This window comes from Henckelia pumila, chromosome 4 (assembly GCF_033568475.1).
Source record: "Henckelia pumila isolate YLH828 chromosome 4, ASM3356847v2, whole genome shotgun sequence".
NCBI lineage: Eukaryota > Viridiplantae > Streptophyta > Magnoliopsida > Lamiales > Gesneriaceae > Henckelia > Henckelia pumila.
Genome location: NC_133123.1, coordinates 149,577,145 through 149,649,233, shown reverse-complemented (window position 1 = coordinate 149,649,233; position 72,089 = coordinate 149,577,145). Strand labels below are relative to the sequence as shown.

Sequence of the window (72,089 nt, the reverse complement as noted above, 5' to 3'; positions counted from 1 at the left end):
TGATACTCGACGACGAGATCTTGAATTTGTTGTTGGTGATCATGTGTTTCTGAAGATATCACCTATGAAAGGGGTGATGAGATTTGGTCGAAGAGGTAAGCTGAATCCAAGGAATATTGGGCCTTTTGAGATCTTGGAGAGAGTTGGCACATTGGCCTACTGTTTGTCTTTGCCACCGGGGCTTGCGGCAGTGCACAACGTCTTTCATGTATCCATGCTATGGAGATACGTCTCAAATCCGGCGCATGTACTGGATTACGAGCCTTTGCGGTTAGCACCGGATCTAGTATTTGAGGAGAGGCCTGTTCGGATCTTAGCCAGAGAGGAGCGGAGATTGAGGATGCGGGTCATACCGATGGTCAAAGTCCAGTGGCTGAATCATTTTGAGGAGGAAGCCACTTGGGAGACCGAGGCAGACATGAGGACTCGTTACCCAGAGCTATTCGGGTAAGTACTTTAATTTCGAGGACGAAATTCAGTTTAAGGGGGGGAGAATTTTAACACCCAGAAAATTTTAAAACGTAAATCCACATGCATAATTAGGAGAAATTAATTTTAAAATAAGGGTTAAATGTATTTATGTGTTATTATGTGATGTATATGCATGATTTAATTTATTTTATTTAACCCGCAATTTTAGAATTTTAGATATTTGAGAATTTTATTGATTTGATCGCGTAGACGGGACCGTGGACGGATGAGATACCAATCTTCTTAGCCAAAAATATTTTATGAGTTTTATGAGCCTTAAAATAATATTTTAAGGTATTTTGTCAAGAAAATTTTAGTGTTTAATTATATATTTATTTAAGGATTGATTTTTAGCCAAACTTAGTCCATGTATTGACTTTTATTGAATCTTAAAAATAGCCTATTTAATTATTTCGGGATTTATACTTTTATATCAGATTAGTATGTATTTCAAGAGTTTAAAATTTTAAATTTTATGATTATATTATCTACCTAATTATTTTATATTAGTTATTATCCTAAATCTACCCAAAATTAAACCCCAAAATCACTCCCTACCCTACGGCTAATATGTTCAGCCGCCTCCAACCCCTTTCTTCAACCTTTCTCACACCTCTTTTCCAGAAACACAGCCTCCATAGCCAATCAAGCAACTTCCTTTGGAGATTTTGGTCCGTTCGTCGTTCCGGAGACCCGTAAACGCATCAATCTTCGTTCAAAGATTAAAAGGCATGTCTAAAACTTTTATTTGGCCACCATATAAGCTATTACTCATGCATGATGTGTTTTATTTCATATTTTCATGGAAATTTTGAGTTTATGCATGTATGCCTTGTATTGATGCATGTTCTTGCTTGATTGGTCATGACTCACGTTTTTGCCAAGCATGGTATGGTCCAGAGGCTGGGGCTCGGTCAAGGGGTGTCCTAGGGTGCCTTAGGGTCGAGTGGTTTGAGCCAATGTTGGTCTGAACCGAAACAATATCTTCTGGTTGCATAGAAGGTCGCAGTTTGAGCGATTTTGGGAGAATGGTTCGTGTGCATTGTATAGGATGGGTTTGAGGGTGATTCCAATTGGGTTAGAACCACAAGACATAGAGGAAGTTATCTCAGGTAGTTCTCTAGCCAGTGATAGTCGGAGTTGGGCGGCCCAACGGCCGGAAGTCCGGCGTCGCGCGCAGCGCACGAACAGAAATTAGGCAGATTTTGTTTTGGTTCGTTCTCCTTCGTTAGGACTCCGTTTGGGCTGGTTTTTAGCTTTCTGGAAACGTCTTGAAGTCTTATAGGTGTAGGTGGTTCTCCGGTTATTTGGTGGCCGGAGTAGGGTGGCCGATGCCTCTGAACAGAAGCTGGTCGCAGCCGAGAGTAAGGAACAAGAGGGAAATGGGTTTAGGGTTTTGGGCAAGTCCGGGTCGGATCTTGGGGCCTGGATCGGGTCTGGTAATTTGTGGGTTGGTTTAGGTCGGTCCGGGTCCGGTTTAGGTGGGCCGGGCTCGAGTAATTTTAATTTTTAATTGTTTAAGGTTTTAATTGGTTTTTTGGCCAATTAATTAGAAATAAAATTATTTGGGCTTCCAAATAATTTTATTTTGGGCTTTAAATAATTTATTTAAGTTAGCCCAATGATTTTTATGGGCTTGGAAGCCCATGAGAATTTTTGGGCCAGTCAGTGGATTTTTGGGCCAGTCTAGAGTTTTATTGGGCTTAATTAAGTTAATGGGTTTAAATATTTTTATTTAGGCCCAGTTAAGTTTAATCAAGTTATTTGGGCTAAAATATGATTATTGGATTTTATTTAAGTTTAATGGGGTTAAAGTGAGTGATCAGCAGTATGGACCAACCCATGAAAAATAACTAAGTCCGGAATATATATTTAATTACTTTATGCATGAAGTTTATATTTTAAGTATAAGTATATTTATTATGAAAATAAATTAAATATATATTACGGACATATTTTCAGTGCATGCATTCATGAAAATTTACATGTTATGATTATGATCAAGTGTTGAGCAAAAATATTTTTATGATGGGAATTGAAGTAGTGTGACAGCACAGAGGTGGTTATCCACTATTTATGTTAAGAGGTAGTTTACTACCAGCACAAAGGTGATTTATCACCGCCACGTACGTTGGTTCAGGAGACTGATCAGTCGGCACAGATTTAGTCACACTTACTGATACGACCATATTATGTTTCAAAATGTCGTGCTCAACTATATTATGTATGCTTATGATGTCAAGTTATGTTTATGTTCAAGAATAAGATCAGTGATGTTTATGGCAAGATGATGAAATATTTTATGCATGCATGCATGTACACATATATGTATTAGTATGATTATGTGATGTATTATTTTTAACCTTGTTATAAAGGATTAGACATGTTGAGCCCCTAGGCTCACTACGCTTATATGGTGCAGGTGAGTCAGATGATTATTGATGATACTTTTGTAGCTCCTACCGGTGGTGAGGATGTATGAGCTCACTGAACAATGGCCCCGTGACCATTGCAATTTTAGATGATGTTTTCAGATACTTTTATTTTATGATGTTGAGTTTTTAAACAAGTTGCATATTTCTATTTTATTATTTCCGCATATGAGAGTTTCAAACATGTACTACTTACTATTTTGTTTCATGCATGAAACCCTTTTAATTATTTATTTGTTTATGATTATTTAAGTTACTACTAAGAAGTAGTATTTCATTTTAAATGTGATACATATATGTATGGGCATATATGTATTGTTTTTATAATAAAAAAAAATCCGCATTTAAGTTTAAAGAGTCTTAGATGTTTCAGAAGGGTTTGGAATTCATGGGAATCAAGTTGGAGAGCATGAGAGCCAAGTTCGAATTCATGGAGCTCGAGTTGGAGGACTGAAATTATATGGAAACTTTAGTGTCATCCAAATACAATCTAAACCTTCCAAAATGTATTTCAGGATGTCATGAAGCTACGTTTAAAATTTTGGCTCGATCCGACGGCTAGATTTTGAGATATGAATTTTTGAATAATAATGCACAATTCGGACAGCTTCAGAGCCTAGGCTCCAGTTTAAATCGCCTAGGCGCCAGTACGGGATTTACACACTGTACGGCGTGTACTGTGTGTTTTCGGGTTTTTGATTATTTTTTTATATTTTGTGCTATTTTTGAGTATTCTATGCTTACTAGGAAACTTTTAGATGATATCTTTTGATATCTTTAGTTTTATTTTGTTTTATATTTTATTATTTTGTAGTTGTATTATAAATACAACATATACAATCATTATTGAATACAACAACAATGAAGATTATTGAATATTGATTTTATCAATTATAATTCTTTCTAGAATTATTACAAAGCTTTGCTTTGTGTATCCAAAAATCAAACTTATCAAAGTTTCATAAACTTTGTGGCGTTTGTCAATTGATTATATTCGTGGATTGTCAGAAACATGTTCCTCTGAAGGTTCCGTTGAGATCGATTGTTTATCTCGTGATTATCTGTTTGTGGTTTCATTGTAAATTAGAGGTGGATATCCAAAAACTGTGATTATCTGTTGCTAATTTCATTGTAAATTAGAGGTGGATTTTCCAAACTTACTTGTTTCAAAAGATCGGGACAACATTATTGAGTCTTTTTGTTATTTAACTGAGGGTGCGATTTTAATATAGTCGTGTTTGCTTTTCATGATATCCAAGATTCTTATCATTTGGTATCAAAGCTTAAGGTTCCATTGATTCAAGTAAGTCGTATCTTTCTATTTGTTCTTCTTATCTGTTCTTCGTTCTTCTTATCTGTTCTTCGTTCTTCTTATCCGTTCTTCATCGTTCGTTGGAATCTTTCCTTCGTCGAATTTCTGTGTCGTTTCTTTCAAACTTGTTATCCAAGTCTCGTGTCTTGTGTTACAAGTTATAAATTAAAAAAAACAAAAAAAATTCGAAAATTCAAAAAAAAAAAAGAAAAAGAGGATTTCGAAATTGGTGAGGAAAAAAGGGGTGGAAAAAAAAAGAGGAGAGAAGAAACGAGAAAACTTGTGGCTAAATTTTTGCAGATAAAGGAAAGATTTGAGGACAAATCTTTTTGAAGAAGAGGAGTCTGATATGAATCTAAAAAGCTATCGAAGATTCATATTGTTCCAAGAGTTCTCTCATAATTTGTCATCAAGAATTGAAGGGTTTGGAATTCATGGGAATCAAGTTGGAGAGAATGAGAGCCAAGTTGGAATTCATGGAGCTCGAGTTGGAGGACTGAAATTATCTGGAAACTTTAGTGTCATCCAAATACAATCTACACCTTCCAAAATTTATTTCAGGATGTCATGAAGCAACGTTTAAAATTTTGGATCGATCCGACGGCTAGATTTTGAGATATGAATTTTTGAATAATAATGCACAATTCGGACAGCTTCAGAGCCTAGGCTCCAGTTTAAAGCGCCTAGGCGCCAGTACGGGATTTACACACAGTACATGCGTGTTTTCGGGTTTTTGATTATTTTTTTATATTTTGTGCTATTTTTGAGTATTCTAAGATTACTAGGAAACTTTTAGATGATATCTTTTGATATCTTTAGTTTTATTTTGTTTTATATTTTATTATTTTGTAGTTGTATTATATATACAACATATACAATCATTATTGAATACAACAACAATGAAGATTATTGAATATTGATTTTATCAATTATAATTCTTTCTAGAATTATGACAAAGCTTTGCTTTGTGTATCCAAAAATCAAACTTATCAAAGTTTCATAAACTTTGTGGCGTTTGTCAATTGATTATATTCGTGGATTGTCAGAGACATGTTCCTCTGAAGGTTCCGTTGAGATCGATTGTTTATCTCGTGATTATCTTTTGCTAGTTTCATTGTAAATTAGAGGTGGATATCCAAAAACTGTGATTATCTATTGCTAATTTCATTGTAAATTAAAGGTGGATTTTCCAAACTTACTTGTTTCAAAAGATCGGGACAACATTATTGAGTCTTTTTGTTATTGAACTGAGGGTGCGATTTTAATATAGTCGTGTTTGCTTTTCATGACATCCAAGATTCTTATCATAAACTGTATCTGTCGGTCATAGAGACGTCACCATTTCCTGAATATCAGTTTAGTCCTTTTTTGTGGTTTCTCAAGTAGTTTGGCTTTCTTTTGTAAATATCAAAACTAAATTTCCCAAAAATTTCCCCTCTTTTGGTGTTTATCAAAACATTGCAATTTATTATATGATAAACTGATATATATTGTCATCATGATAAACTGATATTCATTGTTATGCAAATTCTGTTTCAATCACGAACTTTTCCCCCTTTTTGATAAACTAAACAACATAGATCAGGAAGGAGAGATACAATAGTAGATAATATAATAATCTTGTTGTGACAACAGATAAACTATCTTTGATCAGAAGAGGATCTGTGAAATGACGAACTACGAGTTTGTTGATGAGTTGCTGAGGTACTGCGCTGTAGAGCTTGAGCTTCATATTGATTTCGCAAAATATTCTGAGTTAAACTTGTCAGAGTTTTGATTTGCCGAGAAATTCCTTGAAAATTGGATTGAACTGAATTGTGAAAGGTCTGAACAAATCCATTCAAGCTGTCATCTTTTGTCTCCAAAGACTGATGAGAGTTTTGCAGTTGAGATAGGGAGCTAGTCAGTTGATTTGAATCCACGAGGATTTTATCCAGTAGTGCAAAATTTTCTTGAAGTTTACTGAGCTCAGCATTCATCGATTGTCTCAGAAAAGAGATGTTGTTGTTTGTTGTTTGTTGATTTTATTTGAGACTAGTGACAGTATTGGACATGGCATAGACTGAATTCTCAATCTGAGTAAGTGTGTGATACCAATCATCTTCAGTCGTGGAAGTTGGAGATGAGAATCCTTTGTCAGTAAATGAGAGATATTCTTTGGTAAAATCTTGCTTCTGTCCTTTAGGAGGTGATGAAGGTCTAGCTGAGATCATGTCAACTTTTTCTTTTCCTTTGTCCTGATGATTTGATGATTCAGGAGCTGTATGAACAATCATTGCTAGAGTTTGAGGTAGAGTCTCAGTCTCAATAGCTTTGGCAGGAGGAGATGAATCATTGATGATTTGTTCATGTGTGGATAATTCATTCATTTGTTCTTGCAGCTTTTTATCTTCAAGAAGAATTGGTGGGACTAAAGAATCATCAGTTGAAGGGACTTTTGAAGGTGCTTCTTCAACAACAGACTTGGTTGGAGCAGGTGTGTCATCAGGTTGGGATGAGATTTCCAACGTTTGAGAGACTTCCTTGGATTCTGTTAGAACTTGTTCGGTGGGAATTGAGAAGGGTATCTCTACTGCTTGAGAAAAGAATGTTTTTGAGATTTCCTTTTGAGATAGAGTGAATGTCTCATCTGCTTGATAAAGACGTGGAGAGGATTGAATTTCCATGGTGATTGAGTGAGGTTCTTCCGGTTCTTCTTGGTGAGACAACGGAGGCACAACTTCCTCCATAGATGGTGCTGTGAATACAGGAGTTGAATGATCCTCAGCTTCAATATGAGAGATGACTTCAACAATTTTCATGAGTTGAAGCTCGGGTAAAGTATTTTCAATTGCTAAAGTGTAATTGCTGCTCAATGATTGTATCGGTTGTTTTGGGATCAACTGAAGTTTCTCTTTGAAGTTCTTCAAATACCTGATCAATTGACTGGTTGGAGGATTCCGTGGAAGTGTGACTTTTCTTGCTTTTCTTGTGTTTGGATTTGGATGATGAGTGTGATTTGTGTTTCTTCCAAACAAAGACGTCTGGAATTTCCAAAGTTTGATCAGTCTCCCAGAATTTTACTTCTGTTTGAATATTGATGAGATCAGTTTGCAGTTGAGTAAATATGGTTCTGTCTTCATAAGAAGTTCTGACACATGGATCGTAATTGCTTTGAAATTCATCAACAATTTCTCCCAGTTTCTTTATCCTTAAGAGATCATAGAAGTACTTTCTTCTTATCAATGCATCTTGAATGTTAGCAGTCTTGACAACTCTCAGTACAATTTCTTCAAGTTTGACAAATTTTAAAAGCTCATTCATTTTGGTGAGATGTCTGGCCAGTGTAGATGTCCTGTATTGGTGTCAAGTATCAAAGATTTCAGCAGTACGCTTCTCAGCATATTCAAGTACCTCATCCATGGTTAAATCAATTTGTAGTTGAATGACATTGGATGGTCTGTCAGGATCTGAGAAGGATGCTATTTGAGAGCTTCCTGCTACTAAGTCCAATCCTGAGTGAGTATATTCAACAATTTTTTTCGAAGATAAACCACCAATTGGGATTGCTGGAGGCAGGACTAATATTTGTGAGATACCTTGCAGAGAGGCTTTCTGAGTCTTAACTTCCTTTCCTAAGTCTTCATGTGTTGGAGTTTTTAAAGATGGTTGAAGAATCTGTAGTGGTTCAACCATCATAGGTTGCTTTCCCTTCGGACCAATTTTAGTTTTTAACTTCTCAGCTATTTTATCAACGAGATGTGCATCTTCAGTTGAGGTCATTTTAGCTGGTTTAGGAACCACAGAAATTATTAGTTTGTATGGGGATGTAATAGCCTTGGTTTGTAGAGTTCTTGTACGCTTGGTTTGAGGCAGTTTAACTACTTCTTCACTATCAGTTTCATCACTGTCATGAATAACAAGATTTTTTTTCTTTTTGGTTGACTTCTTTGTTGGTGTCTTCTGTGTCTTTGTAGTAGTCAAGTCAGTTGATTCTCTGGACTGAAAATTTGGTAGATACTCAACATTTAGAACTCCAAGATTATGCAATTGAGAAGGTGCTTGAAGAGTAATTCCAAGAGTTTCAAGAAGTCGACTAGCTTGTAGTATATATCCCGAAGATTGCTTGGTAGGTGTCATCATTTGAACAAATATGTTAAAGAGGATATTGCTCCAGTTGATCTTCACACCTATCATGATGGCAGTAACGGTTAGTTTGGCGAAGGACCCTCCTTTTGCCAAAATACTTTTGGCCACAATATCAGCCAACATTTGATATTCAGGCTTTAAGTCTCTTTTGAATCCAGACAGAGAAATTGGTTGACTTGAACCAGAAAACGTGCTTTGCATCTCATTGATATCAGTATTCGATATAATATTGAAGTCAGTATTACCTGAGGTAGGTAAACTGAAGGTGTTGGCGAAAAATTCTTCACTAATTTGAATGGAGTGTCCGCTGTGAGACAGTAACAGTACGCCATCATCCTGAAGTGTGCAATTGTGATATAATGACAGCAAGTCCGTTTGATAGAATTTCAAACTTTTGATATCCAGAAAAGGCCGAAGTCCAGATTGTTCCAGAGCAGTGCAAACCTTGGATATCCCTGGTTTATCCATTCCATATAGAGACTCAAAATCAACAGCGAGAGCATTGAGAATGTAAACTGCAGATGAAGTGGCCATTTGAAATGGTTCCTGTGAATCGATGAGGCAATCGTAAGAGAAGTTAAAGATTGATTTAGGGTTTATGATATACTGAATTGTTGTATTTTTTGATGACTTGGTCAATACGACACAAGTATTACGTGGCTCACAAAGTAATTTAAAATTCAAATTACATCGTACAGCAAGGCGGGAAATAGTACACATATTTCTTTCTATAAATAATACGTGTTTGTACCAAAAAAATAGTGAAATATAACAGTATATCCGATTAAGTTGAGCTAAGGGATATGAGTAACATTGTGCCCTTGTTTGGTTTTTGTCAAAGGTCTTATATGGCTTGTGAGGCATTTCGAGAGAGTTACTTTAAGATTGAAAAGAAAAAAATCGAGGAGAGAGTGTTTGAAAAGGTGATGAAGGTTTGGTTGAAGATAGAAGAGCTCCACATGTATCATCATTCTCAATTTCCTCCGAGGAAGTATGAGGATGCAAAGGAGATAGCTCAGAGGGCGATGTACTATATGATAGCACTAGATACATTTGTGCCCAGAGACATTTTTAAGGAGAAAAATGTTCTCTATATGATGCTCAATAAGGAATACATCACATTGGTTTGTATTGCAACCGATGAGCTAATGGACCCTTCAGTTGCTCCTCTACGAGCATGGGTGACTAACTGGAGCTATGAGATATTCCTTAAGATGAGGGAAATAAAAAGTGTATGATTGTATCCTATCAATTTCAAGTATTAATGAATGAATTTTTTACTTAAACTAAGTTTTGTGCATAAACTGTTTTACCTAAACTGTGTTGATGCAACTATTAAGTAAACAAAAGTAAACTAAAATAGTAAGCACGAAAATCCATGTTATCAGATAATGATTACATGCAATCAAATTTCAGAGATTTTTTGTCATAAACAGTGCCTTATTTTGTGAAAGTTATACGTAAGAGACTCTTGATATTCTTAATATTTTAAATGTAATAAATGCTAAAAACTCTTCGATATATGGGCTGTTAGTCTATATATATAAAAATACTCAAGAAGTGCAAGTAAACACTAAGTTAAGTAAAAGAAATGGAGAGTTGGAGAGCTGCTCATGAAGATTTCATCGAGGGGAAGGTTGCTCGTTTACGAGCAAAGCTGATTCAGATGCAGTTTAGGGGTCCAGAGGCACTTGATCCTGAAGAGGTGCGTCGTTTGGAGAAATATAAACAAGTGCTTGGAATAAAAGACCCTGCGTATGTCCTTGGTCGTGAGGGCATACAACTCCTGCTCTTGAAGAAGGAGTTAAGGGTAGTGACCCTTTTCCATAGCCTGGAATAGGTGGAAGATGGCCCACTGGAGGAGCATCTTCGCCTTTGGAAAATGGCTGTGGAAACTGAAATAGAAATTGTAAATGGGGTTTATAAATAAAATATGCTATTTTGATTTAATGTGTTGTTATTTATATTTTGATGTTTGTTACAAACCCAAAATATAAACTGCAAAAGAATTATTTAACATTCCCCCTTAATGTATGCTCATATCTTCTTAAGAAGAAGAGAGGAGTCTTATCGTAACTTTAAACAATTATAATAAAATATCAATGGAGAGTCAGTTTAATATTTTTGCGAAGAATTCAGTTTAGGCCATGCTAAACTGTTTGGATCTTTTGCAATGGATAAAATAATTCTAATTTAATTCAATAAGTCCTAAAATATTTCGAAAGTAAGAAAACTTAGACTCTGGGAGTGGTTTGGTGAAGATATCTGCAGTTTGTTGCTCTGTTGAAATGTGCTCCAGTAGGATATTGTTTTTGAGTGCGATCTCGGATGAAATGATGTCTAACTTTGATATGTTTTGTTCTTGAATGAAGAATGGGGTTGTAAGTAATTGCAATTGTGCTGGTGTTATCACAGAAAATTGGTGATTCATGTTCTTCAATTCCATAATTCCTCAACTGTTGTTGAATCCAGAGCAGTTGAGCACATCAACTTTCTGCAGCCAAGTACTCAGCTTCTGTTGTGGAGGTTGTAATGGATGTTTGTTTCTTGCTAAACCATGAGATCAGTCTATCCCCAAGGAATTGACATGATCCACTTGTACTTTTTCTATCCAGTTTGCATCCAGCATAATCAGCATCTGAGTATCCAACTAGATTGAAGGAGTTATGCTTAGCATACCATAGACCAACATCCTGAGTCCCTTTAAGTTACCTTAGTATCCTTTTACCAGATACGAAGTGAGACTGCTTGGGATTTGATTGAAATCTAGCACATAAGCAAACTGCAAAAACAATGTCAGGTCTACTGGCTGTTAAATAAAGTAATGACCCTATTAGAACTCGATACATTGTTGCATCAACTGATATTCCCCCTTCATCTTGGTCAAGCTTAATTGATGCATCCATGGGAGTTGTGGCAACTGTGCAGTTTTCCATACCAAACTTTTTGATCAGTTCTTTGGTATACTTGGTTTGACTTATAAATGTCCCATTTTCCATTTGACGAGCTTGTAACCCAAGAAAGAAATTCAGTTCACCCATCATGCTCATCTCGAATTTTTTCTGCATTAACTTTGAAAATCTTGTGCATAGTTTGGGGTTAGTTGACCCAAAGATAATGTCATCAACATATATTTGAACTAATAAGGTATGGTCACCTTTCGTGAATTTGAACAAAGTCTTATCAACTGTGTCTATTGCAAATTTGTGTTCAAGAAAAAATTTAGTTAAGGTGTCATACCAAGCTCTAGGATCCTGTTTCAGTCCATAAAGAGCTTTGTTTAAGTGATACACATAGTCTGGAAATTGATGATTTGTGAATCCTGGTGGTTGTTCAACAAAGACTTCTTCTTGGAGTTTTCCATTTAAGAAAGAACTTTTAACATCCATTTGATAAACTTTGAAGTTTTTGATTGAAGCATACGCAAGGAATATTCTTATGGCTTCCAGTATAGCTACTGGTGCATAGGTTTCATCATAGTCAATTCCTTCTTCTTGCATGTATCCTTGAGTTACTAGTCTTGCCTTATTTCTAACCACAGTTCCTTCTTCATTAAGCTTGTTTCTAAAGACCCATCAAATGCCAATAACTGATTGATGTGTTGGTCTAGGAACGAGATCCCAGACTGCATTTCTAGTAAACAGATTTAACTCTTCTTGCATGGACTCTATCCAACAACTGTTAGCCAACGCATCTTCAATTTTCTTTGGCTCTTCTTGGGATATAAAGGTTGCATGAAGAAGTTCTTTAATTATTTGCCCTCGAGTCCTTAGTGGTGCCGTAGGATTACCTATCACCGAACTGAGTGGATGCTTTTTGGACCATTTAAGTCTAGTATTAGGATGATGTCCACTGATCACTTGCACTTCTGAATCTTGATTCTTGATTAACTTATGTTTCTTCAAAGTGAGGGTGATGATATTGAGTCTCATGATGCTGCTCTTCAATATTCTCAACTGTGTGGGTTTGATGACCATCAACTGGTTGAGCAATGTTACGATCCTCAACTACTGGGTCCACTAGTTCCAGTTCAGGAGATTGAAGTGTTCTTGTAGATGGTGAAACTTCGTCTTCACTTTCATCCTGACTGTTATTGTTTAATTGTATTTCCTGAAATAGATCTGAGAGTTGATGAGTATTAGTTGCAACATCATCAGTTAAATCTTCGTCAAAGATAACATGAATTGATTCTTCAACATTTAGAGTTCTTTTGTTGAAGACTCTATATGCTTTGCTGATTGAGGAATATCCTAGGAATATACCCTCATCTGACTTTGAATCAAATGCAGTCAGATGACTTTTACCATTGTTGTGGATGAAGCATTTACTCCCAAAAATCTTAAAATATGATACATTAGGTTGTCTTCCATTCCAGATCTCATATGGGGTTTTAAAAAATTTTTTGCATATCATTGATCTGTTCTGAGTGTAGCAAGCAGTGTTCACAGATTCTGCCCAAAACCTTTGAGAAATTTTGGAGTCAGCTAACATGGTTCTCGCAGCTTCTTTAAGAGTACGATTTCTCCTTTCTGCAACACCATTTTGTTGTGGTGTTCTAGCTGCTGAGAATTCATGTTTGATTTCATAATGCTCTAAAAAGGAAGATAAAGTTTGATTGACAAATTCAGTCCCTCTGTCACTCCTGATTCTGTCAATCTTACTTGATCTTTCGTTAAAAAGTCTTTTAAAAATCTTGATTAGTTGAGAAGTAGTTTGATCTTTTGATTTTAAGAAAATGACCCAGGTAAAGCGTAAATAGTCATCAATAATGACAAGAGTATACCTCATTCCCCCTAAACTTGTTATTGGAATTGGACCAAATAAGTCCATGTGCAATAGTTCCAAGCAACGGGAAGATGAGTTATAACCTCTGTTTTTAAAAGATGACCTAACTTGCTTCCCAAATTGACAAGCTGAGCAAACTTTGTCTTTGGAAAAATCAATTTTAGGCAGGCATGTTACTAGCTCGAGATTACTCAGACTGGCAATTGATTTGAAGTTAAGATGATTCAGTCGCTTGTGCCAAATCCAGTTGCACTTAGAATTTGAAGCTACGAGGCAAACTGGTTTTCTAGACTGAATATTCCAGCATACTTTATATGTGTTTCCATATCTGTTTCCTGTCAAAATAATGTTACCGGAGGCATCTTTAACAATGCAGTTTAGTTTTTGAAATTCAACAGAATGCCCATAGTCACACATTTGACTAATGCTGAGTAAATTATATTTTAGAGTTTCAACCAATAGAACATCTTGAATGGTAATGTAGCCGTGGATAATCTTACCCTTACCCACGGTCTTACCCTTTGAGTTTTCACCAAAAGTGATAGTGGGACCATGGTATTTAATGAGTTCAGACAGTAGTTTATCATTTCTAGTCATGTGTCTTGAGCATCCACTGTCTAAGTACCATGATTCCTCTTCCTTTTCCTTGATACCTGCTTCCTGCATTCACAAGGTTGAATAACTTTTGGTACCCACATCTATTTGGGTCCACGAGGGATTAATTCTTTAGGAACCCAAACCTGGAATACTTTAACCAGTTTATCAGTTTCTGTGTTCCTATAGGTACGTACTAAGTTAGATGCTCTAGATGGTGGACTGTGATGTGCTTGTGAAACTGTATGTTGTTTGCCTTTTCCAATGTCTTTGAAGTTTCTATATCGCTTTTGAACTGGACGTTGATTATGGTATTGATTTCTATTTCCTCTCATGGGATTAGGTTGATACATTAGTCTGTTTAGGACTTTTAGCAGTTTCTACCTTAGTTTCATGAGGTTTGAAGCCAATACCAAATCTTTTTCTGTTCATCTTCTCTATTTGCTGCCAAGTCATTAGGATAGGTTTTTCATTTTCATTTTCCCTAACTGCTCGTACAAATTTTATGTATTTGCCTTTGCACATGTTCAGTTTGGGTAGAGTACTTGATTCATCAGTTTCTACTGTCTTACCATATCCAAGACCAGTTTTGTCATAGAGAGGTCTTTGTGAATCATTCATTTCTGTCAACAGACTCGAAGATTTATTCCATGATCTTATTATTTTATCCATGTTACGTTTTTCTGTTGTAAGATTCATGATATCGATCTTGAGCTGTTCATTCTCCGTTCGGAGCACATCAATCTCTGTTTCAAGACAGTTTATCTCAACTGATTGTTCCCATGAGAGTTCAATTGAGTTATCTTGAAGATCCTTTTGCTTGGCTCTGACTTCATCGAATGCTATGGATAGTTGATGATACTCATTTGCCATATCATGAAGAGCTTTGATTAGTTCTTCTCTGGTAAATTCCTCAGAGCTAAAATCAAATACATGTTCACTAGTGGATGGAAGTTCATGATCATTTGCCATAAGACATTTGACCTCTTCTTCATCATCACTGGAGCTGGAGGAGCCATTTGATCCCTCTGAATCACTATCTGTTTCTGCCCACTTGGTTTTGCTGTCCTTTGCAACCAATGCTTCATGCTTCTGTATTGAGGTGTGTCTATCATTCCTTGAACTTTTTCTTTTGTCAAAGTTCTTTGGTTTGGGACAATCGGCAATGAAATGTCCTGTTTTCCCATAGTTGAAACAACTTCTTGGTTCTTCAACTGCTTCTTTCTTTTGTAAATTTCTTCTGTGTGATCCTTCTTGGTTTCTTCTAATGAATTTGCCGAACTTCTTCACAAACAAGGACATGGAATCACTACTCAGTTGTTCTGCTGACTTTTTTGATTTGGCTGGTAACTCAATTTTTACTGCGGTCTAGGCCTTGGTCAATTGTGAGGTAGACTGATCTTCCTCTCGAGTCTGCAACTCGAATTCATATGCTTTTAAATCTGCAAACAGGTCATGCAGCTCTAATTTATTCAAGTCCTTCGATTCTCTCATGGCTATTGTCTTTACATCCCATTCTTTAGGAAGGCCTTGAATTACTTTGAGAATAACTTCCCTGTTAGGATATGTTTTTTCCTAATACATTAAGCTCAATAACAATGCTGCTTACTCTCTCATCAAATTCTGTCATTGATTGTAACGCCCCGTTTTTATCTTAATTGATGTTATTTGTGATATTAAGTGATTTCAGAATTCGAGAGCCGAGTTTTATTAATCAGGGACCTTTTTTGCAATTTTCGGAAATTTCAGGGACTAAAACGCAAAATTGAGTTTTGTTATATATTTGGACTTTGACTAAGTCCTTGCATCACTCCATCATCCCCTCCACAACGTTCCTTCACCATTTTAGGCGATCAAAAAGCTTCCAAGCTTTTGTGATTTCGATTCTAGCTCAATCTGTCTGATAGAATTAAATTCTGACTTGATATCTACGATCACAACTTCGAGTGCTCTGTTTGGATGTAAGTTTATCTCAATTCTGAGAGGTTTTAATTTTTGGATGTTGTTAGAATTAATTTATATTCGGAGAGGATGATTATTAGATAGCGGTGGCAGTATATCAAAGACGGTTCGAAGATCTAACGACGATCATATTTGATATGAATTTTCTTATTATTTTCGAAAATCTGATTTTTGAGATGTGTTGGTATTGTGTTGGATATGATGTTTGAGGATTGGAATGATTATATTGAATTGATATCCTGCTGTCTGTGTTTCAGGTTTGATCAGTTTACAGCCGTTATGCCGTCAGTTTGAGTTTTGGATATCGTTTCGATGTTTTGATCGTATCGAGTTTGATTGAGTTTTTGATGTCGATATTAATCTGTGACTTCTTCTGATAGATTGATTGGGAGTCCTTGGAGTTGTTAGAGTTGCAGCTTTTGTCGATTTGGAAGAGTCGAGCCGGTATAGTATCGATGTCTTTCTATATCGATTGATGAACTTGAGTTGATATTGAATTGAGGATTTATTGTTTTACAGATTGAAGAGTGTGAAGCAACGAGAAGAGGTATAAGACGACTTTGGAATGAAATAGGACGATTAACTTGAATCCGGATTGATTCGAGTGTCCTAGAAGAAATCACATATTGCATATTTATATGCTTATTAAACTTATGATTGAATTGATATTTGAATGCATGAGATTTCATATGCATTCATATTGAACCGATTGATTATTCATTTTGAATTAGATGATCTGGAGATTATAGTTGAGTGGCCTTGGTAGGAGATTTACTACAAGTGTCGATTAACTCACTATAATGCTCTAGAGTCTAGAGGATTAAAATATACCTCATCCATATCGAAAGGGGAGTTCGGTGTGATTGTTGGATATTTTAACCTCAGGATCCCAAACCGAAGAAAGAAAGAAGAATTCCTTTTGATTATCTGAGTCTGATAATCCAGAAGTTTTAAAGTCATGCATATCATTTTAACTCCGCAATTGAATGAATTATTTGAGGTATATGTGGAATTGGATTATATATCATGTTTTGATATATTATGTGATATTGTATGCTAGTCTCTTTTACTGAGAATACTATTCTCACCGGATTATCCGGCTGTTGTCTTTGTTTGTATGTGTACTTGGCAACAGGTGGGGCAGGACCGAGTCAGAGGCAGCATGGCTAAATGGTTGAGAGGATAGAGTGAAGCTTGGATGTTAGGAGTCGTTTATGTATTCGAACTCCTTTTTGTTTTTGAATAAGTCCGAATTAGATGGATTTTATGCATGTTATATTTGGAGGATTGTATAACTCTAGACCTTATCCTTTTGTATCTTGTCGAATGGAATATTATGTTATTGTGGTATGGTTTGAATTGAGTTTGAATTGGAGAAGAAAACCAGAATTTTTCTGGTACAGAGCATCTCGCTCGATCGGTTGAATCTTACCGATCGAGCGAGCACCCCTGTACCGAGGCAGAGGATAGGACATTTGTGTTCGCTCGATCGGTAAGATTTTACCGATCGAGCGGAGGCCCTTCTTTTTTGGGCAGTGGCTTTAGAATTTTTGGCCGCTCAATCGGTAAGATCTTACCGATCGAGCGAGCACCCCTTTTTAAAAAAAAAATTATGTCTTAATCCTTATTGTTTAATTGAGTTGATCAATTGCTTTACCCTAAGATTATGATTAGAATCCAGGCCTCACATAAAGTGATATCAGAGAATTAAGATCTTGGACTGAATTTAGAAGAGAGCGGGGTAGATCGAGTCCGCTTGTATTGTCTTCTCGCATGTGTTTGAGTTATTTAATTGATTTATTAAATACGATGCGACCATTCTTTATTGATTGAGAATTATTTTAATTCCATGGTTATGTGATTTAATTTATAAAGCATGAATTGATTGAGATATTAACTATAATCATTCATTGGATCCGAGTTCCATCTTTTGACTTGTGTTAGAAGATCAGAGGTTGTGGGACACTGGAATTTTGAGATTGAGATATATGTGTCCTAATCCCTTTGATTTTAGATGGGTACTCGAAGAAGATTGAACATGAATACTCCGCCAGTTTTTCCTACGACTGAAACTCCACCTGCAGTGACTTCTCAGAATGACCAGGGCGATACGGTTGAGAATCAGATGGATGCCACGGCTACCCCTATGGAAACCTTACTGAAGAGGTTTCAGTCTTTCCGACCACCGATCTTGAAAGGTACGGAGAATCCCGTGGATTGCGAGGGCTGGTTGGATGATATAGATCAGCTTTTTGATTCTCTAGACTATTCCGATGACCGGCAAATTAGATTGGTTATTCATCAGCTGCACGGAGTGGCTAAGAAATGGTGGACCTCAACTAAGAAAGCCATGGAGAACAGAGGTACGCTTATAAACTGGATTCTGTTCAAGACTGAGTTTTATAAACGATTCTTCCCAGTTTCTTACCATAAGGATAAGAATGCCGAGTTCGCAAATTTGAAGCAAGGAAATTTGAGTATCGAAGATTATGTTACCAAATTTGACAGTCTATTGAGGTTTGCTCCACACATTTCTGACAATGAGGAAGCGAAAGCTGACCACTTCATTAACGGTTTGAACCCTGATATCTTTGTTCTGGTGAATACCGGAAGGCCGAATAACTTTTCCGATGCAATGGATCATGCCAAGGGTGCGGAAGCTGGACTGATAAGATAGAAAGGGAATCAGTTTGCACCTTAGCAACAACAGAGGCAGTTTCAGGCCCAACCATCCCAATACCAGAATCAACCACCGAGGACTGAAGGTGGTAGCAGTGGAGGTAATAAGAAGAATTACTTTCGTCCCAGAGGGAAAACAGTTTAAGAACTTGGGAAGCAGTTCTTCAAGTTCTGGTGGCTCGAAACAGAACAGTTATAGTCAAGGTTCAGGTTCCTCTGGTACTTTTTGTAGCAAGTGTGGAGGTCATCACTCCAGTGACCAGTGTAGGGGAATATTTGGGAATTGCTATATTTGTCAGCAGACGGGGCATTATGCTAGACTTTGTCCTCAACGGGGCTCTGAGCAAGCACAGAGTGGAAATGCTTATCGACAGTCATCTCAGCCTCAGAGGCAATTGAATGCAATTCACTCTTTCCAACCTCAACAACAGAATCGTCAAGGAGGCAACCAGAATTTGAACCAACCTCCTAGACAGCAGGCGAGAGTTTATGCACTGAATGAGGATCAGGCTCAGGCTGCACCTGATGATGTGATTGCAGGTAATTGTATGATCTTTGATTATCCTGCTAATATTTTGATAGATACAGGTTCTTCTCACTCTTTCATATCTGAGAAATTTGTGTTGATGCATGCCTTGCCTTTTGAGCCATTACCTGCTGTAGTTTCTGCTACTTCACCTTTGGGTGGAGGAATTGTTTCGAGGAATTTTTTTAGGAATTGTGGATTGAGTTTTGAAGGAAATTTGATCGAGTTCGACTGTATTGTACTTGGTTTGTCTGACTTTGACTGCATAGTTGGCATAAATGTTTTGACTAAGTACAGGGCTACAGTATATTGTTTTCAGAAGATAGTCCGTTTCAGACCAGAGATGTCAAACGAGTGGAGATTTTTTGGTAAGGGTTCTCGTTCTAGAATTCCTTTGATTTCTGTATTGTCTATGACTAGATTGTTGCAGAAAGGAGCCGAGGGATTTTTTATTTATGCGGTCGATGTTTTGAAGTCTAGTCCTGAGTTGATTGATATACCAGTGGTTAGAGATTTTCCTGATGTGTTCTCGGATGAGATTCCGGGATTACCGCCTATTCGTGAGATTGAATTTGGCATCGAATTGACGTCAGGTACTCAGCCGATTTCTAAAGCTCCGTATAGAATGGCTCTGATTGAATTGAAGGAATTGAATGAGCAGTTGGAAGAATTGATTGCCAAGGGATACATTCGACCTAGTGTATCGCCTTGGGGTGCTCCTGTTCTGTTTTTTAGAAAGAAAGATGGCTCTATGCGTCTCTGCATTGAGTACCGCCAATTGAACCAGGCGACGGTTAAGAACAGGTATCCTTTACCTCGTATAAATGATATTTTTGACCAATTGCAGGGTTCGTGTATCTATTCAAAGATAGATTTGAGGTCTGGGTATCATCAACCGAGAGTTCGTGAAGAGGATGTTCCTAAGACTACGTTTCGAATGAGGTATGGCCACTTTGAATTTCTTGTCATGCCGTTCGGTTTGACTAACGCCCCAGCAGTCTTTATGGGGCTGATGAACCGAATCTTTTAGCATTTTCTAGATGAGTTTGTTATTATTTTCATTGATGATATCCTGATCTATTCTAAGAGCCGTTCTGATCATTTAGAGCATCTGAGGATTGTTTGCAGATTTTGAGAACCGAACAGTTGTTTGCCAAACTGTCGAAATGCGAGTTTTGGTTAGACCGAGTCGTTTTTCTTGGTCACATTATCTCGGGAGATGGGATTTCTGTCGATCCCAGCAAGATCGAGGCAGTTATGAACTGGCGTAGGCCGACTTCTGTGCCTGAGATTCGAAGTTTTATGGGTTTAGCTGGTTACTATCGCAGATTTATCCAGGGTTTCTCTTCTATTGCGAAGCAGATTACCCAGCTGACTCAGAAGAACGCGCCTTTTGCTTGGACTGAATAGTGTGAGACCAGTTTCATTGAGTTGAAGAAGAGATTGACTAGTGCTCCGATACTTTCTATTCCATCAGGTTCTGGAGGTTTTACGGTGTATTGCGATGCTTCTCATTCTGGTCTTGGATGTATTCTTATGCAGAGGAGGCACATAGCGTATGCGTCGAGGCAATTGAAACCGCACGAGACTCGCTATCCAGTTCACGATCTTGAACTCGCTGCTATTGTTTTTGCCTTGAAGATCTGACGTCACTATTTGTACGGTGAGTCTTTTGAGATCTTTTCGGATCATAAGAGTCTTAAGTACTTATTTTCACTGTCTGAGTTGAATATGATACAGAGGAGATGACTAGATTTATTGAAGGACTTTGACTGCGAGATTAAGTATTACCCGGGGAAGTCGAATGCAGTTGCCGATGCTTTGAGTCGCAAGCTTTGTTCTTTATCTCTTTCGACCATCGGTGTGTCTCGTTTGATTGACGACTGTTGCAATTTTGGATTGGAGTTTGAATCAGATAGGAGTCCTATCAGAGTTTGTGCTATCCAGGCCGAGCCAGAGTTGTTTGTGTCGATCAGAGAAGCACAGAAATCCGATGAGAGTATTCAGAATTCGATAGAGAAAGTGAGATCTGGACACCAGTCTGAGTTTCAGGTCAGGGATGATGTTTTATTTGTGAATAATCATATTTTCGTGCTTGATATTTTTGAGATAAGACAGAGTATTCTGCGAGAGGCACATTGCAGTCGGTTCAGTGTTCATCCAGGAGGCCGAAAGATGTATAACGACCTGAAGAGTCAGTTTTGGTGGAAGAAGATGAAGAGTGATGTTGCGAGGTTTGTATCACGTTTTCTGAACTGTCAGCAGGTGAAAGCCGAGAGAAAGAGGCCGGGAGGTCTTCTGCACAGTTTATCTATTCCGGAATGGAAGTGGGATCATATCTCGATGGATTTCGTCAAGAAACTACCCCGTTCTATTCGAGGATGCGATGCCATTTGGGTAGTGATTGACCGTTTGACAAAGTCTGCTTGTTTTATTCCGTATCGGATGACATATCGTCACGATCAGATGGCCGAGTTGTATGTTAGAGAGATTGTCAGATTGCACGGTGTGCCGAGATCGATTGTTTTAGACCGAGATCCTCGGTTTACCTCTTACTTCTGGCACAGCCTACAAGAGGCTCTTGGTACTAGGTTGCACTTGAGTACAGCATACCATCCTCAGACCGACGGTCAATCAGAACGGACGATTCAGACTCTGGAGTATATGCTACGAGCAGTAGTGCTTGATTTTGGCACTAGTTGGCAGGATTCGTTGCCTCTTGTGGAGTTTTCGTACAACAACATCTTTCAGACGAGTATAGGTATGGCACCATTCGAAGCATTGTACGGAAGGAAGTGCAGATCTCCTCTGTACTGGGATGAGATGTCTGAGTCCCCAGACTTGGGACCAAATATGATTCGTGATATGGCTGAGCATGTGAAGATTATTCGATTGAGAATGAAGACTGCTCAGGACCGACAAGCGAAGTATGCGAATATCCGTCGCAGACCTCTATCTTTTGATCAGGGAGACCGTGTATTCTTAAAGATTTCTCCGCTTAGAGGTACTGTTAGATTTGGGAAGAGAGGGAAGTTGTCATCGAAATTCATCGGTCCGTATGAGATTTTACAGAAGATAGGTGATCTAGCCTACAAATTAGCACTTCCTCCTTCTTTATCTGGAATTCACGACGTATTTCACGTCTCGATGTTGAGGAAATATCACCCCGATCCTTCACATGTTCTTCAACCTGACAAAGCCGAACTTGATGAAACTCTGAGTTATTTCGAGAGACCAATTCAGATCCTTGACAAAAAGGAGAAACAGCTCAGAACCAAATAGATCCCTTTGGTGAAAGTTCAGTGGAGTTGTCACGGAGTCGAAGAAGCGACATGGGAGACAGAATCTGACATGAGACAGAGATTCTCTGATTTATTCATCTTATGTGAGTTCTTAATTCTGTTCTTGAATTCTTAATTATCTTCTTGTGAGTTGATATTGATGATTTCGAGGACGAAATCTTTTCTTAGAGGGGGAGAATTGTAACGCCCCGTTTTTATCTTAATTGATGTTATTTGAGATATTAAGTGATTTCAGAATTTGAGAGCCGACTTTTATTAATCAGGGACCTTTTTTGTAATTTTCAGAAATTTCAGGGACTAAAACGCAAAATTGAGTTTTGTTATATATTTGGACTTTGACTAAGTCCTTGCATCACTCCATCATCCCCTCCACAACGTTCCTTCACCATTTTAGGCGATCAAAAAGCTTCCAAGCTTTTGTGATTTCGATTCTAGCTCAATCCGTCCGATAGAATTGAATTCTGACTTGATATCTACGATCACAGCTTCGAGTGCTCCGTTTGGATGTAAGTTTATCTCAATTCTGAGAGGTTTGAATTTTTGGATGTTGTTAGAATTAATTTATATTCGGAGAGGATGATTATTAGATAGCGGTGACAGTATATCTAAGACGGTTCGAAGATCTAACGACGATCAGATTTGATATGAATTTTCTTATTATTTTCGAAAATCTGATTTTTGAGATGTGTTGGTATTGTGTTGGTTATGATGTTTGAGGTTTGGAATGATTATATTGAATTGATATCATGCTGTCTGTGTTTCCGGTTTGATTAGTTTACAACCGTTATGCCGTCAGTTTGAGTTTTGGATATCGTTTCGATGTTTTGATTGTATCGAGTTTGATTGAGTTTTTGATGTCGATATTAATCTGTGACTTCTTCTGATAGATTGATTGGGAGTCCTTGGAGTTGTTAGAGTTGCATCTTTTGTCAGTTTGGAAGAGTTGAGCCGGTATAGTATCGATGTCTTTCTATATCGATTGATGAACTTGAGTTGATATTGAATTGAGGATTTATTGTTTTACAGGTTGAAGAGTGTGAAGCAACGAGAAGAGGTATAAGACGAATTTGGAATGAAATAGGACGATTAACTTGAATCCGGATTGATTCGAGTGTCCTAGAAGAAATCACATATTGCATGTTTATATGCTTATTAAACTTATGATTGAATTGATATTTGAATGCATGAGATTTCATATGCATTCATATTGAACCCATTGATTATTCATTTTGAATTAGACGATCTGGAGATTATAGTTGAGTGGCCTTGGTAGGCGATTTACTACAAGTGTCGATTAACTCATTATAATGCCATAGAGTCTAGAGGATTAAAATATACCTCATCTACCTCGAAAGGGGAGTTTGGTGTGATTGTTGGATATTTTAACCTCGGGATCCCAAACCGAAGAAAGAAATAAGAATTCTTTTTTGATTATCTGAGTCTGATAATCCAAAAGTTTTAAAGTCATGCATATCATTTTAACTCCGCAATTGAATGAATTATTTGAGGTATATGTGGAATTGGATTATATATCATGTTTTGATATATTATGTGATATTGTATGCTAGTCTCTTTTACTAGGAATATTATTCTCACCGGATTATCCGGCTGTTGTCTTTGTTTGTATGTGTACTTGGCAACAGGTGGGGCAGGACCGAGTCAGAGGCAGCATGGCTAAATGGTTGAGAGGATAGAGTGAGGCTTGGATGTTAGGAGTCATTTATGTATTCGAACTCCTTTTTGTTTTTGAATAAGTCCGAATTAGATGGATTTTATGCATGTTATATTTGGAGGATTGTATAACTCTAGACCTTATCCTTTTGTATCTTGTCGAATGGAATATTATGTTGTTGTGGTATGGTTTGAATTGAGTTTGAATTGGAGAAGAAAACCAGAATTTTTCTGGTACAGAGCATCTCGCTTGATCGGTTGAATCTTACCGATCGAGCGAGCACCCCTGTACCGAGGCAGAGGATAGGACATTTTGTGTCCGCTCGATCGGTAAGATTTTACCGATCGAGCGGAGGCCCTTCTTTTTTGGGCAGTGGCTTTAGAATTTTTGGCCGCTCGATCGGTAAGATCTTATCGATCTAGCGAGCACCCCTTTTAAAATAAAAAATAATAAAAATTTATGTCTTAATCCTTATTGTTTAATTGAGTTGATCAATTGCTTTACCCTAAGATTATGATTAGAATCGAGGCCTCACATTGATTCTCCTGGTTTCATCTTGATGTTGTCAAATTTTTGAGTGGCGACAGATAGTTTGTTTTCTTTCATCTGTTCATATCCTTCACAGAGTTGAATCAGTTTCTCCCAAATCTCCTTTCCAGTTTTGCATGTCTTGATTTTGCTAAAGGTGTTCTTGTCAAGCATTTTGTACAAGATATCTGTAGCCACATTATCAAGATTTGCCTTTTTTTTTTATCTTCAGCAGTCCATTCAATTCTGGGTTTCTCAATGTACTGTGGACCACCTCCAGAAAGAGCTATAGCTGTATTGACCTTGGTGATTGCAAGAGGTCCATCAGTGATGACAAACCACATGTCATCGTCTAGTGCTGATAGGTGTGCTTGCATTCGAATCTTCCAGTCATCAAAATCCTCCTTTGAGAACATGGGAATTTTGCTGAATGAAGTCATTTTGGTTTAGTGCTTTGAAAATAAGATAATAACCTCTCTGATACCACTTGATAGGATCGGTTGAAAGTCTAGAGGAGGGGGGGTGAATATACTTTGAAACAGTTTACGAGAATATATTGAACTTGATCAGTTTAAAGAACGAGTTCGAGGATTATCTTAGTGTCGAATGCAGTTTGGCAAACGAAATATGTTCGAAATCTTTTAGCACAAAGATTTATCCTTTAATGATCTGTATACTGCTTTGAGTGTTTGTTCTTTCGAGCTCCTTGATCAATTCTTGAGCGTAATAAGCTTTTTGTGTTCTTGCAAAAATGGCAGAGTTTTTGGAACGTCCGTGTGTTCTGTTGTTGATCAAGATCTCTATTTATACTCTTTGGATTACCAACGGTCATAAATTCGAATTGTCCTTTCGATAAGATTTTGAATTATTCCCGTTGGAATTGTAACTATCATCAACGAGTTCTGGAGCCGACATTCCCTTAGGATCGCGACACTACCTTCTGCAGAGATGTCAGAGTACGGATGATCTTATCCGAAAATAGCACGGTAGTTAAACTGTTGTGGACACCTGAAGTAATCATTTTAGCGAGGTCAACTGCTTTGTATCCCTGAAGCAATCAGTTTGGCAATGATAAACTGATGGATTCAGTTTGACGAGGTCAACTTCTTTGTGTCCCTTTTAGCGCGGTCGTTGATGGTTCAGTTTAGTGATTCATTTTGGCAACGTAAACTGTATATGTCGGTCATAGAGACGTCACCATTTCCTGAATATCAGTTTAGTCCTTTTTTGTGGTTGCTCAAGTAGTTTGGCTTTCTTTTGTAAATACCAAAACTAAATTTCCCAATATCCACTCTTTATAAATAAAACAATTTTAATAGTAATTGTGATGGATTTCGTACACAACCAACTTTACATAGAATTGTATCTCATCAATTAAGGATCATATTGTCCTGAGGTTTGGTTTACAATATTTTTGTAATAGATCAGTCGAGGAGCTATAAACACATTTTAAAAGAATCGGTCAAGGATTGCATTTTTTAGTCGAGGTGCTATGAGTTTCAGTTAGGCAGTTTGACAAGTCCTAACTGAAAGAGTTGTATAAATCAAATTCTTCTAGTGAATTTCCTTCCGACAGTGAAAGAAAGGATGACGTAGGAGCAGTTGAGTCTCCGAATATTCAGAAACATATCTAGTTTTTTTTCTCTTTTTTAAATTTTTATTTCTTGTATTTAAAAACTAATTAAATGAAATAGGATCGAAAAAAATTGATATACATTTTTTGTTTAAATTTTCAATTTTTAAATTTATTTATTTGTTACCCTATCCGGATCCACTACTAATCACTTTATAAATATATAATTAACTTAATTAATTAAAAAATTAATATATAAATAGCGAAATATAACTGAAAGCTTAAAAATTAAATATACAAACCAATATAAAATAACAATAAAATACATAAATATCCTTAAATTAAAACCAGCAATAACATCTGCTTCAAGGCCCTGATGTTGTGAAAATTACTCGCAAGAGTACGAGTGTCAAGTTTTAATATAGTGATAAAATCAAGTATCGATCCCACAGGGAGTAAAATGAGAATATTTAGTGCTTGTAATTAAAATATTCTAAACTTTATCTAGAAAATTAAATAAATAGTTTTGCTTTTAAACTTAAATAAATTCAGAAAATTTTAGCAAAGCTCGCACACAACTTCAGAAAAATATCAATGAGATAAAATGGTCTAGAGGTTTTGATTTCACCTGGTTTCAACAACAACTACTCCTAATTAAATTATTTTCACGAATTCCATTCAATTAATAGCCAAGAACACATAATTATATTATTTCCCTCTCCCGAGCAACAAATAATGTTTATCAACTAAGATTCAATTTCAATATCCCTATTAAAAATCTAGTCTTAGTGATATGTGTAAAACGATGTTCTTCCTAAAGCTCTGTTAACGTTATACACTCTCTCGAGCTATATAAACAATTAACGGTGTAATTTCTAATGATCCTATTCAAAATCCCCTCTCCCGAGCAATGATTCAAATAAGTATAACAATTCAATTAGTGATCAAGTAATTGAATAAACAATCAAAGCTAGAAAAACAATTAATTTAGGAGAATTCAATCCAATAAAATTAACAATTCGTAAAAGTGTCTCAACCAGACTACATCAAACCCCTAGACTATGAAAATTTAGTTCATGATCAAAAATAGATAAGCACCAGTCATATTCAAAAGTCTAGACATCAATTCAATGATAACAAATTCAAAAGAAAGAAAACAAATCCGAATATTCGACGCCGTGTCCGGTCGAAGATCTTCTCATTTCTTCTTCAAATTCTTCACGTTGATGCACATATTTTTCCTCTCCAATTGTCACGATCAAGCTCTCTCAATTTGTGTTGTGTTGTCAGGCGGCTCTCTTCCCCTTTTGTGTCTTTAAAATCTCTTTTATATGTCCTCAAAGCCCGTCAAATAAAGCCCGACAAATCGAGAGTTTTAAAGTTGCAAAAATCTGCCAATTTCTCGCACAGAGCGGCGCGGGCGCGCAGTAGAGTGGCAAGGGCGCGCCTGAGCCTCGAATTTGGCTTCCCTTTTTCACGTCCAGGAGGCGCGGGCGCGCCCTCCTCTTGCATGTGCTGTTCTGCAGCGCGCGATAATTTTCAAAAAATCATATCTCCCAAAATAACCGTCGGATTGAGCTCAAATTTTGACAGAAACTTCAAAACATCCTAAACTTTATTATAAACAATGGAGATTGTATTTGGATGTCTCAATAATTCCCAGTAATTTTCTAAAGTTGCTGCTCCATAATTCATTCATCCGCTTCTGCTACTTTTGCTCCAATCCTTGCATCTCATAAAAACAACAACTAACGCGCATAAAATCTACTCCATACATAACAAAATCCAAGTCAAATCATATATAAATTAAGTGCATAAATTGCACTTATCAAATTCCCCCAAACTTAGACTTTTGTTCGTCCCGAGCAAAACAATAATGAACAATATAGTTAGCCTCCGAATTTTTACATTACAAGATTAAATACACATGTAGGCAAATTTTCTCAAGAGTTCTCGTGTGTGTTTGATTTGCCAATCTCATCTGCCCACCCAACTTTTGATAAAATCATGCAATCCGTAAGCTTCACAGATTCATTAATCCCGCCCTCAAGTTTCAAGACACTCTCCACCAAGTTCAACTTCTAATTGCACAGATCAACAGGACTTTTTCGGTTAACATTAGGCTCAAGTATAATCAACAGGACTTTTTCGATTAACATTAGGCTCAAGTATAATCAACAGGAGATAAGCAATCATATGTATATCAATGTAAACAAGGACTCAGGATTCAAAGCAAAGGGAATTAAATATTTTCAATTTGTGCAGGATTATGAGTAGCTAAAATTTTTTATTTGCATTTCCAGACATTAGTCTTGGCTTTCTTCTACTCCATACATCTCTATCTCTTTATGCCTTGTATTTGGACTAGAATTTCAATCCATTTTTTTTCTTCTTTTCAAGGCCTCCCCTCACCTTACTTTCTGCGCCTTTACTTTTCGTTGAACTTTTTTAGCTACTCAATTTGTTTTGGATTTTTTTTCATGAATATAGAATGGCTAAAAAAACTCAATAGATTCGAAAAAAAAACGCCTAAATCACTTTCGTGTTCATAAAAATCTATCTCAGTTTCAAGCAAAAATCACAAGAGTTAAGAATCAATTCCTCTAATCCACATCACAAATCCACATAATTTTTCTCTAATTGCTAGGATTATCGAAAATCATGGCATTCGTGCATGTAAGTAAGAACTCAAGATTAAATATCGCTAACATGAACTTTTCAGCACAAAAAATTATTTTCATCATAGGCCAACACAAGTACACATCATTTATTCAACTCAAACTAACTCACGAAAATTTTCAATTTTCACACAGACCCCCAAACTTAAATTGCGCATTGTCCTCAATGTACAATAGTAAATCAAAACAAGGACACATACCTTGGGCACCGAGCGTCAGTACTCGGCACCATCTTAATCACTCAAAACTCTTCATCAGGGTTGGCTCCTAAACTTTTTCACCTACACAATTCAAAATTATTATTGATGTCTAGTTTTCTCATGATAAAAATAAAAACAAAAACAACTAAAAGAAAATAAAAAACACATAAAAAACTAGCTTGGGTTGCCTCCCAAGAAGCGCTTAGTTTATAGTCCATAGCCCGACTGTATTCCAATTCTAGCCCGGTTCCGCTTTGTTGAGGGTCTTCCCTTTCGCTTTCACCCTCCAAATATATTCAACAACCTTTTTAAACGTTGCTTTCTTCTTCGTTTTCTTCTTCTTTGGCACCTTCGGATCATTCTTCTTTGAATCTACCTCATGAACAAGTTTGGGATGGTCATCCAGCTTCACAACTCTCTCAATCATGAATAATTTCTCGATGGGTGGATTACTGGATTTCTTGAATATGTTAAAAATAACTCTTTCTCCGTCCACACCCATCGATAAATCACCACTCTTCACCTCAATCTTGGCATCAGCAGTGGCCAAGAATGGTCTCCCCAATATCAGTGGCATATTTGCATCCTCCTCCATATCTAGAACAACAAAATCCGTGGGAAAAATAAATTTATCTATTTTTACCAGAACATCTTCAATGATTCCAAGCGGATATGTAATAGATCTATCAGCCAACTGCAAAGTGATCATTGTGGGCTTCACCTCACCAAGTCCTAAGCTCCTGAAAACAGACAAAGGCATTAAATTAATGCTAGCTCCTAAATCGCAAAGTGCATTATTAAAATAAGAAGAACCAATTTTGCAAGAAATAGTAAAACTCCTTGGATCCTTAAGCTTTTGTGGCATCTTTTTTTGTAGCATCGCACTGCATTCTTTTGTTAGATTTACCACCTCGTTCTCTAGCAGTCTTCTTTTCTTGGACATCACCTCTTTGATGAATTTTGCATAGTTGGGCATTTGTTCCAAAGCATCAGCAAAGGGGATGTTGATGTGAATTTTCTTGAAAATCTCCAAGAATTTGGAGAACTGCTCATCTAAAGCTTTCTTCTTGAACCTCTGCGTGTATGGGAGTTGAGGCTTATACATCGGTTTCTCTTCAAGTTCAGGCTTCTTCTCTTCGACCGCTTCCTCAATTTTCTTCTCTTCAACAGCAAGTTCTTGGACTCCAACTTCTTTTCAACTCCTCAACTCTATGGCCTTACACTGTTCTACGGGATTCACCTCTGTGTTGCTCGGAAACTGGCCTCTGTTGTTATCCTTCAAGACATTCGCCAACTGCCCTATGCTAGTCTCCATGGATTGAAGTACAACACCCATGTTGGCCATGTGCGTCTCCAAGCTGTCAAGGCGAGACTCAGTTCTCGCCATCCTCTTACCTGATTCCTGCACAAAGTTACTAACAACATCCTCCAAAGACTGCTTACCCTCATCCTTGTTTCCATTGAACCCCGGAGGATTCAACACATTTTTATTGTTAGCATACAAAAAATTTTCATGATTACGCAAGCTAGGATGATAAGTATTTGGGACAGGGTTACCTCGATAGCCTCCATAACTTCTCTGATTTATGTACTGAGCTGGTTCATGATAGTGAGATTCATCCACTGCACCCGAAACACCTGCTGGTTCTGTAACACTCACTTTATTCAATGCAGCTACCAGTGTAGTCAGTGCAGATAATTGAGCAGTGATGGATGTGAGAGGATCCACTACATACACTCTAGCTGGTTTCTTTACTCCCATACGCTCAGATGGCCATTGAAAACTGTTGATCGTCATCTTTTTCAGCATATCATAGGCCTATACATGGTCCTTTGCAAAAATAGTTCCTCCAGCCGCAGAATCCACATTCATCCTCGTAGGCGCATTCAGACCGTTGTAAAACCACTCGATCTGTTCCCAATCTGCAAAATTGTGGTTAGGACAACGTATTAATAATTATTTATACCTTTCCCATGCCTCGTAGAGCTGTTCAGAATCCATCTGCCTGAATGTGCTGATCTCGATCTTGAGTTGGGTGGTTTTGGTAGGTGGAAAATATTTTGCAAGAAATTTTTCTGTCATCCCCTCCCAAGTAGTGATGCTTCCAAGCGGCAGTGATTGCAACCAACTTCTGGCTTGATCCCTGAGATAAAACGGAAACAAGCGTAAGCGTATAATATCCTCAGACACACCATTAATTTTTACCGTATCGGTTATCTCCAAAAAAATGCGTAGATGTAGGTGAGGATCAGCAGTGGCGCTCCCATTAAATTGGTTCTGTTGAACCATATTGATCAAGGCCGGCTTTAGCTCAAAATTGTTTGCATTGATGGTTCCTCGAGCGATTCCAGAATAGTGAGCCTGGATCGTCGGCCGGAAGTGATCTCTGATTGGCACCAGGGGAGCTTGATTGACGTTCTCTTCAGCCATTCTCTCAATTTCTTCTCTTCTAATTCTTCTTAAAGCACGTGCAGTGCGCTCGATCTCCGGATCAAACAGTAAAGAATTCGCACTTTGAGATCGTCGCATAGACTGACAATTAAAATTAAGAAGAAATCAATTAATAACTTAAAATAAAATATAAAAAACTCTAAATTAAAATCTAGACTAATTGGTAACAAGACTAAAAAATAATCAAAATTTACTCCCCGGCAACGGCGCCAAAAACTTGTTGTGAAAATTACTCGCAAGCGTACGAGTGTCAAGTTTTAATATAGTGATAAAATCAAGTATCGATCCCACAGAGAGTAAAATGAGAATACTTAGTGCTTGTAATTAAAATAGTCTAAACTTTATCTAAAAAATTAAATAAATAGTTTTGCTTTTAAACTTAAATAAATTCAGAAAATTTTAGCAAAGCTCACACACAACTTCAGAAAAATATCAATGAGATAAAATGGTCTAGAGGTTTTGATTTCACCTCGTTTCAACAACAACTACTCCTAATTAAATTATTTTCACGAATTTCATTCAATTAATAGCCAAGAACACTTAATTATATTATTTTTCTCTCACGAGCAACAAATAATGTTTATCAACTAAGATTCAATTTCAATATCCCTATTAAAAATCTAGTCTTAGTGATATGTGTAAAACGATGTTCTTCCTAAAGATCCGTTAACGTTATACACTCTCCCGAGCTATATAAATAATTAACGGTGTAATTTCTAATGATCCTATTCAAAATCCCCTCTCCCGAGCAATGATTAAAATAAGTATAACAATTCAATTAGTGATCAAGTAATTGAATAAACAATCAAATCTAGAAAAACAATTAATTTAGGAGAATTCAATCCAATAAAATTAACAATTCGTAAAAGTGTCTCAACCAGACTACATCAAACCCCTAGACTATGAAAATTTAGTTCATGATCAAAAATAGATAAACACCAGTCATATTCAAAAGTCTAGACATCAATTCAATGATAACAAATTCGAAAGGAAGAAAACAAATCCGAATATTCGACGCCGTGTCCGGTCGACGATCTTCTCCTTTCTTCTTCAAATTCTTCACGTTGATGCACAGATTTTTCCTCTCCAATTTTCACGATCAAGCTCTCTCAATTTGTGTTGTGTTGTCAGGCGGCTCTCTTCCCCTTTTGTGTCTTTGAAATCTCTTTTATATGTCCTCGAAGCCCGTCAAAGAAAGCCCGACAAATCGAGAGTTTTAAAGTTGCAAAAATCTGCAATTTCTCGCACAGAGCGGCGCGGGCGCGCAGTAGAGTGGCGAGGGCACGTCTGAGCCTCGAATTTGGCTTCCCTTTTTCACATCCAGGAGGCGCGGGCGCGCCCTTCTCTCACATGTGTTGTTCTGCAGCGCGCGACAATTTGCAAAAAATCATATCTCCCAAAATAACCGTCGGAGTGAGCTGAAATTTGACAGCAACTTCAAAACATCCTAAAATTTATTATGAACGGTGGAGATCGGATTTGGATGTTTCAATAATTCCCAGTAAGTTTCTGAAGTTGCTGCTCCATAATTCATTCATCCGCTTCTTCTCGCTACTTTTGCTCCAATCCTTGCATCTCATAAAAACAACAACTAACGCGCATAAAATCCACTCCATACATAACAAAATCCAAGTCAAATCATATATAAATTAAGTGCATGAATTGCACTTATCACCTGATAACCGACTGAACACTGATCAACCTCTTGAACAACTTGCAAGTTGCACCGTCGAATGTGTTGTTCATGATAAAAGCAAAAACGTGAGTGAAATCACAAAGTACGTAAGGTATGAGTACACAGTTTTATATGCAATGCATGAAGCATGACTCCTTTGGTAAACAGTTATCAAACATTGGAACTCATGCTTAGAGTGTAGGCGCTCCCAGTTAGGGCTATAAACGAGCTGAACCGAGCCGAACTATAGCAAAATTTTAGTGTTCGAGTTCGAGCTCGAGTTCTAATTGAGATATTCGAAGTTCGGCTCAATGCTCGAAATTTTTTTATTTTCGGCTCGAGTTCGATTCGATAGAGAGTTCGAGTTCGAGTTCGAGTTCGAGTTCAAGTTCGAGTTCGGTTCGAATATATTATATAATATTATCTATATATAATATAATATATATAATATTATTTATAATATATATATATATATAATATTTTATATAATACATATTATATAAAATATTATATATATATTATATAAAGGTTCTCGAGCCGGCTCGCAAACGTTCGAACAGAATATTTTAGGCTCGAGTTCAGCTCGTATAATAGTTCGAGTTCGGCTCTAGTTCGACTAGAGTTCGAAAAATTCAAATCCGAATCGAATATTTTTTCGAGCCGGCTCGAAAAGTTTGCGAGCCGGCTCGGCTCGTTTGCAGCCCTACTCCCAGTATGAGTCAGTGGGTGCCGCACATACTGCCTGTGATATTGAATTAACATTGTCATGGGTAACCGCACATGCTTCTCTACAGAGTTACTAGGTGTCACACGATTATAAGAAACAAAGGTTGAGTGACCTTACTCAACTGGATATCTCAAGTCATATCGGGTTCAACGTGATGCGCACATGTTCATACATAACATGACATGATAAACATGAATCATATGACATATAATAATGCAAAGGATAACGATGCAACACATAAACATGCACACTCAGCTGAATATATTTATATCAGTTAGTGCTTACATACCTCAAAACAACTGGTTTAGAAGCACAGTGTCACGAACCAACACCTTCATACGCATTCCAAAAATCTATAAATGTGGAGTGTTAGAGGCTGCATAAATTCTCAAAATTTCTAGATGATTCATAATCTAAACTTATATAGAGTTCTCTAGAATTCACTTATATATATATAGGACTTCTATATAATTATGTAGATGGAAACATCAAGGATTGCATAGATGTAAGAATTCTGGAGAGTTAATATCTACCCTCGGATTAAATAGATCATAGTCATTCATGGTAGGAAGTCACTACTATAAAATGATGGATTTCTCATTTGTAAATCACAAAGTTGAAAGTAATACAAAACATTCCCAAAGATCTCTTGTATTCTCACTTAAACATTTGCGCACACACTTGCGTTACAAATGATACTTTTCTAGTACTCGGAAAGGGGCGAAGTTAAGGAGCAAAAGACGACGTGAACTTAGAAGAGCTAAATCTGTGACAACAGAGTCTAAAGTCACAACCTAAAGATAAGTGAATATCATATCACAATTTTTTTTTTTGACGAAAAGCATTTGCTAATCCAATAGCTACTATCAATAACTATTAGGAATTGAGTATTATTCTTTCATGTGTTGTTAGTCACAGAAGTCGAAATTCCTACAACTTGAGCACATTTTCTCTATGACCTCGATAGTATGGGTGGGTTTGGAAAGGAGTCGTCCCGTAAACCCTCTACCCAATTTCCATCCCGATAAGAATCGAGAACCTATTTTTTCTCTCGATCTCGGACCCGACACATGTCAGGATCGGAAAATTAGGGAAATTCCCTTGGATAGGGAGAGAAAATCCCGATAATTTTTTTCATTTCAAAATTTTGTCCAAAAATATTGTTTTATTGTTTTTTTAAAAAAATAATATTTAGAAATTTATATGTATAATAAAAAAAAGAAATATTCAAATTATAAATATGTAATATTAAAATATTGTTGATAATGTTTCAAGATATTTTCATAAAACTAAAAAACGGTTACTATTATTTAAAATTCGAGATCCCCTAGGATAGGAAGAGAAAGTCCCGATATTTTTTTTTTCATTTCTAATATTTTGTACAAAATTTTGTTTTATTGTTTTTTTTAAAAAAATACTATTTAGTAATTTATATGTCTAAGGAAAAAATAAATATTCAATATAAACACATAATATTAAAATATTATTGATAATATTTCAAACTAAAAAAATTGTTACTATTTGTTTAAAAAAAATATTTATAAACTTATATATTATAATAAGAACAAAACTTTCTATAAACATACAAGTGCATAACAAGATTATTGTTAGAGGTGTCAAAATGGGTCAGCCGGTGGGGAGGGGGGGCGGCCCATAACTCGTCGCAACCCAGCATTAGGCGGGCCGGCTGGCCATCTCACCTTTTAGGCAGGTTGAGAAAACATAAACGCAACCCACCTATTTTATGTGGCGGCACGGGCCAACTCGACGGGCTTACGTGTAAATTGACGGATTTTTGCGGGTCAACCCGCAACCCACCACTAGGCGGGGCTGGGTGGGACGGCCCATATTTTAGGCAGGTTGAAAAATTGCCAACCCAACCCAACAATTTTGTATGGCGGGCCGGGGCAATCTTGTGGCAAATGCCGGTGGTTTGCCCAAAGAGAAGTTGCGCCCTCACATATACACACACACACACACACACGTATATATACACGATTTTGTTCCCCTGCACCCTGGGAACCGTGGGCACCAGCTGACTTGTAGCGCCCAGTTGGCACCCATGTCATTTACCATTTTACATTTAAAAAATTTTGTTTAAAAAAATTTAAAAATAAATGAATAACGACATGGGTGCCAGTAGGGCGACCACGTCAGCTGACGCTCACGATTCTCCACACACTAAGGTGTTTATATGTATATATGGGATATTAGAAATTAACTATATAATTCACTTCAATTTTGAAATTGTTTATGTGCAAACCATTTGTTTTTTTCTCACGTCTTCCCATAAAATACATGACAGTAGTTACTTATATTTGGATGTCCCTGAGTTTCAAGAATTCAATTACTCCGTAACATTGAATTTGAATCCAAATATTCACATTTAGGGTTAAAAAAAACAGATTGAGATAATGGTACTTAACATGTACTTGAATAAATCAAAGATTAAATGGTCAGGTTGTTTCTTCTACCTCGTCAAAAGGAAATTCTCGGGCCAAATCTACAATACCAATAACTTGTGAGTATTACATTGACCTCATGGAATTGCACACCACACTGTGGACAAAGACAATATATCGCCCTTTGCAAATGAGCTTGTGAGAGGTCCTCCAACCTATTGATAATATAACACGTTAAGTGCACCGGATGCATATTATAAGGCGCGGGAAATACAACATGATCCACTTAGACGAAATGATAATCACAGCAAGGTAGACTTCGTCCAAAAACACTTTGGAGAAATGATAAGAACAGGTTGGGGGACGAAGTCTACCTTGTTGTGCTTATCATTTCGCAAAAGTGGATCATGCAGTCTTTCTCGCCCATTGTGATATGCATCTGATGCACTTGATGTGTTATCTTATCAACAAGTTGGGGGACTACTCGCAAGCTGATTTGCAAAGGGCGATATATTGCCCTTATCCGCAATGTGATGTGCAATACTATGTGGTCAATTTAACATGCGCAAAAGATGTTGGTATTATAGATTTGGCCCAAAAAAATCCTTTTGTTTAGGTAGAAGGAGCAGCTTGACCATTTAATCTTTGAATAATTCAAGTACATGTTAAGTATTATTATCTCTTTTTTTTTAACTCTAAATGTAAATCTTTGGATTCAAATTCAATGTTACCGAGTAATAGAATTCTCGAAACTTTAAAAAAAATTCACAAAATTTCACGAAATTGTGAAATTTTGTTAAGAAAAAGTTAAAAATTTTTTCCTAAAAGCTCTCTCAAATACTGCCGAAGACTATTGATTTTTCACCTATTGTGCCATCAAGATTAGCTCCCAAGGAGCAAACTACTATGGTGAGTTGTGATAAGAAGTTGAAGAAAGCTATTGCCTAATATTTTCTTACAATATTTCTTTATTATTAACGTTGTTTTTTTTTTCTTTCATCAAATATTTATTTATGAAACTTTTACGAATGTATACAAATTAATTTTTTTAGGTTTACAATATTTAAACGATTAACTTAATTAATTTACCTATATTCATTATGTTCTATAAATTTGTAATATGATAACATAAATTGAAAAATATAAGCTTTAAGTTGTACTTTTATACTACTATTTTTTAATATAAAAATAATGTTATAGTTAGAATTATTATATTACATAAATTTATTTTTAAACAAACTTATTCTAATTAAAATCAAACTCAAAATAATTAAAATATAGAAATAATGGAATGTCGCTTATTTTATTTACCAATTTTGATAATTTGGATTGTCAAATTCAACCCTATTCATTTATTCTTTTCTTTTTTGCGATTTTGTTTTTGTTTTTGTTTTTTAAAATTTTAGTTATTTTTTCATGTGAATACTTAAATGGCATTAGATACATGAACACGAACATGTAAAAAAAGAACTATATATATTTGTTTTTTTTTTAAAGATAGTAGATTAACACATATATTTAATAATTTAGATGACCAAAAATGAAAACTGTAAAGGACAAAATAAGCTATTTTGTAATAAAAGAAAGATAATAATTTGCTATTGAGGCACACTTTGCGGAATTTGAGATGGTGCCCAGTTGCTGGTACATGGGGCGAAAAACGGGAGCCATTTTGGCGCCTATTAGTTTGAGAGGCTTTTAAACCTACACTTTGATTCACCGAGGGGCGGATCTAGACTTTCAGTCTTGAGAGGGTCGCTTACAAAATATAGATAAAAGTTTAAAATATAAAAGATAAAAATTACACTGTTTTTAACAAATATCTTTATAGCTAAAATGAATTCGACGTTCTATAAAAATTTTAAAATCTTCAATGAATTATCAATAAAAAAAAATTGGCATGTATTTTTCAATAAATATCATCAATGCATTCGAGAGAAAATATTCATTCATTTTGCTCCAAAACCTAGTTTTGACAACATTCATAGCTGAGAATAACAGTCTTATAGTAGCTGTAGAAACTGAAATAATAAGAACAAGCAGTATCACCCTAAAAACAAGGTCGTATATAATAATTTTTTTAGTATTTACCAAATATTGACACAAATAAATAAATCTAGGGAGTTGATCAATACAATACTACAAATGCTAAATGTTAAAATATTAAAATTTAGCTATGGATGTGATTTTAATTAAGTTGAATAATATTTTAAAAAATAATAATAATTAAGTAGAACAATGAAAATGATGAACGTAATATTTTGTTTGCTCCAACTATTTTATTTCAATCCAACCAGAAAATTCTGATTAATTAATAGTTTGCATTAATTCCAACAAAATATAGACAAAACGTACAATCTTTCATTCGCTACTCACCTCTTGGTCTAATTTCTAAAATTTGATTCAAAACATGTGCGACTCAATTTTTGATTTGAAGAGTGGAAAATATTAATATATTAGAAATTAAAATTTTCTTACGGTTGATTAATATACATATATAATATAATATAATATAAAAAATCATTCAAATCAGAATGCAACTAATAATGATAAAAAAAAAAATTAAATTCAATCCAAAATATTAATTGAACAAAATCTAAATTAACTCAATCAAATAAATTTAGCAGAAAACATGTATATATCGGCATATCACAATATCGAAAATGCCCAAAATTAGCATTAAAAAATCTTGTGAGAATTGAGAAATTTGGTGTAGTCGTGCAAGCGGGTGGGGCTTTTCTAAATCTTTAGATTTAGAAGGAGAAAATTATAAGAATATGAGTTTTCACTTTTCACGATGAATATTCATTTTATTTTTATTAGTTTGAATTTTTATTTTATATTTAGAGAAAAATATAATGATTTTCACTTTTCACGATGAATATCTCATTTTTTTATTAGTTTGAAATCTCGTATTTTATATGATTTTATAGGAAATTTAGAATAAGAAAAATAGAAAAACATGGATTTTCACTTTTCATGATGAGTAGATTTTTTTTTATTAGATTGTAATTTTTTATTCTATATAATAATAGAGAAAAAGTTTTAAAATTTTAATTAAATAAATAATTTAGATAAATTATTACAAGAATATGGATTTTCACTTTATGAATAACCCATTTTTTATTAGTTTGCACTTTTTTATTATATAAATAGATATATGAAAAAATACATATTTAGTCCTTATACTTTCATATCAAAACATTTTTGGTCTCTAAACATTTCAACACAACACTTTTAGTCCTTAAACTTTAAAAATTGTAACAAAATTAGTCATTGTCATTTATTTTATAGTTAAAATATATTTGTGAGGACTAATTTATGATATTATTAAATTTTAGGGACTAAAAATGAATAAAATTAATAATAAAATATTGTGAAAAGATAAAATATAAAAGTAGTAAATGAAATTCTATTTTTTAAGAAATATTTTATGTTTTATCTTTATATTCAAATTGAAAAAAAAATTAAAAACTAAAATTAAAATTAGAGTTTCAAGATTAGTTTTTCTACCATATGTATTTTTTTATTTTTTGTAATTTATTATTAATGTTTAATATTTACGAACATAATTATATATATTACATATTTATATTTGATATTTTAAGAAAATTTATCTAGTTCGTATCTCATTATTAAATAAAAGTAAATAATTAATCATATTTAATATCAAATCATTTATTTAGTATGAAAGATATTGAATAAGTTTTATTTTAAAAAATTATTAGAAAACACATTAAAAAATGTTCTTATTAAAATATTTATAGGATATTTTAATTTTAAAATTATATTTGATGATTTTTATGCAAAAACTCCATATTCTAAAGTAGATATTTTTTGTTAAAATAAAAAAACCATAATAAATTTTATTTACATATAATAAAATTATAAAAAAGAAAAAATATGTTACTAACAAATGTTTATGTTGTAGATATGTGATTATTTATGATCTTTATTTTTCTTGTTTATTTTATTTAGGTCTCTATAATTTAAAAATATAATAAATTATTCCCAAAAATATATTTAATCATAAAAAAAAAACTATAAGGACTAATTATGTTGCAATTTGTAAAGTTTAAGGACTAAAAGTGTTACTTTGAAATGTTTAAGGACAAAAAATGTTTTGATGTGAAAGTATAAGGACTAAAACTGTATTTTTTTCATAGATATATATAGTTTTTGAAACAATAATTTACATTTTTTAATAAAATAGGTAAAGCCGTAAAAGGGCAAAAATAGTTTGTACAAAGATTCGAACCCGAGTCTTCAAAGTTTATAAAAAAATGTCTATCCAGGAAGCCACATCGTATTTTCTTTCATTTAATGGGGAAAATATTAATATATTTTAAAACTTTATATACATATATATATATATACTATAAAAATTTTAAAATTTTTGGTCGGGCCGTGGCCCACCTTCGCCCTATGGTGGGTCCGCCCCTGGATTCACCACCTTTTTTTGTCACGAACTCGAAATAATATAGCAAATACGCAAGAAAAAGTAACAAATTAACGGCCGTGAGTTTTACGCCATAATTTTAAAAAAAATGTAAGAAATTATGTAGGTTTTTTGTTAGAAAATAACTTTCTTGGAGCTCGAAATCCTTTTTCAATGAGAATCATGGAATAAACCTAGAGACTCCTTTTAAAGCTCAATTAGCTCATGAAAAGTGCAAATTAAATTTTCTTTAGCATGGAATTATAATGGTGAATTTATTTATGCAGTTACATGTGCCAATGATATGAATAAAACTGTAGTATGGAATTCAATCCCAAACTATTCGTTCAAATTAAACTTTTATCTACATCAACATTCAGAGTAACATCTATTACTATTATAAATATGTGAGTTTGATTTGTGAATTTACATGGTTACCCTTCATTACTAATTACTACATAATTAATATATTTTTTAATTATTTATTTATGTGACTATTCAATTAACTAATTAACTAAATATGTGAGTTTGATTTTGAATTTACATGGCTACCCTTCATTATTAATTACCACATAATTAATATATATTACACATATAAATATTATATTATATTACATATATAAATATGTTAGTTTGATTTGTGAATTTACATGAATACCCTTCATTACTAACTACTACATAATTAATATGTTTTTTTAATTATTTATTTATGTGACTATTCAATTAACTAATTAACTAATTAAATGGTATGCGAATTTACATGGCTTCTTCATTACTAACTATTACATAATTAATATGTTTTTTAATTATTTATTTATGTGACTATTCAATTAACTAATTAAATGGTATGCGAATTTACATGGCTACTCTTCATGGCTAATTAGTACATAATTAATATATTTTTTAAATTATTTATTTATATGACTATTCAATTAACTCATTTATTTATCACAACTTGACAAACTTAAGGATAAAAAATACAAATTTTTCCATACAAAAATAAGGGAACACCAAATTAAATTTTCCCTTCCATTTTGATGTTTTTAGGGTAATTTTGCTTTATTTTTCTCATTTCTCTTTACCTTGATGAATTTTAATGTGTGTAATCTAAATTTTATTCTCAACGCAGTTGCTATCCAGAAAATTACCGGTTTCAACCATATTCTATAGATAAAAACTAAACTTTGACAAGTTACATAAATAAAAGTCAAAATAGATTAACTTACATATATTACATCTATAAATCTGTGAGTTTGATTTGTGTATTTACATGGCTATCATTCGTTACTAAACTACATAATTAATATGTTTTTTTAATTATTTATTTATGTGACTATTCAATTAACTAATTTATTTATCACAAAGTGACAAACTTAAGGGATAAAAATGCAAATTTTCCATACAAAAATAAAGGGAACACCAAATAAATTTTTCCCTTCTATTTAGATTTTTTAGGATAATTTTTCTTTAATTATTTTTCTCATTTCTTTTTACCTTAATGAATTTTAATGTGTGTAATCTAAATTTTATTCTCAACACAAGTGCTATGCAGGAAACTACCGGATTCAACCATATTCTATAGAAACTAGAAGTTATTAGATAAAAACTAAACTTTGACAAGTCACATAACTAAAAGCCAAAATAGATTAACTTACAAAACTAAAATTGTAAATTTTTCGTATTTTCGGTTTTTGAGGTTATTTCCCTTATGTTTAGTTTTGAAAACTTAACAAACAATGCTTATAGTTACCCAGAAGAGTAGCCAGAAAAAATATATTTAACCCTGAGCTGATTGATCCGGTAAAAAAAATAATGACTTAAAATATAATATAACACTAGATTATAGTCAATAAATAGTTGCAAAATGTTTAATGGTAACTATTAAATTACATATTGACATGAAAAAAAGCATAAACTACTTAAGATATAATTTTTCAAGTGACTGACTTTAAAAAAATCTTGAGGGCTGTAAAAAATATCATGTTTGCATAAATAATATAACAAATATTGGAAAAACTATAAATTTGGTCATGTATGTTTGTCACTTTGTGATTTTGGTCCTCTATGTTTTCATATTTCAGTTTTAGTCCTGCATATTTCGATTTTTAGCAATTTTTGTTTTTTTATTCGAAAATGCTTACGTGAAATTGTATACGTCAGCTCCACAACAACACTGAATTAGTGCCACGTTAGCGCCACGTCAGAAAAAAAAGACTAAAATTGCCAAAAAAAATAAAGATAGCAGACTAAAACTGAAATCTGAAAATATAAAAGATTGAAATCGCAAATTGACAAACATACAGGATCAAAAAAGTAATTTTTCCTAAAAAAATATTAATCTTAAATCTATATACTACAATTTACACATAAAAAAAAAATGATGTTTAAAGTAAACACACGGAAAATATTTACACGTGAACTGCTCAAAAAATACCTCATTTATGATAAAAGAATCTAATAAACTTTAAAATTAAAAAATTTCTATTTTCATTTACTAAATGAAATAAATAGTATTTATAAATTCTACCAGTAATTCAGTAAATAACTCGAAAACACACATTATTTTCCTTTTTTCAATGAAAAATGTAAAAAAATCTATAAAAAATTTTAGAAACTAAAAGAAATAATTTTAAAAAAATATCATAAATTTACTTCATAATTATTTCTAAGAAACCCACAAGTGCACACATCAATGTAATCAAGAAAATATAATTTAAATTTAAATAACACAAAAATAAAGATAAAAATTGATATTTTAGAACGACAAGAAGAAACCTGAATTGGAAAATGATTTGAAGAAGTGAATGTGTTTTTCATCATCTGCTTTTATTTTCTTTCAAAAATAATTTTGTGAATCAAAGACCACAAATATATTTCAAAAAACAAGCTGAACCAAATCTATATAAATATATTTAAAAAATAAGTTGGAACAAAATATGGGATAAATAAAAATTTAATCTGGGTTGAGATCATTGTTGAGCCTAAAAGTTCACATATATAAATATTAATACTAATCGAAAAACATAAAAAAAAAAAAAAATTAGACTGGGCTCTGGGGTGGGCTCCGCCCATGATAATAAATATAATGAACATTATGGTTTTTCAGTTTTTGGTTTTATATCCGTTTGTTTAGTTTGAAAACAATATCTATGACTATTATTGATTAGATATCTGTAATATTTACTAGACATTAATAAACGTATATATAATTATGTTAGAATATTTTCAGAAATTTATTTAATATTTTCAGAAATTTAATTTTTGATAACGAATAATGATCATCACTGCGAAAATACGGGGATCAACCTAGAAAGATGTGTTGTTTGATGAAGAGTTATAACTGTTCGGGATCGTTTCTTAATTTCTATATATATGTTGGCATCATCAGATTCAAAGAGTGTCTTATTTTTTCGGTTTTGTTTTGTTCTATAATAGAACATTTTCTCCATTATATCTTGAGAGAGAATTTCATAAAGAAATATTTCTTAAAAGATATAGGGTATAAACGTCCCTTGGATTTCAATCAAATTCCTTTATAATTTTCGAAATTGTTCAACAAATTCTAGGTTCATCACGTGCATCGCACGTGCACCTTCCTAGTTAGTATATATATATAACTGAATGAATTATTCACTAAACCAAAATGCTTGAATCGAAATAATCTAATCTTTCTCATGTATTTGGTTTCAAGAAAATAAAACCAAATAAATAGATCAATTACCAATTATATATTTTCATAAATTTAATAAACAGGCTATTTACCGAAATTATAGAACCAACAATTATCAAGTTAGATTGATTTGTTCGATTGTTCTGGTTTAACTAAAATATTGTACAACCTCATACGTGAGTAACAACATTGTTGTAGCAAATTCAACTCTCAGACCAAATCATGTTCATTGAGAAATAAAAGCATAAACAAATAATATCTATTTGCACAAATTGATAGTTAAAAAATGCTAGTCATGTCATCTTTTGCTGTTGCTTAATGGTTCAAATCATATTGAAACCAAGGAAGCAAAGTCAACTGTTGCATTGGTTAAAATAAAACGGCTTTAATTAACTAAGTCATATGTGAGTATCTATTCCATTGGCAAAAATATTTTTGTCTGATGATTTTGATTGCACTTTTATCTGTTTTCGTGCATTAGATTCGAAGATGGATTCTTGATTTCTAGTTTTCTGTTTTAGAAGCTACTGAAAATTCAAGCTTCGTAGATGGCGACGTGGGCTTATGCAGCTCTAATGTCTCTGATGCATACTTTAGAGACGATCTTGCAGCCTTCCCAACAGCTACATATGAACATAATACAGATCGAGTCCCTGCTACAAAAGGTCCGTTCCCTTCAAGAATTTCTTGAAGATTATTCGCACAGAGACCATGAAGAAATGGCTGCAGCATTGGGGAGTCGAATTGCAGACATGGCTCGTGCAGCGGACAGCATCATTGACTACCATGTGTTGGATCAAATTCTAGCACGGTTTAATGGCGAAGAGGCGGAAAGCTCCACTGGCTTCTCTGAATATATCCAGAATCTTATAGAAGAGATGGAGGATTTGTTTGAGACGGAAGTGACGAGGATTAAAAAGGCTACTAGGCCTTTGGAGGAAGCTCGGCCACTGATAGATTTTTCGCCTATTGGTTCATCAAGGTTAGCTCCCAATGACCACAATACTCTGGTGGGTTCTGATGAGAAGTTGATTGAAATAATGGATGCGCTCACGGGAGATCAATCAAATCGCGAAATCATAGCGATTGTTGGAATGGGAGGTATCGGTAAGACGACTCTAGCTAAAAATGTCTACAAAAATGCCTACACTGTGCAATACTCTGATATCCGTGCTTGGGCTAAAGTATCTCAAAAATATAGTGCACGGCAAATTATTTTGGACATGCTGTCAGAAATCGATGGAAGGGAACAAGAGAGTGATCTGAGTGAGTATCAGTTGGGAGATCGACTATACAAAATTTTATTCGACAGAAAGTATTTGATCGTGATTGATGATTTATGGAGTATTGAGGCTTGGGAGAAGATACGTGCGTTCCTTCCCGATAACAGTAATGGAAGTCGGATTATTATAACAACAAGGGACTTAAATGTGGCTAGGCAATTAAACTCTCTTGTGTCTGTTGAAATGGAACTTTTGGACTATGATCAAAGTTGGATGCTGTTGCGAGACAAGGTATTCGGGAAAGAAGAGTGCCCTTCTGAACTCGAAGAATTAGGAAAGGATATCGCGATAAAATGCAGAGGAATTCCAATAGCAATTGTGACGATCGGTGGACTTCTTGCAAAGTCTAGCAAGACACGAGAGGTATGGGAAGACACTATGGAAAATTTGAACTCCATTATTAGCTCAGGGGATGAAGGGAATTGCATGGAGATATTAAAACTGAGTTATAAATATTTGCCGATTCATTTGAAAACATGCTTCCTCTACATAGCTGTTATTTCCAAATATCGCCAATCCATACCTAATCTTGCTTGGTCTTTGATTGGAGAAGGTTTTTTAAAACCAATAAGAGATAAAAGTTTGGAAGAGGTTGTGAATGAGTACATAACAGATCTTATTGACAGGAACCTTATTTTTGTTGACGAAATTGGGATTCGAGGTAAACTAAAAATTCACGGTATGCATGATTTCTTGGGGGACCTATGCTTGAAGCAAGCTCGAGAAGAAAATTTTCTCGCCGTCATAGATGAACGCAACCTCGGCTTAGCAACCGCTAGACCCCTTGACATATTGATGCAAGCATTACAAAAACGGTCTACTACCCGCGTGTATGCTTCGCGTCTAATAGTGTGGAATTTGGAAGTGGATGAAGATCAACTTTCGCCTATGCCATTCCTACGGTTATGTATTCTGAAGGGGCAGAAATTGAACTCCTTGGGGTATAGATTTATCGATGCGATACCCCTTTTTTGGTGCCTGCAGAGTTTGGTTGTCTTTACTAGCCCTGGTAATCGAATTATTCTGCCATCAGAAATCTGGGACTTGCCACAACTCAGAGTTCTCTTTTCCAATATGGTTTTTCTACGTGATCCTCTTTCTCCTCATGATCGCAAAGACGGGCGTGATCCTCATCATATTTCGGAAAATCTACACTCTCTCGTTGGTGTTATAGACTTCAGGTGTGGAGAGGAGGTTTATAAAAGAGCTCCCAATCTAAAGACATTACAAGTTATTTATGCTCCTCAATCCACACCAGAGCGATGGGATGCCGACTTCAGCCTTCACAATCTTGTCCACTTTCATAAGCTGGAGTTGCTAAGGTTCCATTCGACGGGTCCAATATCTCTGAATCACCTCAGCTTCCCACTCTCTCTCAAAAAGTTAACTTTAATTGGCTGCCATTTACATGATATGACGACTGTGGCTTCTTTGCCTAATCTCGAGGAGCTTGGGATACATAACTGCACGTTTGAAGGCCGGATGTGGCGTCTAGTAGACGAGGAGTTTCTTGAATTGAAGAAGCTGGGAATTGGTGGGAGTGAGTTACTACATTGGCAAGCAGACAAGACACACTTTCCAATCCTTGAACACTTGTTTCTTGGAAGTTTAAATCTGGAGGAATTTCCTGAAGAATTTGGGGAACTCCCAACACTTAGAACAATTAAATTGGATTCTTGTAGTGATTCTACCAACGAGTGGGCAGAGCAAATATGTGAGGAACAACAGAGCTATGGCAATGAAGGTTTTCAAGTCATATTTATACTAAAGACAGAGGATGATTGAAGTTACGCACGCCTTGTTGTACTAGGTAAATTTTCAAAAACATATTTTCTAAATTTCTATTTCAGCGACATCATCCTTTTGGTGATATTTTGTGGTCCGAACAAAGTACTTGTGTAGGTAATCTCTACACAAATGACTTGTTTCAGGGTATCTTTGCAAGCGTTGAGGGATCCTACAAGAGCTTGCAGCCATAGCCGTCCGAGGCAGGGTATGTCTTCTCCAACAAATAAAACTCTTTTTGGATTTTAATTCTAGTAGATTATGGTGGATTCTGAATTGTGTGTATGTTATTAGTTTCAATGTCATCCTGTTCGGACGGTTGCATGTAATTAAATTTATATCAACTGTATTGTTTTACAATGTTGTATATATTAGGAAAACAAATGTATGTGTAATTTTTATTTGTTTGTCAGAGAATTATGTTCAACGTTTGCTTGTTTGGATGAACAAAATTTAGGTGAATTTCAAATTCACTCTATATAAGTCAAACAATTTTAATAGTAATTATGATGGATTTTATATACAACCACGAAAGATGTCATTTGAAAGCTACCCTTTAAATATTTTCTCAAATCAAATCTCACCCCCCTCCAAATCAAAAGTACAAATAATTTTTAAATAATTTCTATGACAACTTGATAAAACATAAATTTAATACATTTTGTTTTTGCATGTGACATTTTTTTGGATGGATAATTTGTTTTTACCGTATTAAATAGTTATTGATTTGATTGATTTGAAATAAATAATGAGTACAAAAAATTGTAACAAAACAAATGATGTGATTTGATTAATTATCTGTATCATAACTCGAACAAAAGAAATAATAGTTATCTGTATTATTATATATTGTACTATATTATAACTAAGAGGTCATTACAGTAACTATTTTTGGTACCTAGACCGAGACGGCTAGACATGCCGAATTTTGTGTCCCAAAATATCCTCCCTTCCCATAATACCTTTATTTTTACTAAAAATAAAATATAGCAAAATAAAAACTAAAAAAAATATTATTTCATGAGAAAAATATTATTTTTTTAGAGGCAAAGAAAAAAAAAATTTAGTATAAACATATATTATACAAAAATTTACGGTTACACATGAATGCAGCGGTTATTCGTTGTTTGAAGTCCTTCGGAGTGGGTGTGATTGTTCAAGATGATGGAGGCACGTACAATTATAATTAGTGTTTTAAAAGGCGGTGTTTAGGCCCGCCTAGGCGTTGGGTTGTTGTCAACCTTTTCGCTTTTTTGCTAGGCTACACCTCTAATCATCCGTCTAGGCAGTTATTATTTTTTTAAAAAAAAATTAAAAAAAAACTAAAAAAAAGACGCGACGAGAGAAACAAATTAACACAGAAGGAATGAAGAAGCGCAGAAAGAAAATTCAAGCATAAAATTAAATCTCATATTACGTATGGACACTTGATATCTATTAATATCTATATAGTTGTTGTTATTATTATTATTATTATTATTATTATTATTATTATTATTATTAAAATTTTATAAGAGTTTCGTACAAAAACTGATAAAAACAAGACATAAAAATTATATTTTATAGTAAAACTCATGAATATCATAAGGTATTTATTATTTAGGCTTTAAAAAATCCGACTAGGTCTCGCCTAGGCGGTGGTGGGTCGCCGCTGCCTACCGCCTAGCGTTTTTTAGAACATTGGTTATAATAGCTCAGTGTAGTGTATCGAAGGAGCTCTATCTATCTTCTTGGCCGAGTTAGGTATTTTGACAGTAGATCGCCGCCTACCTACCGTCTAACATTTTTTAGAACATTTGTTATAATAGTTCAATTTAGTGTATTGAAAGAGCTCTATTTATCTTTTTGGCCGAGTTAGGTATTTTGACAGTAGATTTGAACCGGAGGCCCAATGTAATTGTATAGATGGATGCGATTCATTCTATTCATCTTTTGCACCTGAAGCGTCTATTGTGGATTTTGTTCTATTGTGGATTTGTTCGACCGTACGTCTTACAGGAATCAATCAATTAAAAAATATCGTAGATCATAAAATAAAGTGGCTCATATTTATCTTCTTTGGTGTGTTGAAAGGGTACGGTGTTAATTATTTTGAATTGTTTCCTTATTTTCTAACCTCCTCTATAAATAAAAAAAATTAAATTTCACCAAAAGATATAATTTGCTTGTACTTAAACTTAATAATTTAAATGCACGAGTCCCGATCTGTGAAACTAACAAATGATATATATTTGCATAAATTGATAATTAAAATGCTAGTGATGCCTTTTGCATTTGCTGCTTAATGTGGTTCACACGATTATGAAATCGATGGAAGGCTCTCAAGATGGAATCTTTTTTTCTTTTTCTTTTTTTTTTAAATAACTTTTCAAGTTGGAAACTTTATTGCCAAAACTATGCGTGAAAACTTCATTCGAGATCTCAAGTGTAATTACATGCAATCTCTAGTGATATCTTAAAAAAGAAAATAACTTTATTTGAAAAATAAATAGATGCTTAATCTTTTAATATATTTTTTCAAAAAATATTCATAGACCTCCTATGAAAATTTCAATAGACTCCAACTCTTCTTTTATACAAATAATTTTTCATCATATTTTTCGAATATAATTCAGAAGCTAATTAGTACAAATGAATATAAATCATATTATTTTTTTCTGTTTTATTTTTTAGTCAATATGTTATATTTTAATTTATTTATTTTCTCGTTTTATAATATCATATTGTAAATACCATTTAATTTTTTTTTATACAAGGGCTGCAAGGGACCGCCTTGTCTAGACCGACAACACAACAAACAAGGGCAACTCGAATGGAACTATAAGAATAAGAGTAAGATAACCTTTTCATAGTAACCCTTTACTCTGCCGGCTTTCCTAGTATCGTTAGCCCTCCATCCTGCTAGGGAGCCTACTTCTATAGAGGTAGAGGGCTGCCCAAAAGCAAGATTCTAGGCAGGCTTAAGTAGGGGTTTTGGTAAGTGATAGCGTCATCGAAAGACAGAGTGGCAATAACTAAAACTTCTATACAAAAAAAAATAAATATGGATTGAAAGGATGAAAAGAGGCCTGTAGAGAAACCCCCCCAAGAGGGAAAGATACTGCCCCTTTGGGCCGGTTGTGGGCGAGGATGGATTCGAACCCCCGACACCGTGGTTCGTAGCCACGTGCTCTAATCCTCTTAGCTACAGGCCCCACCCCGTCTCAGCAGTGAGGAATCTTCGGCAATGGGGAAACCCTGACCGAGTTAAAAAGGAAGGAGGAAGGTCTAGGCAGATAGGCAGGGATAGGAATCATTTGGCTTGTTTCGTTTCGGGTCAATCCCTTGGTTTCGGGGTCTTGTCAACATGGGCACCACGCACCCTTTGCGCTTATTGATAGAGATAGAGCCGATTTCCAGAAGAGGCAAGGAGTAGTAAGAGGAAGAAAGAAGAGACAACGTCCCTTCCAATTCCCTTTACTAGTAAGGGGAGCCATCTCTGATAGATGGTCAAAATTTCATATGGGTTCGAATCCTACTATCTATTACCAAAAACAAGTCATTTATGGATATTATTAGGAGAGCCGTGCAGATCTAGTCTAGTCTCACTTTCGCTCCACAAGGATCAAGATCAAATGAGCGCGCATTCTCGTTCTGTCAAGAGAAGATCCGCTTGGACGCCGAAAGCGCTCCACTTGAGTTAGATGTCAGTTAGGGCGGACACGACTTCTTCTATTCTAAGGCTAGAAGACCACAGAAAGACACCCAAGACTAGAGCATGTCGTGAAAGAAGCACACTCGGCGGGTAGGTGTCTCAGTCATTATAAATGCTGATCGAGGAGAGGTGTCCCTAATCTCATTTGTTAATTCTGGCACCGAGTTTTTGGCCCAACTAATTTATAATTGTATTATAAATTGAACCACTCAATAGTAAATTAATTTTAAATGAGGATAAAATAATTGGAGAGGTAAACGGAAAATTTTTACCTCCAAATTACGAATTGTCTATAGAGGATTAATTCATATGTAATGATTATATCAATGGACTGCTCATCTATTAAAGTAAAATATTTCATAATTAAGAAGAGTCCAGTTTTGTATTTTTATTGGAGTAATAATGGAATTAATAAGTTGGATAAATTGATTAAAGAGTTTAATTATTTATGATTTATTGGAACTTTTAATTATGGGTCCATGGTCCCCGGCACGCCTTCTTGATAAATGACGGGATAGAACATAAATATGAAATCAAATGTATTAATGGAAAATTGTTCCATATATTTAAGGCTTGTATATATATAAATATATAAGTATGAGATATTTATTTGATTTAAAGTATAATTATGAGATAATTATATATTTAGATTATTATGGTAATATCTAAATAAAAATCAATAATATATTTTATATATTGATAATACATATTATATATCTAAAAAATTTGATCTGTTGTGATTTTGGTCCTGTATATTTGTCACTTTGCAATTTTGGTCCTTTATGTTTTCATATTTCAGTTTTAGTCCTACATGTTCCCATTTTTGGCAATTTCGATCTTTTTTGTTCGAAAATGCTTACGTGACATTGTACATGTCAGCTTGACATCAGCACTGAATTAGTGCCATGTCAACGCCACATTGGAAAAAGAACTAAAATTGCCGAAAAAAATAAAAATAGCGGACTAAAACTGAAATATGAAAATATAAATGACTGAAATTATAAAGTGACAAATATATGAGATCAAAAAAGCTATTTTTCCTTAAATTAATTGTATAAGAAAACAAAATTTTGAACAGATTATATTATCACGTGTATATCTTACTATATTATTAAAATAGAGATCATTAAATTTAAAAAATAACACTTAAGTGGTGAAGTTGAGATAAAATTACGATCATATCATAACTTAATTCACAATAAAATCAAGATTATTAAGTAAATTAGTCATTTTATACGACCTTATCTTTTCTTAATTAACCATTAGATGTTATCTTATTTTCAAAAATGACATTAACTTTGTGACTTTGATTTTTTTTTAATTTACGAAAATATCACTCACATGTAAAAATTGATGTGTTTGTTGTGTTTAATTGATTATTTATTTATGAAAACGCTATAGTTTTGTATTTTTTTTAAAAAAATTATATTTTATAATAATTTTTTGTTTTTTCTTAAAAAAACGCAAACTTTACAAACACTTAATGCACTTTTGCACGATAATTTAGTCGGAGAAACCAATAAATAGGCAGCAAAAGGTTTACTTCAAAGTCCAATCAAACATGCTACGTGTAGTTACTAGTGCTGATCATAGGTTAACTATGTGATATGAATTGAGACTCAATTAGTCGCTGTAAAAAAACTGAAAAGTTGATAAATTTAACATGACACAATATTTATATGAAATATATAGATGTTTTCTAAAAGTATGATATCTTTAAGAATATATCTCTATGATTTGATGCACATCATAAAGTGTAAAACAATTATCTAAACGAATACTTGAAACTAAAATATATATATATATATATATATATATATATATATATATATATATCTCATACGTGTAGCATTTTTTTCTCATATATGAGATAGCATGATCAAATTTTTATGTTACAACAATTTTTCATTGTTATACGAAAATCTAACATTATATGACTCGAATAACTCTCGATGCAACATTAACAAACGAGAACTAAAGCATTCGGGCTTTGAACAAACAATCAATTTTGGATGAAAGTATTATAATTAGGCTACGTTTGGTTCGAAGGATGTGATTATTGAATGATTAGTACATAAATGATAAAAAGAATGATTGATGTAGAAATATAATGTATTGTGTTAAATAGTATTTTGTTTGGTATGATTTTCGTGGATGTGATAAATTAAGAATTTTTGTACATTTGGACTAAATTACCCTTCAAATATAATGCAAGTACTGCCCTAATTTATTTATCTCAACTACTGATTGGATTTTGTAAGGCAGTTTTCACCCTTTTCTTTCAAATACTTCTACATATTTCTTTACACTATGTTTGGATCACGGGAATTGGACGGAATTTGGTGGGATTTGAAATTATAAATACCGTTTAAGTGTTTGACAACTTGAGATTTCAAAACGGGATTGGTATTTGGTGTGATTTCATAGGATTTCAATTAGTTAAGTGAAATCTTGACAAAATTGGTCGGATTTCACGGGATTTCACGGGATTTGAGTTTATAAAGCAATAAAATTATTTTTAATAATAAATTCATATATTTTACTTATTAAATTTTAAGTTTTTTTTTTATAATTTTTTATAAAATATCATTTATCCAAAATTTATACTATCAAATTCAAAAATATATTTTAACTTTTTGCCAAACACAAAACGGAATTTCAATTTCATGGATTTTAAAATCCAAATCCAAATCCAATTCCAAATTATATTGTTTAGACATCCAAACACACTGTAAATTATTCATATCGAACCATTCTTCTGTGATATTTTTTGAAATATTGTGGGTGGGTAGACAATTTGTTACTTCTCATCCATCATTTTTTTGTGTTCTCGAAATATTCCAGAAAGAAATATACATAATTTTTCTGTGTTGTTTTCTGCTGTGTTGTTTTCATGGGGAATTACCGAGAAATTAAGACGTTGTATGATTTTACTTCTGTACGAGGACGAGTTCGATTTTTGATGTTTTCGCACCTGTGAGAGGAAACCTAACACACACAACTTTTTTCTTCCATCGTTTACATGGAGATGGGATGAGCAAGATGGTGGGCCCTTCTTTTTCTTGGGTGTAGGAGCAGGGGTAGAATTGAAAATAGGGATCTGATTACAAAAAGGATTGTTAATATATGGGAGGTAGATGAGTTTACTATCCTTCAAATTATATCAGTTTATCCTTTGGACATTGGATTCATTTGATTTATTAAAAATTGTACCAAACACCATATTAACCAATGAAACCAACCACAATCCTAGACAATCATTTATACCAAATGGGCCCATAGTAATAATTGGGTAAAAGGCGCGTGTGGGAGAAGTGAGGAAGAATCCAATGATTGTAACTAGGGGTGGAATCGGGTAGAGACCCGTCTCATAACCCCTCTTCCCAATTCTCTTCTCGATAAGAATCGGAAAACTATTTTTTCTCCCAATCCTGTACCTAATACTTGTCGAGACCCGAATATTTGGGATCCCGAATGTTTCGGGATCCCGTCGTTTAGGGAGAGAATATCCCGATAAATTTTTCATAATAAAAAAATTGTCCAAAATTTTTTTATTCTTTTTTTAAAAAAGACTATTTAGAATTTTATTTGTCTAAAAAAAAGAAATGTTTAATTATAAAAATATAATATTGAAATATTGAGGATAATAGTTCAAGATTTTTTCAGAAAAATAAAAAAAATTGTTACTATTTTTTTAATATATTTTTTATAAAATATATCTAAAAACATATAAGAATCATATTTTAACCAAAAAACATATTAGTGCATACCAAGATCATTATATATGTTTATTATTAAATTTGATGATTATGAAACTCAAAATATTGTACGCAAGAACTAAAATCAAGCAATTTTTTCACAAAATGTTTTCATGTACAACTCAATTTTACAACAAAATTTGTGATTAAAATATGAAAATCTTGTATTTTCACATTTTTATCGAAAAAGAAAATCAACTGCGCACCCGATAATTATTATTGATAAAATGTTGTGTGAAGACCCAACCTTCAACCTTCAACAACAATAAAGAAACAACTATAACCGATGAAATCAAGAACCAAATGCACAATAATTTTTAAATTCAAAGCTGAATGGGAAGAGTTGTAACAGAAAAATCAAAGAGAATAATAGCTCATGAAAGGGGATAAATGGCCATGAATGAGAAACCTTTCAGCTGTATTTTTGCAACCTATAAATATACATCAGCTGAAGGGAGAAATTACATCCAAATATATAGCAAAACACCTCCCCAAATTCGAAACATGAGCTCCTATATTTTGAGCATTTCTACATAAGTTTTAAGGTCATGTTCAGAATTCGTTTTTTGCCAATACAGATATCAAAATCCAACGGTTAGATATTTGTAAAAATCCTTCTCAAGAGTACAACACAGAATTGATGCGAGAAGAGAGCACCTTCTGTTTTTCGTGCATAAACCAATCCAGATGCCTTTACATAAACGTCTTGTACAAATTTTATCACGATCCAACGGTTCAACGTGCCAAAAATGCTTCTGCAAGGTGACTGATTTTCAAGCATATGCAAATCCGAAAAATCATTTTTGCTATCCTATTCTCGAGCAGGAAGCGCATCAGATTTCTTGCCCTTTTCTAATCAATTTCAAAGCACATCAGTAGCTGAATTTATGTCCAAGAATCGATCGAAGATCCGTTGGCCAAGACCGAGTATATATTACAACTTTTGAGCATCGAATTCTGCACAAGATCGATAATTTTAAAGTTTTTATGTTCGATCATTCCAGCAAGTTTCATTCACATTTGATTCAAGAAAAACATACTCCTATTGTGTGATATAAGTTTCTACACTTATATTCATTCTTGAGTGAGATGAGCTTTATAAAATAAATTACATATGCTTTTGAAAATTCGATCGGCATGATATCCGTTTCACTTTGATATTATATTTGTTGGCTATTTGTTATATTATTCGAAACATGTTATAGTTATTTGGATTGCATTGCTAAAAGTCGATTTAGAAATGGTTAAGGGATTTTTGATAATTTTATTTGATATGCCCGTGATGCGATGGGTTATAATAACCGTTCCTTTGGTCTCGCCCCTTAGAGGAGTAACATATAGGGGACTGATAAGTAAACCACGAAAAATGAGATAATTATCAGTTCAATGTTTGCTTTGCATTTGTGTCAGGTTCAACATGCTTAATTTGTTTCGAGATTATAATATGTACATGTGTATATTTTGGTGTTTATCATGTCCGATCGGCCCCCACTTGCTGAGTGTTTCCCAAAACACTCACCCCCTTACTTCCTTCCCCAGATAATGAAGAAGATCAGTTATAAGAGGATCAAGAACAACAACTGTTTTGGGATTGGTGATTAAGTTGAGACAGGAAGATTCAAGAATTTATTCAGGTTTTTTCTTACAACGTTATCGCTTCCGCACTTGTGTTCTTCTCTGTAAAAACAGTTATGGTTTATGAAATAAACTGGTTTTTGGCAAGATTTGTACTACGAGGCTTGTTGTTTCAATATTAAATTGTTAAACAATGCTGATGTCAACTAGGCCCGGTTTCGGGGCGTGACATGTTCGAGTACAAATTACATTCAAAATACGGATTAACTATTAAATTTAGTTAAATAGATGAAGGACAATTTGCATCTTATTCTATATTTGTTATCATTAAATAATTATAAATATGAATTAATCAAATTATTAATAATTTTTAAAAAATATATAGGAAAAAATAAAATGTTATTTTGTGATTTTAATATTCAATCATTTTAATTATATATAATTATGTGAAATAAGTCAACAATTAATCTTTGGATGAGATAAAACCCAATAAACTTATAGCCCAATATGTCAATAAACTAATTAATAAAATTTATTTTAAAAATTACTTCAGGTCGGATCGAGAATTTCGTCGAAAATAAAATTTATTCCCTCTCCCTCTTCCTCTCCCGATATTAGTTGGGACGGGATTTTTTTAGACAAAAATAGAATGAGATTCAGAAAGATTCGAAATTTTGATAAATTTTTCCGTTCTAAAGGTACCCGCAATGCCAACTTTTTTCTTTTAAAAAAAATTGAACCTGCAGGCTGCCCGCGTTGCAGCCTGTAGGTTCTAATTCCCAAGCTGAGCTTCAGCATCCAATTTTTAATAAAAAAAAAAATTAAAAATTGACTTGTGGTTGGACGTACTCTAAATTTGTGAAATGCATGGGGCCCATTTAATTATTAAATTTTTTTTAATTAAAATGTTAAGATTTTGAAATGTTAAATAAAAAATATCAAAATATAATAAATCATCATTTTTCGTATTTAGAATTATCATTTCAGATATTTTATATCAATTTCTTCTCCTTTTATTTTTTTTAACAGCTCTTTTGTTTGCTGTTTTACAAAACTTAAAGTTAATGCTTTATATGTGTAAATAAAATATTATGCAACAGAAAGGAAAATGAAGGAATTTCTTGGTTACACTCTTATAAGAAAGAGACATTTATGATTGTTAATGCATGTTCGGTCATGTATTAACATTGTATTTATAAATTTTGATTGTTTTTGTGTTTTGAGTGCCTACTCACTCCCGTTAAAGAAAGATCGTGCTGGAACACTGTGATTCCTACACACATCGATTCATGAACACAAAAAATAAAACCACAAGAAGTTAGTTTTCTAGAATTTTATTTGTAATTTTTCATTAATTTATATTCATATAAATGCTCAACGATTTATGAAATCGCTTCCACTCTTATTCGATTCGATCGAATTTATCATCATATTTTTGCCCGAATTGTTCCGGTGACTCGATGATTTCCAACACAGATGTCATACAGGAGCTTCTCGAAAACCTTCATATGCTCAGCTTGTAAAGAGATGGCCACCGATAAGCTCCCATCGTTTGTTCGGCTTGGCAAGATGATGCTTAAACCTTCAAACTGAATCCCACCTGGTCCCATGAAGACCGGCCTGCCCCATCCGAAATCTGCATCGTAGACGGGCAGTCGGGACCAACTGGTGATCCCAAGATTGGGACAGTTGAAAGTTTTTGGCCCCCGAGCGGCTGCCTTCAGATCAGGCTGCATTTCCAGATAATCAATTGCGGACCTCAGATACTCGTCGTCCATCCGAGCTATCGCATTATGAACTTTGCTTGCAGAATATGAGATGGGCTTCGTTTCCAAATCGCCAGATACGGCTATCGGAGTGGCTGAGAAGATCACATTGCCAAAGTAGCCTGGTGGAAGCGAGGGATGGAGCCTTGATCGCCCATCCGTTCCAATGTGCAGTCTTGTTACTTGATCTTGAGGAAGCCCCCGAGCCTTACATGTACATCGCCAAATATGGCCTGCCAGAATTTCATACGAGCTATAAGTAATTGTGTTCCCTTCCTCTTTCGAATTGGACTTGAGGGCGTTGAGCTGATCACGGGTTAGCTTGAAAATGGAAACAGCTATCTCCGGGGATTCGTCCAGTTTGCTTGTGATCAGTTTCATGGATGGAGGGGGCTGATACTCGATGTGCTCGAATTTGGGTTGGGGCGGATCGCGGGCACGGAGTACGGTCCTATCCACGAAAGGGGGGAGTGTAATATCAAGGCCACGAGATACGTCCGACCAGGTGTTGATGAAATGGAGACAAGAAACTCCATCCGACACATTATGTTGTATCCCAACGCCTAAGCAAACTCCACCACATTTGAAATAAGTCACCTGTTCAATTATTGTCATTAGTTTCAGTTTATGCAAAAAAGTTTTACTCGAATTTGAAACGTAAATTGTATCAGTTAATAAGGACCGGAAATCATATATGCATATATACTCCAGTTGTATGTAAACTATTTAAAACAAACTCAAACTCAATATGCAATTTTTTACAATAAAATTAACTATTTAACAATGGTAGATGAGTCGTTGCCTGGCTCGATTGTGTTACAGTAAAATCAATATGTTTTTGAAAAAGAAACAAAGGATGCATTTGGATAGGTAGATTTATACTCCTTCCATTATACATGTCATGTTTCTTTTCTTGTTCATTTCAAATATATTGGCTTGTACTATTTAACAATTTTTTTTTTTATTAATGTATCTCAATTAAAACATGCAATCATTTTTCGAGATAACAGAGTTAATAGAAAGTTTGTAAATTAAATAATTTCCTTTCTCAATGATTTTTTAAAAATTGAAAAAAAATATATATATAGGTCAGTGTAATTGGGAGTGAGTATTTAAGAGAGATGAATTCGATTCGGAAGGATTTGGTATTGTCAGATCGAATTCAATGGTCTAGCTTGTCATAATTAACTGTTAGGTAGCTGGTAGGTAAGATGAGGTAAATATGGTTTTTTTTTTTAATTAACTTTATTTTATTTTTAAATTAATTTTAAAAAAACCCAGTAAATGTGGATAAAATCCATACTTATACGATACATATACCCAAAATAATTCGTAATAACGAAAAAATGTTTGTATATCGAAAAAATTTTAATATAATATCCCGATAATTCAGTAGCTCGATACGATATCCCAGCCCTTGATATTGAGAAGGATGGATTGGAAGAAAAAATAATACAATTTAAATATGAGAATGTCTAGCATGTGATAGATATCCGTGATGGTCGACTGAAGTTATATCTATAATAATTAAAAATAATTTTTTTGGATTCGATAAGTAAGTTATGAGATCTTAATTACAATAATCTCACAACTTAATTAATTCACATTTCACATGAAATACATGCATCCCGATACCTGTAGCACCAATAGTGGGTAACTTGAGATCCCCTGAGAATAATCCACCGCCGGGATGAGGCGGCGGAGCTCCATCGTCGGAGCAAAGTCGCCGAAATCATCCACCACACCGTCGCACTCCGCCTCCACGAAAAGCACTCCCTCGGCGTTACAGTCGATCTCCATCCGGCCATGTTCATCCCTCTTCAGCCTCCCCGCAAGGGGGTAGAACGCCACCAGTGCGCGGCCAAGCGCATCCTTGAGCACCGTCGCATCGAAAAAGTCTTCCGCCGCTGTGGGACGGTAAAAGTAGACAATGGCTACATGGTAGCTGGCCGCCACCACATCAACATTGGCGATCCAAAGGCTGACGTTCGGCGTCGCCGCCGCCGGAGCAACCAACGTCGAATTCTTCACGTCGATTTTCATGGTTATAAATTCTAATTGGTTTTCGGTTCCCAATGAGTAGAGAGATGTAATGTATTATTTGGAAAAGTGATCAGCATTTAAGCAATAGACATATCTCATCAATTATTGTGGACAGTAGTGGGTCAGATAAATATTTTGTTTGATTAGGTAAATTAATGTTCAGTTCATAAATTTAAACTTAAATTGATGTTCCGTTTCTTGTCAGAAAAAAAGTTATTTAAATTTTTTGGGCAGATATATTTTTTCTCAGATGAAAGTCGATACAAAACATTAAAAATATGATACGAATACATGATATTCAAGCACTAATTGTTCAAGATCGGGTATAAAAAATAAGATTTTGAGTATAAAACCTCTTCATCTTTTTTTTTTTTGAGAAAAAAACCTTAATATCTTTATTAACATGAACTTGTAACATATGTTTGAATACTCAAAAATCATAGAAAGTCGTTACAAAACATTGAAAATATGGTAAGAATATATGATATTCAAGCATTAATTATTCAAGATCGGGTATAAAAAAATAAAATTTTGATTATAAAACCTGAACATCTTTATTAATATGAAATTGTAGCATATGCTTGAATACTCAAATATCATAAATTTGTACCAGATCTAACATATTTGGTACTCAAAAATCATATATTAATACCATATTTTCAATATTTTGTACTGATTTTCATCCAAATAAGATAAATGTGTCATTAATATCAATATTTTTTTAGTACTCAAAATCATATATTTTTAGCAGATCTAACACATTTGATACTCAAATATTATATATTAGTACAATATTTATGATATTTGATACCGATTTTCCTCCAAAAAAGACAATGTCAATGTAAGGCCCGAAAATATTAAGTTCTTAATGACGGGATTTAAGAGTTAAATTTCTAATAAGAGTGAAAAAATGAATGTAAGAATTTATGGAAATTATATATTTCAATTTCGGGTCAAAAATATTTAATTTGAGGATTTTCGGATTTTAAGATGTTAATATCCGGAATACTTAAATTAAAAGCTTAAAAATATTTGAATTTATATTTATGGAATTTAAGATGTAAATTCCAAGATTATAAATATCAAAAATTTAATTTGAGGATGAAATTCGAGCAAGGGCCAATTTGCAAATATTGAGAAATTCAAGGACTAAAATGCGATAAGGTCCGAAATGATTTAATTTTAATTCGAAAATATTTAATTTGAGAATATTTAGAGTTTAGAATTAAATTCTATAATTCTTAAATTATTTAGGATTGAAATTGAATTAAATCGCTTGTCTGGGAACTGAATTGCAATTATGCCAAAGTTTACGGACCAAAGTGCAATTTCCTTGCAACTTGATATGTATATACGTGTAGTGTGTTGAATTATCAGATTCTTCAGCTCCCCAATATCAGATTACACGCGAGAATAGAGAAGAAACTTTCCAAGCCATTTTTGTTCCTTTAAAACTTCGATAGTTTTTAATCCGTCCGGTAGAATTTTCGATTGAGCATATATTTGCGATCACAGCTTCGAGTGCTAAGTTTACCATATTTGAATTTTATGATATTGTTAGAATTACGATTTGATTGTATAAACATATTCTAGCATATACGACGATAGTATATCTAAGACGGATCGAGAAAAGATCGTCGTTTGAACATGTTTTCGATTTTTTAAAAATTTTTCAGAAATCTGATTTTTAGGGGCTGCATATTTCGAAATTTAGCTGAAGAATTGAGGATGATATGATCATAGTAGTGATGATGTTTATGTGTTTAGAATTTTTGGTTTTGCTCCGTTACGCCGTCGGTTTGAATTCCGATCAAGGGATCAAGTTGTTAGATTGGTTGATCCTAAATAAGAATGAAATGATATTGAAAGCTCTTATTGAAGTGTATATCAATGCATTTCAGATTTGAATGCAAAAGATCGAATTCGAATCGACGAACTCGAGAAGGTAGCCTTTGAACCGAGAAAGACTGAAGAAGGTGTGAAGCTAGTTTGCCTTGAATGATTGTAATGATTTGAGCAGATTTTGATGGAAGTTCTTTGATGTTATTTGTCCAGAATTGGAGCTTCTCAGATTCAGAAGGAAAGATATGAATAGACATTAATAAGATGGGTAGAATTGTTGGAACACGATCGTTCTCCGGATCGAAAAAGAAAGTGATACCCGTTGCAGCGGAAGTTTTAAAATTTTATATGGAACAATTCCATATCATGGGTATCAAATTCCTGCGATTAAAATTGATAACATAAAATTTAAACAATGTAAATTTTACCTTAAAATCTCGAAGCGAGATTATGGACACCAACAGATTAATCTGCTCTTGTTGTATATCCCAAGAACTGATGAACGAACAATTCTTCAATCAGGTCCACGAACAGAAGTTTAATCCCTCTGATAGACTGCACTAGAAAGTCTATCAGAAGTTTTTACGATGAGATAGAACAGATATGATCTGTTAAATCAGACTGCAAATTCAGAAATTTGCAGACTGAATTTCGAACATTGTGAGGGAAGGGGGCGGCCGAATTCTAGAGAGGAGGCTCTCTAGGTTTCGAAATTTTGTGACCTGTTACATGTAATTTCTGCACTGAAATAACTTATTTATAATGTGGGCTGCTAACAGCTTAGGGCCCATTAGTCATAAGTTCAAGCCTGACAAGCAAAGCCCGCATGTTCAAAAATTAATATAAAATTCATCGTGACTCAGATTGATAAATCAATTTCACCAATGTGCACAGAAACCATTTCTGCATCTTTTAAAGTCAAGATAAATTTTCTGAATCCAAATTCAGTGATTTCCAAAAATGTCCATCACTATGTCATATTAGGAAATCTTACTCCCTCTATTCTTAAATAAGAAGTCTCACTTCTTTATTCACTAAATTTAACTCTTTAAATTTAATTATCTCAACGGGGATTAGAAATCCATTACTTGTGTGACCCTCAATGGTTCAGGGATACAGCTAGCCGTGGGCTCACAACTCCTTGTGACTCGGAACAACAATTTCCGACTTATCTAACGAATCATGGTAAGAGCGCCTAGCAACATCGCCCCATGATTCCCTAGGTATCACTGATAGTGCCTGCAAGAACCAATAGATTTTTGTTAGCGTACAGTACGATCCCTTCATCCATATATCCCGATCGAATCAACAACCATTGGTAAATCGAGAGACGTTCGAGATTCGATAACTATGCAATTCATCTTGAAGATCAAATAGTGACATCACATGTGCTACTAAAAAACCATTTCTTAAAGCACATCATGTACTCTGGCCAGAGATTTGTCACACTAATATCTCCTCAGATCGCATAGGATATCCACGCTCGCAAGCATGTGGTGAATCCTTGACAACAAAGCATCTACTCCTATATGTATCGTAACTGCACCCAATCCCGACACCTTATGACCCCAATAGAGTCGGTAAACGAGTCAAAGTACAATACTAGCATATAGAGTCTCAATGATGTTTCAAGTAGTAAGGACTAATGGTGTACAACCAAAACCGCAGACTTTATCCACTCGATAAGTGATAACCACTTGGAAAATCCGGATAGGGTATTTGATCATTCATCATATGAATATCTATTTGCATGCTTCGAACATCTCTATGTTCCATACCAATGAAACATGGTACTCGGCATTGCAAATGCTACTCTCAATCTCGAGCGATCCTTATCCTTATTTGTGGATGGCTCAATTGACTAGGAACTGTTTAGAATATACAGTGAACATAAGATATGTTTCATGACAGTGATCTCTCTATATTCACTATCTCATCTTACTTTAGTATATTCAAGGTCTTTATCAAAATAGCAATAGTATATCATTATATAATAATAAGATAAAGTGAACGCCATTTAAAGAACGTATATTATATTAAACAAATATTGTTTACAAAAAGAGACTCTCAAAGCTCTTAGCCACAAGTTGGCTAACGGGACATCAACTCCTTCAATCTCCCACTTGCCCTAAAGCCAACTAGTCATACTACGTAGTCCCATTGCTTCACGATGTTTGTCAAATAATGGTCTTGGCAAGGGCTTAGTAAGTGGATCAGCGATATTGTCTGCAGAGGCCACTCTCTCGACAGTGATGTCTCCTTTTTCCACGATCTCCCGGATGATGTGGTATTTTCTCAGTACGTGTTTGGATCTTTGATGAGACCTTGGTTCCTTTGCCTGAGCAACGACACCCGTGTTGTCACAGTACACCGAGACTGGACCAACAGCTTCAGGAATAACGCCCAACTCTTGGACGAAATTCCTCATCCAAAGGGCCTCTTTAGCAGCAGCTGATGCCGCAATGTATTCTGCCTCAGTGGTGGAATCCGCTGTGGTGTCCTGCTTGGAACTCTTCTAAGAGACAGCACCGCCATTGAGCATGAACACAAATCCAGAGGTTGACTTCGAGTCATCCACGTCACTTTGGAAGCTAGAGTCGGTATAGCCTTCCAATTTCAGATCTCTTCCTCCATAAACCATGAATACATTCTTAGTTCTTCTCAAGTACTTAAGAATATCCTTCACGGCTTTCCAATGCATTTGGCCGGGATTGGCTTGATATCTGCTCGTGACACTCAGAGCAAATGCCACATCCGGTCTGGTAGATATCATCCCATACATGATACTCCCTATGGCTGACGCATATGGTATGTGTGTCATTTTCTCTATCTCTTCGTCAGTCTTGGGACACATAGACTTGGATAGAGAGACTCCATGATACATAGGTAGATGTTCTCTCTTGGACTCATCCATTCAAAACCTTTTCAATATAGTGTTGATGTAGGTAGCTTGAGTAAGTCCTATCATTCTCTTAGATCTATCTCTATAGATCTGTATCCCTAGAATATAGGACGCCTCACCCAAATCCTTCATCGAGAATCTACCTGACAACCATATCTTTGTTGACTGCAATATCCCTACATCATTCCCAATGAGTAAGATGTCATCAACATAAAGTACTAAGAATGTCACAGCATCCTTAACTACTTTCTTGTATACGCACGGTTCCTCCGGGTTCTTGATGAAATCAAAGTCCTTTATTGTTTCATCAAATTTCTGGTTCCAACTTCTTGATGCCTGTTTGAGACCATAGATCGATCTCTGAAGCTTACATACCTTATGCTCACTTCCCATGGATGTGAATCCCTCGGGCTGCATCATATAGATTTTTTCCTTAATGTTTCCATTAAAAAATGCAGTCTTCACATCCATTTGCCATATCTCGTAGTCATACCAAGCTGCTATGGCAATAAGGATTCTTATGGACTTGAACATTGCGACTGGTGAAAAGGTTTCATCATAGTCAACTCCTTGTCTTTGAGTATAACCTTTTGCAACCAATCGTACCTTGTAGGTCAGTACCTTACCATCAGGCCCAAGCTTTCTCTTGTAGATCCATTTACACCCTATTGGAACTATTCCATCGGGAGGATCTACTAAAGACCAAACTTGGTTTGCATGCATCGAGTCTATTTCCGACTGCATAGCTTCAAGCCATAAGTTCGAATCAGCATCAGAAATTGCTTCCTTGAAGTTTCTCGGATCACATCCAATGTCGGGTTCACTTTGATCCCCTTCAAGAAGAAGACCATATCTAATAGGAGGCCTAGAAGTCCTCTCGGATCTTCTAGTAATAGGCGTGTCTTGTGATGATTCTTGAGGTATAGGATCGTTATTTTGTATCTCGGGTTCTTCTCGAATTTCTTCGAGTTCCATCATCTTGCCTTTCTTATCCAATAAGAACTCATTCTCCAAGAAGGTGGCATTCCTTGAAACAAACACTTTTGTTTCAGTAGGATGATATAAATAATATCCGATTGAATTCTTCGGATACCCTACAAAATAACATAAGGTGGATCGACTATCCAACTTATCTCCCACTGTCTGCTTCACGTAAGAAGGACATCCCCAAATCCTCAAGTACGAATACTTAGGAGCTTTGCCATTCCATAACTCGTATGGTGTTTTTTCCACTGCTTTAGCGTGGACGTTGTTCAACAACAATACCGCCGTTTCAAGAGCATAGCCCCAAAACAAAGGTGGGAGCTTAGTGAAGCTCATCATAGATCGAACCATGTCCAACAAGGTTCGATTGCGACGCTCCGAAACACCATTCAGCTGAGGTGTCATAGGAGGAGTCCACTGAGAGAGAATCTCATTCTCTTTTAGATAATCCAAGAACTCGGTACTTAAGTATTCTCCACCTCGATCTGATCGAAGTGCTTTAATACTCTTACCTAGTTTGTTTTCTACTTCAGCCTTGAATTCTTTGAACTTTTCAAATGATTTAGACTTATATTTCATCAAATATAAGTACCCATACCTAGAATAATCATCAGTAAAGGGAATGAAGTAGGTGTGACAAAATTTTGTACCAATACTAAATGGTCCGCAAAAATCTGTATGGATCAAATCCAATAGATTTTGACTACGCTCAAGTTTTCCTTTGAAAGGAGATTTAGTCATTTTTCCTTTCAGACAGGACTCACAAGTAGGTAGAGAGTTAATATCAAACATATCAAACATGCCCTCTCCCACTAGCTTGTTCATTCTCCTTGAGGAAACATGACCTAGCCTAGCATGCCAAAGGTTTGCCGGGTTTTGATTATCGATTTTCCTTTTATTTGTTGTTACCGGTTTATCAACATAATTAATTGGAACTTCTTTTAATTTTAAGTTATATAGATCGTTTTCAAGTTGTCCACATCCAATTAAACATTCATTCTTGTAAATATTGCAAATCTCATTCACAAAATTGCAAGAAAAACCATCTCTATCAAGCATAGAAATAGAAATAATGTTTTTAACCAAATCTGGCACATATAAAACATCTCTCAAAAATAACTTAAAATCATTCTCCAAAATTAAACAAATGTCTCCCACAGCTTTGGCTTCAACTCGAGAACCATTTCCGAGCCTCAGCTGGGTCTCACCCATCCTAAGCTTGCGACTTCTTGTCATCACCTGCAAATCATTGCAAATATGAGATCCACATCCGGTATCCAATACCCAAGAAGTAGTATTAAGTGAAACATTTATTTCAATATAAAACATACCCTTCGCAGTTCGCAACTGCTCGAGATATTCCTTGCAGTTACGTTTCCAATGACCGGGTTTCTTGCAGTGATGGCAAACATCCTTGGATTTTTCCACGTTTGAAGCCTTTGTCTTGTTTTTCTTCTCGGGTCCGGTTTTCTTGGATGGGGCAGAACGTTTCTTACCCTTTGTACTTGGCCCCTTCTTAGTAGAAGAAGAGGAGCCCACCAAGAGAACCGGTTTATCCTTCTTTAAAGTGGCTTCATAAGTTACAAGCATATTGACCATCTCTTCAAGGGAGGCCTCTATCTTGTTCATATTGAAATTCACCACAAAACCGTCAAACGATGAAGGAAGAGAGAGAAGTAATAAGTCCACATTGAGTTCATGCTCCAATACCAATTCAAGCGTTACCAACTTCTGAATGAGCCAAATCATGCGTACCCCATGATCACAGACCGAAGTCCCTTCACGCATGCGACACGTCATTAACTCTTTTACAGTAGCGAACCTTTCAGCTCTCGATTGAGCCCCAAAAGTTCCTTGAGTTGTACGTGAATGTCAGCAGCATTCACGGTATCCTCAAATCGCCTCTGGAGTTCATCAGACATTGAAGCTTGCATATAGCATTTGGCCTTGATATCATGGTCCCATCATTTATCAAGTTTGGCCAACTCTTCCGGACTTATATCAGCTGGTGCTTCATTCGGAGGAGATTTTTCTAACACGTAGAACATCTTCTCCGAGGTCAAGACAATCTTCAACTTACGGAACCATTCCGTATAGTTTGCGCCAGTCAGTTTGTTTTGTTCGAGAATTGAGAATAGTGGATTACGCGAATTCATTGTAATGAAATACTGAAAAGAAATAGACAATTATCAGTGATTTGTTTAATAAATATACTAAGACATAAAATATGACAAAATTTATTTTATGAATCTCACTCCCACTATTTTAACGATTTCACTACCCTCTAGTGAAAATGAGAAACATTTTCTTTAGTGGGAACATGGAGTCCAATTGACAAACTATAGTCCCGAATAATATCAGCCAACCATAATTTTCAAAAGGTAGAGCCCAATTGCTTCCAAAGCAACCTCCATGTTTTTACCTCATGTCCAATAAGGGCCCAATAATATGACGTCATTTATTGTGACACGTCAAGATGACCCATCAATATTAAGTTGTGATGGACGGTCGCCATGTGGATCCCCAATAATATGAGCCAATCCCATGGGAGTTTCACCCAACTTACAACATGTGTCGATCCAATGTATAACTTTCCGACGAACGGGCCCCCCAATAATATGAGCCGGACCGCATCCGCGGATAGCATCTCATACATTGATCGTTGATGGAAGGTAGGAACATTTAAACAATATTTAAATGCCCTTTTGTTTATCTTGATATCAATTTTAAATTATATTTAAAATGAGGGATTTTAATTTCGAAAAATTTGTCTCATCATTCAAAATTTGTATGCTTGCGGGATTCATACAATTTAGTCTAAACATGCATACAACAATAATATCATATATTATTTTAGGATGATCGATTCCATTACTAATCGACCTGTGGTTGCCAATCACGAGTCTAAGTCCAATCCTAGGTAATATGCAAGTATGCAATGCAATCCTATTACATTGAGCTTCCAATTTACATTTCTTCGGTCTTTATTGTCTGCTGGGCCCATCTTTGTCTTCAAATCTTTATCTCCCACCGAGTCTTATAAATTTACAATAAATTTCGATGACAAGTAGGGGATACATATTTTAAGGGTGGGAACGGACCATAAACCAGGCCCACTTATATTACATATGACAATTCATATTGGGCCATAAACCAGGCCCATTAATAAAACACAACAACAATAATAAAACCAAATGTAAACAACCTAACATACACCTATAATATTGGTCATGACAATCGATCATCCTTATCCAATAATTTTAATTCCAAATTAATTCATTGGATAACATGCAATGACAATAAAATTTAAATAGATAAAATCATATTTCATACATAAAATCTTATTTTATATATAAAATCATATTTTATCTAGTTTATCCATAAAATCATATTTTACATTTAAAATCCAATTTTATACATAAAATTATATTTTATTATCAATTGTACCAAAATTAATAATTAAAGATTTAATTTATTGGATTAAATTTATAAATTTCCAAAATTCAAAATTTATCCAAAAATTAATTTTCTTAAAAATTTGGGCTCAAACAATTTTTGACTCATTGCCTCGCGGACCAACTGAAACAATTTTTAATCGGGCAAAAAACTGGGTCCGATAACAATTAACGGGCTGAAATTCAAAATTTCAAAAAAAAATAAAATTTTAATTTTTCTGGGCTGCCCGGGACGATCCCGGGCAGTCCCCGACAATCGGGCCGGGGGCCCAGCCCTTTGCTGGGCCACTGGGCTGCTGGGCCGCATCCGCGGCCCAGCTGTCTACGCGCAGGGCAGCGGGCAGCCCCCCGAAAACTTAAATTTTTTTTTTCGTTTTATTTTTCTGAAAAATCGAGGCTTGTAAAATTGAACAATATTTTAATCGTAAAATCCGAGAACAACCTGGCTCTGATACCACTGTTGGAACACGGTCGTTCTCCGGATCGAAAAAGAAAGTGATACCCGTTGCAGCGGAAGTTTTAAAATTTTATATGGAACAATTCCATATCATGGGTATCAAATTTCTACAATTAAAATTGATAACATAAAATTTAAACAATGTAAATTTTACCTTAAAATCTCGAAGCGAGATTATGGACACCAACAGATTAATCTGCTCTTGTTGTATATCCCAGGAACTGATGAACGAACAATTCTTCAATCAGGTCCACGAACAGAAGTTTAATCCCTCTGATAGACTGCACTAGAAAGTCTATCAGAAGTTTCTACGATGAGATAGAACAGATATGATCTGTTAAATCAGACTGCAAATTCAAAAATTTGCAGACTGAATTTCGAACACTGTGAGGGAAGGGGGCGGCCGAATTCTAGAGAGGAGGCTCTCTAGGTTTCGAAATTTTGTGACCTGTTACATGTAATTTCTGCACTGAAATAACTTATTTATAATGTGGGCTGCTAACACTTAGAGCCCATTAGTCATAAGTTCAAGCCTGACAAGCAAAGCCCGCATGTTCAGAAATTAATATAAAATTCATCGTGACTCAGATTGATAAACCAATTTCACCAATGTGCACAGAAACCATTTCTGCATCTTTTAAAGTCAAGATAAATTTTCTGAATCCAAATTCAGTGATTTCCAAAAATGTCCATCACTATGTCATTTTAGGAAATCTTACTCCCTCTATTCTTAAATAAGAAGTCCCACTTCTTTATTCACTAAATTTAACTCTTAAATTTAATTATCTCAACGGGGATTAGAAATCCATTACTTGTGTGATCCTCAATGGTTCAGGGATACAGCTAGCCGTGGGCTCACAACTCCTTGTGACTCGGAACAACAATTTCCGACTTATCCAACGAATCATGGTAAGAGCGCCTAGCAACATCGCCCCATGATTCCCTAGGTATCACTGATAGTGCCTGCAAGAACCAATAGATTTTGGTTAGCGTACAGTACGGTCCCTTCATCCATATATCCCGATCGAATCAACAACCATTGGTAAATCGAGAGTCGTTCGAGATTCGATAACTATGCAATTCATCTTGAAGATCAAATAGTGACATCGCATGTGCTACTAAGAAACCAGTTCTTAAAGCACATCATGTACTCTGGCCAGAGATTTGTCACACTAATATCTCCTCAGATCGCATAGGATATCCACGCTCGCAAGCATGTGGTGAATCCTTGACAACAAAGCATCGAATCTTATATGTATCGTAACTGCACCCAATCCCGACACCTTATGACCCCAATAGAGTCGGTAAACGAGTCAAAGTACAATACTAGCATATAGAGTCTCAATGATGTTTCAAGTAGTAAGGACTAATGGTGTACAACCAAAACCGCGGACTTTATCCACTCGATTAGTGATAACCACTTGGAAAATGCGGATAGGGTAGTTCGATCATTCATCATATGAATATCCATTTGCATGCTTCGAACATCTCTATGTTCCATACCAATGAAACATGGCACTCGGCATCACAAATGCTAGTCTCAATCTCGAGCGATCCTTATCCTTATTTGTGGACGGCTCAATTGACTAGGAACTGTTTAGAATATACAGTGAACATAAGATGTGTTTCATGACAGTGATCTCTCTATATTCACTATCTCATCTTACTTTAGTATATTCAAGGTCTTTATCAAAATAGCAATACTATATCATTATATAATAATAAGATAAAGTGAACGCCATTTAAAGAACGTATATTATATTAAACAAAGATTGTTTATAAAAAGAGACTCTCAAAGCCCTTAGCCACAAGTTGGCTAACGGGGCATCAACTCTTTCAAGAATAACTCTTGTGGCTAACGGGGCATCAACTCTTTCATGAATAACTCGATATTGTTTATGATTATCGAGTTGCCTAAAATCACATACATGCATGTTTAATATATGTTATTATTTACGTTTACATAAATGAGATAGATTATTCAAGATAGATATCTTCTTGAATTCCCAGAATATTTATGTAAATGTTTACTTGACTTCTTTGATTTATATTATTTTCTGTATTGAACATGTTTTAGGTATTCCATGTCATGCTTATAGATTTGTCGGTATTCTTAAGTGATTATATGATAATATGATGATATGATTGATGTGTTCAAGATGTTGTTTTAGCTTATGTATGATTTGATGCATCCAGATTATGTTTCATTCATCTTGAACTCCAGCCTGAAAAGCACAGAGGGTTGAAAGGCCTAGAGTGCAGATGACGTTTGGAGAACTGTAATTGAGTGGCATGGAATGTAGATTTACTTCCAGATTCAGATGACTCATGACATGGAA

General features: G+C 34.8%; 3 protein-coding genes across 3 annotated transcripts; 2 read left to right on the top strand and 1 right to left on the bottom strand.

Annotated features, from left to right (window-relative positions):
- The first annotated feature begins 17,698 nt into the window (after positions 1 to 17,698).
- LOC140862048 (uncharacterized) lies at positions 17,699 to 18,361 on the top strand. The gene is made up of 3 exons (XM_073265053.1): positions 17,699 to 17,797; positions 17,849 to 18,047; positions 18,105 to 18,361. Exons 1-3 carry the CDS (start codon positions 17,699 to 17,701, stop codon positions 18,359 to 18,361), a joined length of 555 nt encoding a protein of 184 aa, XP_073121154.1.
- Positions 18,362 to 44,754: 26,393 nt separating this feature from the next.
- LOC140862047 (putative late blight resistance protein homolog R1A-10) lies at positions 44,755 to 47,101 on the top strand. The gene is made up of 2 exons (XM_073265052.1): positions 44,755 to 47,029; positions 47,097 to 47,101. The coding sequence occupies exons 1-2, from the start codon at positions 44,755 to 44,757 to the stop codon at positions 47,099 to 47,101; spliced, it is 2,280 nt and encodes a 759-aa protein (XP_073121153.1).
- A 10,535-nt stretch (positions 47,102 to 57,636) lies between these two features.
- Positions 57,637 to 60,153, bottom strand: LOC140865096 (shikimate O-hydroxycinnamoyltransferase-like). Its single transcript, XM_073269602.1, has 2 exons — positions 59,703 to 60,153; positions 57,637 to 58,664 (listed from the first exon to the last, which is right to left on the bottom strand). The coding sequence occupies exons 1-2, from the start codon at positions 60,108 to 60,110 to the stop codon at positions 57,729 to 57,731; spliced, it is 1,344 nt and encodes a 447-aa protein (XP_073125703.1). The 5' UTR covers positions 60,111 to 60,153; the 3' UTR covers positions 57,637 to 57,728.
- Between the last annotated feature and the right edge of the window lie 11,936 nt (positions 60,154 to 72,089).

Coding starts and splice junctions, on each gene's coding strand:
- LOC140862048 (XM_073265053.1), top strand. CDS start 17,699: ATGGGTACTCGAAGAAGATTGAACATGAATACTCCGCCAGTTTTTCCT. Junction 17,798..17,848: donor AGAATGACCAGGGCGATACG/GTTGAGAATCAG, acceptor ACCTTACTGAAG/AGGTTTCAGTCTTTCCGACC. Junction 18,048..18,104: donor GAAAGCCATGGAGAACAGAG/GTACGCTTATAA, acceptor GATTCTTCCCAG/TTTCTTACCATAAGGATAAG.
- LOC140862047 (XM_073265052.1), top strand. CDS start 44,755: ATGGCGACGTGGGCTTATGCAGCTCTAATGTCTCTGATGCATACTTTA.
- LOC140865096 (XM_073269602.1), bottom strand. CDS start 60,110: ATGAAAATCGACGTGAAGAATTCGACGTTGGTTGCTCCGGCGGCGGCG. Junction 58,665..59,702: donor ACCCACTATTGGTGCTACAG/GTATCGGGATGC, acceptor ATAATTGAACAG/GTGACTTATTTCAAATGTGG.